This window comes from Bufo gargarizans, chromosome 5 (assembly GCF_014858855.1).
Source record: "Bufo gargarizans isolate SCDJY-AF-19 chromosome 5, ASM1485885v1, whole genome shotgun sequence".
NCBI lineage: Eukaryota > Metazoa > Chordata > Amphibia > Anura > Bufonidae > Bufo > Bufo gargarizans.
In genome coordinates this window covers 425,754,108-425,826,196 of record NC_058084.1, presented here as the reverse complement: position 1 = coordinate 425,826,196, position 72,089 = coordinate 425,754,108, and the positions used below count along the sequence as shown (strand labels likewise).

Genomic DNA, 72,089 nt, shown 5'->3' with positions numbered 1-72,089 from the left:
TTGCACCGTTTTAGTCATCCTCTCCACCACAGGAATGAGAGATGAGAAGTTCTCTTTGTAGCGGGGGTCGAGAAGGGTGAACACCCAGTAATCCGTGTTATCTAAAATGCATATAATGCGCGGGTCGCTGGAAAGGCAGCCTAACATGAAGTCAGCCATGTGTGCCAGAGTACCAACAGGCAAGACTCTCCATCTCCTCCTCTTCTACCCATCCACGCTGAACAAATGGAATTAATGTTTCATTGGTACTACGCTCTGTAGCAGAGGCAACTGTCTCCAGCTCCTCCTCTTCATGGTCCAATTCGCGCTGAGAAGACAAACTGAGGGTGGGCTGGCTATCACCCTGTGTAATGTCCTCCCCCATTTCCTCATCTGCCACATTCAGAGAATCATCCTTAATTGTGAGCAGCGATTGTTTGAGTAGACACAGCAGTGGGATAGTTACGCTGATAATAGCGTTATTGCCACTAACCATCTGTGTGGATTCATCAAAGTTTCTTAAAACCTCACATAGGTCTGACATCAATGCCCACTCCTCGCTTGTGAATAGTGGCAGTTGACTCGAAAGGTGACGATCATGTTGCAGCTGGTATTCCACAACTGCCCTCTGCTGCGAACAAAGCCTGGCCAACATATGGAATGTAGAGTTCCAGCGAGTGCTCGCGTCGCACAACAGTCGGTGATCTGGAAGCCGCAAGCGCTGCTGCAGCGTTGACAGACCGGTTGAAGCTGTGGACGATATGCGGAAATGGGCACACACGCGGACGCCTTCACTAGTAGCTCAGGCAAATTGGGGTATGTTTTGATAAACCACTGAACCACTAAGTTTAAGATGTTGCCTAGGCATGGGATGTGTCAGGTTGCCGAGCTCCAAAGCTGCCACGAAGTTACGGCCATTGTCAGACACAACCTGGTTGTAGGTTGGTCCTTTATACCCTGCCACAGCTCTGCGGCATTGTGCCGTTTGTCCCCTAAACAGGTCAACTTCAGCGCGGCCTGTTGACGCTTACCCACAGCAGTGCTACACTGCTTCCGGCTAGCGACTGAAGGCTAACTGCTGCTGGAGGTGGAAATGGAGGAGGATGTGGCGGAAGATGAGAAATGGGGGTTGGAGCCAGTAATATAGCTGCTGGCGGAGACTCTGATGGACTTAGGGCCCGCAATCCTGGGCGTGGGTAGCACCTGTGCCATCCCAGGGTATGACTCACACCCAGGCTTCACAACATTCACCCAGTGTGTGGTCAGGGAAATGTAGCGTCCCTGGCCACCAGCACTTGTCCATGTGTCCGTGGTTAGGTGGATCTTCCCAGTAACTGCGTTGGTCAGGGCACGGGTCATGTTCTGGGACACATGCTGGTGTAAGGCAGGCATGGCACACTGTGAAATATAGTGGCGGCTGGGGACTGCGTACCGAGGGACGGCCGCCGACATCAGGCTGCGGAAGGACTCAGTGTCCACAAGCCTAAATGGCAACATTTCAAAGGCCAGTAATTTTAAAAGTTGCGCATTTAGTGCTATGGCCTGTGGGTGGGTATTTGCGCTTGCGTTCAAATGGACACTGCGCTGGGACAGGGAAGTGGATGTTTTTGTTGATGGTTCATGCGAAGGTCCAGGTGCAGGGCGAGGGGCATCTGGGCCTGCGTCTTCGACAGGGGATTGGCCAGCAGTGCATAACACAGGGGAAGAGGAGGCAGTGGTGTGACCCACAGACACAGATTGTGGACCCAGGCATTCGGCCCACTTGTTAGGGTGCTTGGATGCCATGTGGCGGTTCATGCGGGTGGTGAGGTTGCTAGTGTTCACACCTTTGCTCATTTTGGTACGGCACAGGTTGCAAACTACCACTCTTTTGTCGCCTGCACTTTCCTCAAAAAAATCGTCATACTGCAGAACACCTACCCCATGGCAAGGTAGATTTACGCATGGGGGTGCTCGGTTTAACGGTTGCGGGCCTGTTTGGTGTGGGCCGACTTCTCCCTTTTGCAACCCACTGCCTCTTCCAGCCTGTTGCGGTGCTGCGGATCTCTCCCCCTCTGTACTGCTGTCCTAGCTCGGCTTTTCACCTTCACATGTTGGGTCAGTGACCTCATCGTCAACCACCAACTCTTCCACTTCCTCACTTTGCTAATTCTCCTGACTTAACCTAACCACAACCTCAGTGATTGGTAACTGTCTCGTCATCCACCTCATGAACGAATGATTGCCATTCACCACCATCATCTTGAGACTGTGAAGGCTCAAGAGGTTGGGAATCAGGGTACAATATCTCAGGTCCCTCTTCAAGCATGCTGGGCGTGAGGGCCAAATGTAATAGTGGCGCTGGAATATCCAAGTGGGGAATCAATCGTTTGGCAAGCCTCTCCATGATGGGAGGAAGGATGATCAGAGAGAGGATTCGGTTGACCAGACTCTTGGCTAGAGAGACTGGACTTGGTGGAAGAGAGGGTGGTACTTAACCGACTGGAAGCATTATCTTCAGCAATCCAACCGACCAACTGTTTGCATTGGTCCAACTTGGACAGTGTTCTCCTGCGCCGCCCAGCTAAGTTGGACATGAAGGTGGGTACAGTGGATAATTATTATTTTTTCTGGTTTCATTGCGCCCAGGGCCACTGCCTCTGCGTGCACCATCAGCATCACGCCCACTTACCCGTCCCTTAGTGCTTGCCTTCTTAATATTAATGGTTTTGTCACTAGATGTGGCGCAGATTTTTTTACAGTCCGCTAAAGACACAGTGTTCAGATGCAGGACAGTATATGTCACAGAAACACACAGAATATGGACACTAAATTAGGCACAGATTTTTGGAATTAGCCTTAAATAAACAGTTTTCGGACGGCGTACTGTATATATGTCACAGAACACCACAGAATGTGGCACTATTTTAGGCCCAGATTATTGGAATCTGCAGTACAGACACTGTTTTCAGATGTAGTTTATATTTATATTTTTCCCTATATCTAGGTCTGACAACCACACAATGTATTAAAGGGCAGATCACACAATTCACGGATTACACCGTTCACTGCAAAAATGTGGATGGATTATGGGAGAAAATGATGATTACACTTACCGGTAAATCTGATTTTCCAGACCCCATAACAGCACCACAGAGAGATGGCTCCGCCTCCCAGGACAGGAAACCTGCAGCATAAAAAAGGTGTAGCCACACTTCCACCTCAGTGAGTTTACAAAGCATGAGAGGTACTCCCACCTAATTTTAGTCTATAATCTTTTTTTTTTTTTTTTTTTCTTCTACTCCACTTGAAAACATACAACCCATCACCAAGGGAGGGAATTAGGAAGGGTGCTGTCATGGGGTCTGGAAAATCCGATTACTGGTAAGTGTAATCATTATTTTTCCCTTCCCCCACGACAGCACCAGAGAGAGCGATTACATAGAACACCTTCCTAAGGGTGGGTAACCACTTCCAACACCTTTTTCCCAAAAAGATCAGACACCGAATTAAGCTGTAATCTATAGTGACGGAAAAAAAGTAGAGGGAGAAGACCATGTAGCCGCTTTACAAATCTGCTCAATGGACACAATGGCCCTCTTCTCCCAAGAAGTAGAGACTGCCCGAGTGGAATGGGCTTTTAGAGATAGAGGAGTGCATCCCGAAAGAATATGCCAGAGAGATCACTGTCTTAATCCATCTTGCAATGGAGCTCTTAGACAGAGTCGTACCTTTATTGCCACCTGAGAAGAGGACAAATAAGGCTGAGGATTTCCTCCATTCTTTTGTTACCTTAAAATAACGAATTAGAATTCTCTTCACATCTAAGGAGTGAAAAGTTTTCTCTCTATCACTTCTGGGTTCATTAAAAAAGGATGGAAGGATAATTCCCTGAAGCCTATTGGACCCAGATGGAACCTTTGGTAAAAAAAAATAGGATCTGGGTTAATTATCACTCTATCCTCCAGGATCGTCATAAAGGGAGGGTTGATCAAGATAGCCTGCATTTCACCAACCCTCCTAGCCGATGTCAGAGCTACTAATAGGACTAGGTTTAATGCAAGCATCTTAATAGAACAAGACTGCACAGGCTCAAAGGGATCCCTAGTCAAAGCATTCAAAACCAGTTTCAGATCCCATGGGGGAAACTTTGGACCCCTAACCGGGACAACCGCCTTAAAAAAAAATCTTATAACCCAGGGATCGGCGGCTATATTTTTACCCCACAGGGCAGAAAGGGCTGACACCTGAACTTTGAGAGTGCTTTTAGCCAACCCCATCACTAATCTGAAGAAACTCTAAAACCTGAATAATAGAGAGTTTCCCTAATCCTGAACCTAACTTCATGCCAGTAAAGGAATTTTTGTTTCATATTCTAGCGTAAATCGAGTTTATTACCTTCTCCTGCTTTTAAGTAAAGTAGCTATTACATAGTCTGAGAACCCTTGACTAGCTAGAATCGACCTCTCAAGTTACAAGCCATGAGATGCAGAGAACCCAGCTCCGGATGACATATCTGGCCCTGCATCAGAAGGTCTGGAACTTCCGGGAAGGATCCAAGGATCAGACACTGACATGGCTCTCAGTAGAGAAAACCACGCTCGTTTTGGCCAAAACGGCGCAATCATGATCATCCTTACTACCGCCATTCAGACCTTCTTGAGAACCAGAGGAATTAATTGTAGAGGGGGAAAGGCATAAACCAGCTGGAAGTCCCAACATTGTAGAAATGCATCTGCCCCATCTGGGAACTCCCAGGGACTGAGCTAGTAAAATCTGTTTACTTTTCCGTTTTCTTTTGTCACAAACAAATCTTTTGAAGGACACCCCCAAAGACTCGCTATCTCTGCAAAAATCATCGGGTTCAGAGACTACTCGCTCTCTCTCAGACGGTGGCGACTCAAAAAATCTGACACGCTTCTGCAGAATGAAGGGAGATGCTGCCTTTAAGGCCAATCTTACTGCTAACAGTTCCTTCCTGTTCAAAGAGAAGGTCCTCTGTATGGGGAACTATTGGCCCTGAACTACCTGATCCAGGAAATGCACCCCCCAACCCCATGGGATGGTGGTCGTCGTGATCACTACCGGGTCTGGGAGACACCATAAAATTCCCCGATTCAGATTCGTATACACTTTCCACCAAGATAGGGATACTAGTGTTTTTTCTGAGACGATCATTTCTGAATCTAGAATTCCTCCATTTCTTCCCATATAATATAGAATCTCTCCCTGCAGTTGGAGAGTATGGAATTCAGCCCACTCCACCGCCGTTATGCATGACGTCAATGTCCTTAAGATGGACATTGTCTTCCGAACAGTCAATCTTGGGTTCATCTGAATCTATTCTATCTGTCCCTGCATATAAGTGATCTTCCCCTGGGTCAGCAGGGTTTTCTGAGCCACTGAATCCAGGAGCAAACCCAAAAACACCTGGTTTGTTCTTGGCACCATTCTGGATTTTTCTACATTTATTATCCAACCTAGATTCTCCAGGATACTCTTTACTCTGCATACTGATTTCACACAACTCTCTTGTGACTTGGCTATGATTAGAAAATCGTCTAGGTAAGGAAGGAACATGATGTTCCGTTTCCTGATAAATTACTCTACTTCTGACACCACTTTCTCGTGCCATAGAAAGACCGAATGGCAGAGCCTGAAATTGAAAGTGACATACTTCCCCTTTTAACATCACTGCCACTCTGAGGAATCGTTGATGATCTGGATACATCCGTATGTGAAGCTAGGAATCTTTCAAGTCTAAGACTGCCATAAAACATTCTGGAAACAAAAGATGAATCGCTGATCTTATAGTCTCCATCTTGAATTTACTGAAAAGTAGGAATCCGTTTAGATATTTTAGATTTATAATGGTACGGAACGATCTGTCCGTTTTTTTCACTAAAAATAGCGTCAAATAATATCCTTCTCTTTCTGATTCCGGAACCGGAATAAGTACCTCTTTCTTTAACAACTTTATTATCTCTGCCTCCATTTCTGGAGACCCTTTGGGTTCCCTGAAATTCTAACTTTAGACCCTCTTTTAATATCTTTTTCTACCCAAGAACCTGCCACCTCATCCCAAGCGGAAAGGAAAAATGTTAACCTTCCCCCCCACTGAGCTTCTGGCGTCATTGCTTGGACTGTTTTCCTGGTTGGGAGGAAGCACTCTGGAACATGAATCCCTTTCTCCCCTGTCCCCTTTGTTCCCCAACACCTGACCGCTTTCTATTGTGATATCTGGAGGAAGTCTGAAAGGAACATCTATAACTTTTAAAAGAGGTAAGGGTTGAGCCCGGAGGGAACCCCGGAAATCTTTTTTTCTACCTGCTGCCTTTTCCAACAGAGAGTCCAATTCTGGACCAAAAAGAAATTGACCCTGACAGGGGATACTACATAGTTTCTGTTTAGAGGCCAAGTCCCCCCTCTCTAATTCTTAAGCCATAAAGCGCGGCGGGCAGAATTAGAGAGGGAAGAAGCCCTAGCCGACAGCTTAACTGCATCCATCGATGCATCAGCAATTAAATCAACTGCTTTTTTGAAGGATGGGCAAAGATGCTAACAACTGTTCTCTCGGACAATTCTCTTTGATCTGACCCTCCAGTCTCTTAACCCAAAACCCTTGCTGTCACAGTGGCCGCAATATTAGGCCTGAATGTGGAAGCCGCTGCTTCCCAAATGCTTCTAAGACATGCATCAATTTTTTTTTTTATCTAAAAGGGTCACTCAAGAGGTAAGGCAGATCACTTAAAATTTTTGATATAGCCACATCAATTGTCGGTGCCTTATCCCATGAGGTAGAAGCTTCTTCAAAAGGGATATTTTCTCTTGAAATGTTTAGTAATGAAGGCCTTCTTGTCAGGTCTTTTCCATTCTCTATCAATAACCACAGCAATATTGCTATGTAACGGAAAACATCTGCGTCCTCTCTAAGTCCCTCAAAAACTGAATCAACAACAGATTTATTTTCTTTCATGTCCTCCAATTCTAAAGTGGACCTAATTGTTTTCAATAGCTTATCAGTGTCTTCCATCGGAAATAAGGGCCTTCCTTCCATTTCTTCCCCTGATGAAGAGGCGTCATCTAAGTCATCTTCTCTAAAGTACTCTTCACTATCAGAAGACTCTGAATCTAATTCCCAATCCTCTACCGATTTTTTTCAGTTTTTTTACAAGACCTTAGGGATTCCTTTACTTCTGATCTAATTAAAGATTTGATATCCTTCATGAAACTAGGAGTTTCTTCCGCAACTGTCTTTTCAATACATTGCTGGCATAGCTTTTTTGCATATGAAGATGACAATGGACATTTGCATAAAGCACATTCCTAATTCCTTCTTTTTGCCAAGGCTTTCTTGGGCACCATCTATAGAAGGAATACCACATATCCGTATAGTGTATACATAGAGCACTTACCACTTTAAAGCCTGTTTAGTACCGGCAGCTGATTCTCTCCTTCCGCCATATCTGTTCTCTTCTCTTCCACCATGTTATGAAGCCTAGAGAACATAAGGCGAAGCTGCACATTATCGCCCTAACAGGCAGAATTTAGAACTCCTCACTGGAGGGTTCTAATAATCGGAAGAAAATAGTGACTGCATTCCTATACATACTGCGCTTAGACCATGAAGGAGGGCACCTGATACACCAAAGAATCCGATCTGCATAGCCGATTCAATCTCCCGGCGTCGCTCTTTTATATAGCCGCACGCCTCCCTCATTTGGAACGCACTACCAGTCGCTCCCGGAAGCGCGTCACTGGAACACACCTTCGGCCGGAAGTGACGCTGATCTAGCGGTCTTTCCTCTGGTGGACCGCATGCTCCGGCACACCGGAAGCCCTGACCCCTGGACCCTTGCCGCATGCGGCGGAACACAACACCCACCTTTAGGCTGTTTCATTCCATTATCCTCTGCGCGGCCTCACTCCCATATGAGGAGTACACACGCTCCTGCGGTTAGAGCCGTCACACCAGGCATCCTCAAACTGCGGCCCTCCAGCTGTTGCAAAACTACAACTCCCAGCATGCCCGAACAGCCTACAGGTATCAGCCTACAGCAGAGCATTGTGGGATTTGTAGTTTTACAACAGCTGGAGGGCCGCAGTTTGAGGATGCCTGCCCTACACCATCTGTCCCTTCCTAAGCGCAGCTCTCCCTGACTCGCAATGAGCCAAACCCGCGTCATCAGGTGCTATATAGCACCAGATGACGTGTTGTTTCGGCAAGCCAATCACTGTAATGCCAGCAGTCAATATGGCTACTGGCATTACAGTGATGGCAGTACTTACCTGCACATTTATTGGCTGCTTAGCAGCCGCGAAATGTGCGGGGAGGAGACTTGAGCATGGCGCTCGAGCACATGTGGTACTCGGCCGAGTACCGCCATGTGCCGAGCATAGCGATGCTCTAGCCGAACAAGTATTTGGCCAAGCATGCTCGCTCATCACTACTTTTTACTACAAAATCACAGTGAGATAAAGTTGTCACCGTGATTTTGTATCAAAAAGGTCACAGAGAGGCACGGAGCTTTATCAATCATGTTAATGCTCCGTGTCTCTGCTGTCCGGAATGGGGCTTGGCTGTCTTTCACACAGCGGATTCCACGCACGGCATCCGCTTGTGTGAAAGAGCCCTAATAGTGACACTCCTTTGGGCACCTTACTGGCTCATTTGCATACCAAATAAATGGATTTTCAGAAGATAGAAAACATCTATTGCTGGAACAAAGGCACATCTAGAAATAAGGTACTAAGTGCTATTAGGCCATGGCTTTACTTCAATAGCGATTATCCTGGTGACAGATTTCCTTTAACCCCTTAAACGGGTTTTGTCACTTCAGCAAAAAGCATTTATTATGTAGAGAAGGTTAATACAAGGCACTTAATAATGTATTGTAATTGTCCATATTGCCTCCTTTGCTGGCTGAATACATTTTTCCATCACATTATACGCGGCTTGTTTCCACGGTTACAACCACCCTGCAATCCATCAGCAATGGCCGTGCTTGCATACTATAAAAAAAACAAAAAACAAAAAAAACACACAAGCCTATGTGAGCTCCCACGCTCCAGGCCACCAGAGGGGCCAACATTTTTTCCTATAGTGTGTATGCACGAGCACCACTGCTAGATTGCAGGGTGGTCGTAACCATGGAAACGAGCTGTGTATAATGGGATGGGAAAATGAATCCAGCAGCAAAGGAAGCAATATGCATAATAACAATACATTTGTAAGTGGCTTGCATTAACTTTCTCTACATAATACCGTATTTATCGCCCTATAAGAAAAAAATATTTTTCATTAGACCACAGGTCAGACCACCAATGTTAATCAGACCTCAGATGACAGCCCCAATCAGACCCCCAATGTTAATAAGACCACAATAAGACCTCAGATTAGACCGCCAATCAGACCCCAATGTGAATGATCCCCAATCAGACCTCAGTTAAGAGCCCCATGACTCTCTTGAGCCCCTATATGCCTCTCATCGGCCACCATTGCCATATTTCAGCCCCCATGGTTATATTTCAGACCCCATTGCCATATTTCAGCCACATAAGGCATAAAACAAAAAAAAAAAAAACACTTACCTCTCCTGCTCTCGACGCCACCACTCCTCCTCCTCTCCTCCTGCCGTCGGCTGTGCAGTGACCAGACACGCACAGCATGAGGTCACAAAGCGCCCTCTCGCTGTGCGTAGCCACTGCACAGCCAAGGACCAGGAAGCGGTGAGTACAGAGCCTTCATCGCCTCCTGGTCCTCCATAATGGAAGCCCTCATTAGTATTCGCCCCATAAGACGCACTTTTGGGGGGGGAGGGGGGGGGAAATGCATCTTATACGGCGAAAAATACGGTAAATGCTATTTGCTCAAGTAACAAAACCCCTTTCTTCCCCACATTTCAATAGCCATAACTTTTTCCATTTTCCATTTATAACGCCAAATGATGGCTTATTCTTTGCAGGATAAGTTGTATTTTTTAAAGGGAGTCTGTCAGCAGATTTACCCCTTTTTAACAGTTGCCATACCGCTGTAGCCGCAAAACAGATGATTAACACAGTACCTTTATATGCTTTGGTGGACTTTTAAATATGCCAAAAACCAACTTTGATGAGGGCTCGCAAGTGCCCAGGGCGGAGTCCACCGGGTTGGAGCCCAGGCAGCTCTGCCTCTTATCCCCGCCCAGCCTCCTCCTCTGCTCGCCTATCTGTTGTCTCTCCCCCTCAGCGAGATCCCGCGCCGACGCGATAACTTCCTTGGCCGGGGCATGCACACTGCCATGCCCATTGCTGACACGGCATCGCAGTAGCTTATGCGCATGCCCCGACTAAGGAAGTCATCGCGTCGGCGCGGGATCTCGCTGAGGGGGAGAGACAACAGATAGGCGAGCAGAGGAGGAGGCTGGGCGGGGATAAGAGCCGAAGAGGCAGAGCTGCCTGGGCTCCAACCCGGTGGACTCCGCCCTGGGCACTTGCGAGCCCTCATCAAAGTTCATTTTTGGCATATTTAAAAGTCCACCAAAGCATATAAAGGTACTGTGTTAATCATCTGTTTTGCGGCTACAGCGGTATGGCAACTGTTAAAAAGGGGTAAATCTGCTGACAGACTCCCTTTAAGGGCACCATTTAATTTACGATGTCTGTTATTGGAAAGAGGGAAAAAAAATAATATAATATTCCGCCAAGGTTTTTGACATCACGGTGTTCACAATGCACTAAAAATTAGATGACGTTCTTAGGCTACTTTCACACATGCGTTCGATCGGATCCGTTCTGAACGGATCCACTCATATTAATGCAGACGGTGGCTCCGTTCAGAACGGATCCGTCTGCATTAGAACTTAGAAAATTTTTCTACGTCTGAAAGTAGCCTGAGCGGATCCGTTCCGACTTTACATTGAAAGTCAATGGGGGACAGATCCGCTTGAAGATTGAGCCATATGGTGTCATCTTCAAGCGGATCCGTCCCCATTGACTTACATTGTAAGTCGGAACGGATCCGCTCGCCTCCGCACGGCCAGGCGGACACCCAAACGCTGCTTGCAGCGTTCAGGTGTCCGCTCACTGAGCGGAGTGGAGGCTGAGCGCTGGCAGACGGATGCATTCTCAGTGGATCTGCCTCCACTGAGAATGCATTAGGGCCAGACGGCTACGTTCAGGGCCGCTTGTGAGCCCCTTCAAACGGAGCTCACGAGCGGACACCTGAACGCAGTTGTGAAAGGAGCCTTATTCTGCAGCTCGATACGAAGGTGGCGACACCAAACGTGTATTTTTTTTTTACAACTACAAAAAAAAACTAAAAAACTTTGCATTGCCATATTCGGAGAGCCATAACTTTTTATATTTACATTCACAGAGTTGTATGAGGGCTTGTTTTTTGCAGGATGGGAAAGGTGACTAAATAGCAATTTGTGTGTTTATTTTTTTTTTTCCATTACGGCGTTCACCACACAGTAATTAAAAAATATATATTTTAATAGTTCAGACATTTTGGTATGCAGCGATACCTGTTTATTGTGTAAATATTTTTATATGTAAAATGGCAAAAGGGGGGCGATTTAAACTTTTAATATTGCCTTTTTTTTTTTAAACAAAATATTTTTTTTTTGCAGTGTGGACAGATCACGGACCTATTTAAGTTGAATAGGTCTGAATCCGTCGCGGCAGACGAACGGATGTTGCTCGTGCATTGGGGCCTTAGACCGTTTTCTGTGTCTAAACCAGGTGTAGAAAATGAGGAATGAGATGGGCCTGCCGACCCGTCCTCTTCTGCCACGCCCACTTTTTTAGACCTGACTAACCGTTGTGCCACAATCTGTGCATGAAATACAGCAGGTGTATTTCAGGATAATAAATTATCCCCTTAGGGTCTATTCACACGTCCGTAATGTGTTTTGCGAATCCACGGATCCGCAAAACACAGACACGGCAATGTGCGTTCCGCATTTTGTGGACCGCACATCGCCAGCACTAAAGGAATATGCCTATTCTTGTCCGCAATTGCGGACAAGAATAGGACATGTTCTATTTTTTGTCGGGAATGGAATTGCGGACCCTATCCCATCATTGTAATCATGCATGTGATGATAATGATATGACTGCTGAGAAGTGATCTGTACAGAACAGGAAGAGTTAGGTCTCCTGTACACGACCGTATGGCTTTTTCAGCATTTTGCGGTCTGCAAAAAAATACGGATGACGTCCGTGTGCATTACGTTTTTTGCGGAACCGAACAGCTGGCCCGATAGAACAGTACTATCCTTGTCCGTTATGCAGTCAATAATAGGACATGTTCTATATTTGAAATGCACGGAAAAACAGAAGGTAAACTGAGTACCTTTCTTTTTTGGGGGGGACCAGTGAAATGAATGGTTCTCTATACGGTCCGTATACGGAATGCAAAAAACGGAACGTAAACAGAAAAAAAAAACGTCCATGTGCAAGAGGCCTTAGACTAATGTGAGGCTCAGTGGCCACAACGAAAACTACAAGATTTCATTATTTATTTATAGCACCAAATTTGTAAAAAATGATGTTTAATCATTTTCTGATAATGCCCTACAGCCTCAGCTTCCTCATAGTTTTTATTTTATTGAACAGCACATCTGATTCAGGATAAGTGACAAAGGGAGTGATCATAATGTTTTGGCTACTGGCCTTTGCTCCTAGCCATAAGGACAAAAGGGGCGGTGTTGGAAATTCAAGTGACTGCTGTACTGTAAATCACATACAGCACAAAATCAGAAGCAATACTTTGTTTTTGGAAAAGTGCTCTTTACTGAGACCTGTGGCACCTTCACTCTAGTCCCGGCAGTTGGGTCTCACACCAACTACAGTAGGCATATCTAATATGCCTTACAATTCTGCATTGTGTTGTCCTCCAGACAATTTATAGAAAACCATCATTCTAATCAGCAGGATCAATCCTACCAGACAGTACGTCTGGTTTAATAGGCTTGATCCTGCTTACGTTTGTCTCTGGTTCTGGTATGTGTATCTTTCACGGCCACTTGATAAGGCAACACAGCATATATAAGGAATAATCATTTTAATAAACGGCCAACCCTTGAATACTCCCTGTTAGTTACATACTCCTCATACATTCTACAGTATCTTACACTTTTTACCAAGTTCATGGCAGGGCCAATGGTCTTCTATATCAGTGCTCTTGTATAAATCACCGTCCACGGGCTTCCCTGTATACACATAGCATATACTGGAGACGCCTGTATTTTACACCTCAGATTCACATAAAAAAAATTGATTTTAAATAACTAAAACAGTCAAAGAGCACTTAATGGCTATAAAATGGACATTACTCCAAGTGGTCATTCAGTGACCGGACCCTGCAGTCTGGTATAAGTTCTGGTCCAGAGCTTGGCATTCTCCAATGCACCCAAAAACCTCGGTCAATGCTCTGCTTCCGTTTTTCCTGTATTATCACTGTCCTTTAAAGAGTCCAAGAGACTACCAATCCTTTCACTGGCGGACACCTTCTTCTTCCTCTTAGTGGTGGCTCCTTTGTCAGCGCTTGTAGTTTGTAATATTGAAGCCAAGCCCCAGGGTTTTCCATTCTTTGAAGACCTACTTGCCTGGTCTTGTAAGATAAAGGCGCTCTCCTGAGCGAGGTTCACAAACTTTTGGAGCTGAGACTGGTTTACATTTTTACTTATGTTCAGAGTCTGTTCGAATGGATTCTGAATGTACAGAGCAGCGGCTTCTGGTTTGTTCTTTTCTATGCCCTATAAGAAGATCAATACATAAATTAATATAAAGATGCACTCTATAATAAATGGCCCAACCAACTTCACACTGTGGAATTGCAGAAACATTACTACAGCTCATGCCAAACCAAATTTCATTATAAGGCTTTGATTCCTTAAAGGGGTTGTCCGGGTTCAGAGCTGAACCCGGACATATCCTCTTCTTCACCCAGAAAGATCCGATGCTCTCCCTTGCCCTGAGCTGAATAGTGTAGTAAAGCAAGGGCTTTTTCTGCAGATCCGGTGATATACTGGGTCTCTGCTAGGCGTAGGCTTCCACCAAGCAGTGAGTCCGGTGAGGTCACCAACACTAATGGGTGGGCTTCAACGCCGCCCTAGATGGAAAACAAGCTAGGGCAGCGCTAAAGCCCGCCCATAAGTGCCGGTGACATCACCGACAACACCGCTAAGAGGAAGCTTCCGCCTAGTAGTGTAAAAATGCAAACAAAAAAAACCCTTGCCCTGCACGATACAGCGCAGGGCAAGGGACAGCATCAGAGCATGAAATGCTCCGATGCTTTGTGGTCAAATGTGACCATGGCATCTGGATGCCCTAAAAACCCAGAAATGCACTTCTAGGTGTGCTCTGGCTCCCCCTGGCGGGGATCGGGGGAGCCACAGCGTTTAATGCGGCAGCCCTGGTCCTGCTGTTTGACAGGAGGCTGCTGCATATTATGTTTCTATGGAGCCCCTGCCTTACAGTCTCCAATGCTAATGCACTGGAGTCTAGGAGAGAAGCAATCTAATGATTGCTTGTTATAGTTCTCTATGTGAACTATCAAAAAAAAAAAAAAAAAAAAAAAAGAAATTAAGTTTTTTTTAAATAAAAAATTGTTAAATATAAAAATTGAAATCACATCCTTTCCCCAAAATGTAAATCAAAATTTGCACACGATAAAAACATCATGGGCATCGCCACGTGCGAAAATGCCCATACTATAAAAATATATACCGTATTTTTCGCCCTATAAGACGCATCTGTCCATAAGACACACCTAGGTTTTTAAGGAAGAAAATATGAAAAAGCCGGAATTAGACTTACCGGTAATTCAATTTCCACGAGATCACCACGACGGCTACAAGGAGATTGACCCCTGACCTCTGTAGGGGCAGGAACAGAGAGAGGGTTTAAATCCCCCCCTCCCACCACCAACACCAGTGTGTCCAAAATTACAGAGACAGATAAAAAAAGTGGTGAGAACAAAACATACTAAACCGAGGGTATTACTTCATAACCTCCCAGGTAAGGCTTAAGGAAGGGTAGGGAATATATGTGCCGTCGTGGTGATCTCGTGGAAATTGAATTACCGGTAAGTCTAATTCCGGCTTTCCACTTCATCACCACGACGGCTACAAGGAGATATAAAAAATTATAGCTTAGGGGGGGACGACCGCCTGAAGGACTTTCCGTCCAAAAGACAAGTCTGAGCTGGATAGGTCTAACCTATAGTGTTTTGTAAAGGTGTGGATGTTAGACCACGTAGCGGCTTTACAAATGTCTTCAAGGGAAGCTCCGGCCCGTTCTGCCTGGGAGGAGGACATGGCCCGGGTAGAGTGAGCTCTCAAATTTGAGGGGCAAGACAGGTCTTGGGACCCGTAAGAAATGGAAATGGAGTCTTTTATCCACCGTGCTAGAGAGGATCTGGAGGCTTTCAGACCCTTATTCTTCCCCGAGAAGAGGACAAACAGGTTATTAGATCTACGGAAACCCTTTGACACTTCAAGATACCGTAAGACAGAGCGTCTTACGTCTAGAGAGTGGAAGTTCGATTCCCTATCGTTAGAGGGATTATTGCAAAAGGAGGGTAAGACTATCTCCTGGTTTCGGTGGAAATCCGATACAACTTTAGGCAGGAACCCCGGATCCAATTTAAGAATAATCCTATCATCGGTGATACGGAGATAGGGTTCCTGTATCGATAATGCTTGGATCTCGCCTATCCTTCTTGCGGACGTGATGGCCACCAAGAAAGCGGTTTTAAATGATAGATGTTTGATGGAACAATCAGATAGGGGTTCGAATGGAGCGAGAGTTAGGCCGGTGAGTACCACGTTAAGGTCCCAGTTGGGGATCCTAGATTTTAGAGAGGGATGTAGACGGGAGGCAGCTTTCATGAATCTCCTGATCCAGTGATGACTGGCTATATCGCGATCAAAGAAGCAGGCTAGTGCCGAGACCTGTACCTTTAGGGTAGAGGGTCTGAGACCTAGTTCAAGTCCCTGCTGGAGGAAGTCCAAGATCTTCAGGAAATTGGGCGGCTCTAAGTTTGGGGCTGGGTTCCCCATCCATGTACAGAATCTCTTCCAAATTTTTAGATAGATTGAGAAGGTAACCTTCTTCCTACTAGCTTTAAGGGTAGTTATCACTTGGTCCGAGAGCCCCTGTGACCTCAACTTCTGGACCTCAGGATCCAAGCTGACAATTTGAGGAAGCTTGGGTCTGGATGTAGTATTGGGCCTTGGTGAAGCAGGTCCCTCCTGGCAGGAAGAGGCCATGGGTCCTCTACTGACAGATTCCTTAGAGCAGGAAACCAGCTCCTCTTCGGCCAATAGGGAGCTATCAGGATTAGTGTCGTATCTTCTAGGTAGAGTTTCTGGATTACTCTGGGAAGTAGAGGCAATGGTGGGAACGCATAACTGAGATCCCAGTCCCAACGAATTGTGAGCGCATCCAACGCCCAGGGATTGTCCCGTGGGTTTAATGAACAGAACGTCGGTACCTTTGCGTTTCTTTTGGATGCGAATAGATCCACCTGTGGAGTGCCCCATCTTCCTGCCAGCAGCTGGAACACTTCTGGATTCAAGGACCACTCTGTCTGGTCTATCGACTGGCGACTGAGATAGTCCGCTTCTACGTTCAGTATCCCTTTTAAGTGGATTGCGGAGATGGAATTCACGTGGGATTCTGCCCAGTTGAAAATCTTCTTTGTAATAGACATCAGTTTCTCCGATCTCGTTCCTCCCTGGTGAGATAGGTACGCCACCGTCGTCGTGTTGTCTGAGAGAATCTTTACATGTTGACCCCTCAGAAGTATCTCTGCGGTTTTCAGAGCTTTCCAGACCGCTTCTAGTTCCCTGAAGTTGGAGGACTGAGAGCGGATAGTTGGGGTCCAGGAACCTTGAAACCAACGGTCTCCCACTGTCGCTCCCCATCCTTTCTCGCTTGCGTCTGTAAGCACCTGAATGTAGGGGATTTTCTCCCAAACGACCCCCAAGGACAGATTGCTTGTGTTCTTCCACCAATCTAGGGAGGTTTTTACTGCCGGAGGGATCATGACCTTCTGATCCAAGGAGGCCTGCTGTCTGTTCCAAGCTCTCAGGATCCACGACTGGAGGGATCTGAAGTGGGACTGGCTCCATGGGACGGACGTGATGCAGGACGAGAGGAGACCCAGGAGACTCATAGCTTCTCTTATAGGACAGGACCTCCTGTGCTGGAATCGTCGGACCTTTAATTGAAGGTTTCTGACCTTGTCTGGCGGAAGGAAGGTACGTTGTGTTTGAGAATCCAGGATAACACCCAGGAACTGGATAGTGCTGGAGGGCACCAGGTTTGATTTCTTCAAGTTCACCAACCAACCCAGATCCTGGACAAGGGACAGAAAGGACTGCAGGTCTGTTCTGAGTTCTTCCTCTGAGTTGCCGACTAGGAGGAAATCGTCCAGGTACGGTATGATCACCAGTCCCTTGTGTCTCAAGAAGGCCATCATCTCCACTACCAGCTTTGTAAACACTCTGGGTGCAGATGATATCCCAAAGGGAAGGGCCGTAAACTGGTAGTGACGGATTACCCTCTTGTGGTCCTGGATGGCGAACCTCAAGAACCTTTGTGACTCTGGATGAATTGGGACGTGATAGTATGCGTCCTGGAGGTCTACTGAGCACATCAGGGCATTCCTTTTTATCAATGGAATCAGGGATTTCAGGGATTCCATCCTGAACTTCCGATAGATGACAAATTTGTTCAGGGCTTTCAGATTTATAATCGTACGGAACGAGCCTTCTTTTTTCTCTACCAAAAACAGGTTTGAGTAGAAACCTTGTTTTTGCTGTGTTGGCGGGACCTGTATTATTACGTCCGTTGCCAGAAGGCTTTGGATTCCTTCCAATATCTTTCCGCGTACTTTGGGGGAATGTAGGTTGGTAACAATGAAGCGGTTTGGGGGAGATGAAGAGAGTTCGATCCGGTACCCGGATCTTATGATGTCCCGGACCCAAGGGTTCGGAGTAATGAACTCCCAAGGAGTCAGGAAGTTCTTCAATCTCCCCCCCACTCTGACGTCATTGTTTATCCGAGGGTTTACTCTGGGAGGAGGAGGGGGTATTCCTACCCCTGCCCCCTTTAGGGTAACTCCAGCGTCCTGACTTCCCTTTACCCTTAAAGGGATTGTTCTGGCTAGTGGGGGCCCGAAAGGGATATTTCCTTTTGTAGGGTCTCTCTTCTGGGAATCCCTTTTTCTTGTCCGCTGCTTTCTCCAGGATACGGTCTAGGACGGGCCCAAAGACGTATTCCCCTGAGAACGGGATGGAGCAAAGCTTCATCTTTGATGTGTTGTCGCCCGACCAGCTTTTCATCCATAGGGCGCGACGGGCCGCATTGGAGAGTCCCGCGTCCTTTGCGGCGAATCTGACCGATTCCGCTGAGGCGTCAGCCATAAATGCTGTGGCGGATTTTAACAGGGGGAGGGATCTCAAGATCTCATCCCTAGGAGTATTATCTGTGATACGAGATTCCAGTTCCTCTAGCCACAGTTTCATGGATCTTGCCACTGAGGTAGCAGCGATGTTTGTTTTTAAGACAAGCATCGCTGCTTCCCATGATTTTTTTAAGAGGCTATCTGCTTTCCTGTCCATGGGATCACGCAGTTGAGAGGTGTCTTCAAAGGGCAAGGCAGTCTTTTTATTGACCTTTGCGACCTGAATATCAATTTTTGGTGTTTCGCTGAAGATTTTAACTTCGTCCGTGTCGAACAACAGCCGGTTTCTAAAGGACCTGGATACCCCCAACCTTTTTTCTGGGTTGGACCACTCGTCCAGCACCATATCCCGTATGTTCTCATTGATTGGGAACACCCGGGTTTTTTTAACCCTGAGCCTCCCAAACATCTCATCCTGGACTGAGTGTGCTTTAGGGGTTTCTTCGACCCCCATAGTGGCCCGGACTGCCCTTAATAGGTCAGGCATCTCGTCCAAGGAGAAGCAGAATCTTTGTTCTGATTCTGGAGTCTCAAGATCAGAGAAGACCACCTCGTCCTCCCGTGTTCTGGAGGACGAGGCCTCCTCCTCTAGAATCTCTGGATCAGATAGAGAAGGGGATGGGCCCCTATGTCTTTTTGAAGGGGGTTCATCCCTGGGTAAAGGTATCTGAGATAAGGAGGTTTTGACTTCCTCATGGATCATGGACCTTAGATCTTTAAGGAAAGAAGGCTGTTCCTCGGCAATCACATTAGATATGCAGTCCTTACAGAGTTTTTTACGATAGTCGTCCGGTAGCCGTTTGAGGCAGGACACACATTTGGACTGTTTTTTGATCTTTCTCTGAGCCTCCTTAGTGACCTGGGGAGAACAACCCTAATTAGCTATGGTAAGTACACATGCTAACAGCAGGATATAGCCCCAAGCCAGAGATGTGGAGGAGGAGGAACAAGTAACCTGGTACAGTGTATAGACAAGTACAGGGTAAGAAAAAAAAGCGCTTCCCCACAGGGGACTTACTACAGGCGGCACAGAAGGGTCTCCAGGGGAGCGGGGTTCAGCCGACATGACTGCACACTGGCTCCGGTACACTGACAATCGGCGCTGCTGCGCGCGAAAATTTGAACTCGGAGACGCCTCTGAATGTCGTCACTTCCTTTCGGCACCCGGAAGTGACGACGGCCGTTATCCTGAAGCGCTTAGGCGCGCACCCGGCGATAGCCAAACAGGCCCGGCGGGAGATCGCGACCGGGAGCAGGCTCACATATAATAATGGAGCGAGGCCTCCCTCCTTCGCCCCTGCCCAGCGTTAGTACGGAGACCGCAGGAGGGCAGGGGGAACACCCGGTAGGTGTCAGGAAGTTCTGCTTACATCTTCATCTCCCCGCAGGGAGACTCTCTCTGCCCCTGTCCTCTGTAGGGACAGGAAACACTGGTGTTGGTGGTGGGAGGGGGGGATTTAAACCCTCTCTCTGTTCCTGCCCCTACAGAGGTCAGGGGTCAATCTCCTTGTAGCCGTTGTGGTGATGAAGTGGAAAATATATTTTGAACCAAAAGGTGCGCTCACAGCAGTATTCATATGTAAAGTGTAGGCATGGGAGCTTTGTTTAAGTATTGCAATCCTCTGCAGCAGTATCGCAATCCACTGTAGTACTTACTATGAATCTATCGTAGCAGGCAGGTCGGCCGGCAGCGTAATGTCACTCACTTCATCAATAAAGTGGGAGGGGCATGTGCGGGACGAAGTGAGTGACTGGCCAGCCTCCCTGCTACGGTAGTTTCATAGTGAGTACTACAGTGGATTGCGATACTGCTGCAGAGGATTGCAATACTTAAACAAAGCTCCGATGCCTACAATAAAATAAGAAAATGTCCTGGTCATTAAGGGGTTAATGACCATTACAGCGATACCATTCAAATCAATGGGATGCCTTTATAATGCAGGAGAGGACGGGTCCTCCAGAGCGAGAGATGCTCTTTGTAACTGCCCTCCAGTCCAGACCAAGTTTGTGCTTTGCAAAGAATATACAAACCTTGCGAATATCTACGCAGTTGGTTCTGAAGTCAAACTTTCCATAAAATTCCAAGAATTCAACAAGAAGTGTATCTACAAAAACATAGAAATACAAGTTTATCATTAAGACATGGTTTACATAGTTTAATAAAACTGGGAATGTTCACATATTTTCTAAGAATCATCTTTCCAACATACATGAATCACCTTCAGCACCTACTGTAGATAGCAGCTGGTTCTGAAGGTAGGTGACACAAATAGGAGAGGGGGAGGAGAAGTGCTCATTCCCCTCATACCAGTGCTGACTGCATCTAGGTGGAAGTAAAGCAGGTTTTCCGGTGGCCATAATGGAGCGGTATTCTAGCCACAATACCTGGACCTCTTGCTGTTCTATGAACCAAACACTGATGAGTCGATGACCATCTTATGGTGATCTAAGTTAACCCCTGATCCCCCCATATAGACTCCCTGATCACCCCCCTGTCATTGATCACCTCCCTGTAAGGCTCCATTCAGACGACCGTATGTGTTTTGCGGATCCGCAAAACACGGACACCGGCAATGTGCGTTCCGCATTTTGCAGATCCGCACATTGCCAGAACTATATAGAAAATGCCTTTTCTTGTCCGCAATTGCGGAAAAGAATAGGACATGTTCTATAGGCTCTACAAAAAACGCAGTGTTCGCCCGATCAGGCCTGATCTTGTGCGCACACTTGCGTTCAGTCCGCCCCACTGCAGTGACAGAATTATTTTTTCTGATCACTGCAAAAACACCGTAAAATCGCTGCGGCGCTATAAAGATCACTTTTGAGGGGCATGGCGAGTTCATAGAAGATTTTTTTTTGTTGGCACAAGTTAGGCTACTTTCACACTAGCGTTCGGGTGTCCGCTTGTGAGCGGAGGCAAGCGGATGTGTCCAGACTTACAATGTAAGTCAATGGGGACGGATCCGTTTGAAGATGACACACTATGGCTCAATCTTCAAACAGATCCGTCCCCCATTGACTTTCAATGTAAAGTCTGGAGGGATCCGTCTGAGGCTACTTTCACACTTAGAATTTTTTTTAACAATATAATGCAGACGGATCCGTTCTGAACGGAGCCACCGTCTGCATTATATGAGCGGCTCCGTCTCAGACGGATCTGCTCTGAACGCAAGTGTGAAAGTAGCCTTAGCGGAAATTCTTTTTTTTTTTTTTTGTTGTTTTTTCTTACAAAGTCTCATATTCCACTAACGTGACAAAAAATAAAATCTTACATGAACTCACCATACTCTTCACGGAATCCAAATGTGTAAAAATGCCCTGTGAAATCCTAAAGGTACTCATTGGAATTTGGGCCCCTTTGCGCATCTTGGCTGCAAAAAAGTGTCACACATGTGGTATCGCCGTACTCCGGAGAAGTAGGGCATTGTGGTTTGGGGTGTAGTTTTACATATACCCATGCTGGGTAAGATAAATATCTCAGTAAATTGACAACTTTGTATAAATTTACAGAGATATTTCTCACACACAGTATGGGTATATGTAAAAATACACCCCAAAACACATTCCCGAACTTCTCCCGAGTACGGCGATACCACATGTGTGACACTTTTTTTGCAGCCTAGGTACGCAAAGGGGCCCAAATTCCAATGAGTACCTTTTAGGAGGGCATTTTTAGACATTTGGATTCCAGACTTCTCACGCATTAGGGCCCCTAAAATGCCAGGGCAGTATAAATACCCCACAAGTGACCCCATTTTGGAAAGAAGACACCCCAAGGTATTCTGTGAGGGGCATGGCGAGTTCATGTAAAATTTTATTTTTTGTTTAAGTTAGTGGAATATGAGACTTTGTAAGAAAAAAAAGAAAAAAACAAAACAAAAACATTTTCCGCTAACTTGTGCCCAAAAAAAAAAAAACTTCTATGAACTCGCCATGCCCCTCACAGAATACCTCGGGGTGTCTTCTTTCCAAAATGGGGTCACTTGTGGGGTATTTATACTGCCCTGGCATTTTAGGGGCCCTAAAGCGCGAGAAGTAGTTTGGAATCCAAATGCCTAGAAATGCCCTCCTAAAAAGGTACTCATTGGAATTTGGGCCCTTTTGCGCACCTAGGCTGCAAAATAGTGTCACACATGTGGTATCGCCGTACTCAGGAGAAGTAGGGCAATGTGGTTTGGGGTGTATTTTTACATATACCCATGCTGGGTGAGAAATATCTCTGTAAAATGCCAACTTTGTATATAAAAAAAAAAAAAAAAAAAAAAAAAAAGGGAAAAGTTGTCTTTTACATGGATATTTATCTCACCCAGCATGGGTATATGTAAAAATACACCCCAAAACACTGTAATGCCGTAGCCATGTTGGTTACTGGCATTACAGTGACACATGGTTAGTCTTAGTCAGGGCGAGCTGCAGCAGAAGGAACAGATAGTGTAGGGACACAAATTATTATTATTATTTTTTTTTTAGGCAGGGTTTAGTGTTGAAAGGTGTTAGAGAGAGAGACCCAAAAGTCCTTTTAAGGACTAGTGTTTTAGCTGTCTGCAATATATATTATTAGCGCAACCTGCGCTAAATTGCGTGCAATTGCTTGGCCGCTGCTGACAGCGACATTACCTGCGCTACTTCTCCTGTATAACGTTTGCGCATCATAAATATCTGACATTCAGTCTAATTTATTCGCGCATAGACTTACAAAATCTGCGCTTCTGTATGTGTGACATACTTGCAAGCATATCTACTATTTTATATGCTCAAGACTTGCAAGCATATCTACTATTTTATATGCTCAAGGCGAGTAGTAAGGGACGGGGAAGTGGCCATTCTGCTGATGTGCACGCAGAGGCCGTGGCTCTGGGCGCGATGAAACTGTTCCTGCTGCCAGAGCACAAGAAACACACTCATCCACGACACCTAGCTTCATGTCCCAGTTTGCAGGGCAGCGCAGGACACCACTCTCGAAGTCACACAAGTGCGACCAGGTGGTGGGTTGGATTGCAGCAGATAATGCTTCCAGTCGGTTAAGCACCACCCTGTCTTCCACAAAGTCCAGTCTCAGTAGCCAAGAGTCTTGTCAATAGAATCCTCACCCTGATCCTTCTTCCTCTCACCATGGAGAGTCTTGGCAAACAAGTGATCCCACACTCGGATATTCAGAGTAGCTCTTTTCATTGCCATTCCTTGATTTGGTCTTCTCACCAAGCCCGCTTGAAGAGGGACATGAGGAGATTCCCAAACTCTTGAGCATCCACAGTCAGAAGATGACGGTGGGGAACGGCAATTAGTGTCTCAAGAGGTTGATGATGATGATGATGATGATGAGACACAGTTGTCAATAAGTGAGGTTCTTGTTAGGTCAACAAGTCAGGAGGATGACCAGAGTGAGAAAGTGGAAGAGAAGGTGGTGGACAATGAAATCACTGATCCAACCTGGGAAGGTGGCAAGCTGAGTGAGGACAGCAGTACAGAGGGGGAGGGATCCGCAGCACCACAACAGGCTGGAAAAGGCAGTGGGGTGGCAAAAGGGAGAAGGCAAGCCACACCAAACAGGCCCGCAACTGTTCCCCAGAGCACCCCCTTGCCAAACTGTTGTAATTCCTACACCGTTCACCTGATTTGGATGTAAATACCCTCAAATTAAAGCTGACAGTCTGCAGTTAAAAGCACATCTTGTTCGTTTCATTTGAAATCCATTGTGGTGGTGTATCGAGCCAAAAATGTTGGAATTGTGTCGATGTCCCAATATTTATGGACCTGACTGTAGGTGGGCCGAACGCCTGGGTCCACAATCAGTGTCTGCAGGTCATACCACTGCCTCCTCTTCCCCTGTGTTACATGCTGGCCAATCCCCTATCCAAGATGCAGGCCCGGATGCCTCCTGCCCTGCAACTGGACCTTCACAAGCACCATCAGCTAGCACATCCACTTCTGTGTCCCAGCGCAGCGTACAGATGTCCATACCCCAGGCCTTTGAACGAAAGCGCAAATACCCAGCCACCCACCCACAAAGCGCACCTTTCCAAATTGCTGGCCCTGGAAATATTGCCATTTAGGCTTGTGGACACTGAGGCTTTCCGCAGCCTGATGGCGGCTGCCATACCTCGTTACTCAGTCCCCAGCCGCCACTATTTTTCCCGGTGTGCCGTCCCACCTTATACCAGCATGTGTCCTAACATCACCCGTGCCCTGACCAATGCAATTATTGGGAAGGTCCACTTAACGACTGACACATGGACAAGTGCTTTTGGCCAGGGACGTTACATTTCCCTGACGGCACACTGGGTGAACGTTGCGGAGGTCGGGAGCGAGTCGTACCCTGGGATGGCACAGGTGCTACCGACAAGGATTGCGGGCCCTACTTCCATCAGGATTTCCGTCATCACCTACATTAGAGGCTGCAACCCCCCCTTCTCCTCTGAATTATAATTTTGCAGCACCAGTCAGACATCAGTCAGTAGCTGGAAGCACTGTAGCACAGCAGTGAGGAAGCGGCAACAGGCTGTGCTGAAACTAATTTGCTTAAGTGACAAACAGCACACCACCGCAGAGCTGTGGCAGGGTATAAGGAACCAGACTGAGCTGTGGCTCCTGCCACTCACCCTTCAACCAGGCATGGTTGTGTCTGATAATGGCCGTAACTTGGTGGTGGCTTTGGAGCCCGGCAAGCTCACACACATACCGTGCCTAGCCCACGTGTTCAGCAGTTTCTCAAAACCTACCCCATTTTTCCTGAGCTACTAGCGAAGGTGGGCAGCGTGTGTGCCCATTTCTGCAAGACATCGACAGCTTCCGGCGGTCTGGCAACGCTGCAGCAGCGCTTGCAATTGCCAGCTCACTGACTGTTGTGTGACGTGAGCATGTGCTGGAACTCCACGTTCCACATGTTGGCCAGGCTTTGTGAGCAGCAGAAGGCAGTAGTGGAATACCAGCTGCAACATGGTCGTCGCCTTTCCAGTCAGCTTCCGCTCTTCACAAGCGACGAGTGGGCATGGATGTCTGACCTCTGAGGTTTTACGCAACTTTGAGGAATCAACACAGATGGTGAGCGGCAATGCTACTATTATCAGCGTAACCATCACACTTCTGTGTCTACTGAAAGCTCGTTGCTCACAATGAAGGCGGACGCTTTGCATGTGGAAGAGGTGGAAATGGCCAGACCACCCTCAGTTCGTCTTCTCAGTGCGAATTGGATGATGAGGAGGAGGAGGAGGAGGAGCAGGAGACTGTTGCCTCCTCTACAGAGGGTAGTACCCATAGCAGGTTTATTCCATCTGTTCAGTGTGGATGGGCCTAAGAGCAGGAAGAGGATGAGGAGATTGAGAGTCATCCTCCTGATGAGGACAGCAAAGTCTTGTCTGTTGGGACTCTAGCACACATGGCTGACTTTATGTTATGCTGCCTTTCCCATGACCCTCGTGTTATACGCATTTTGGCCAACACCGATTACTGGTTGTTCACCCTTCTCGACCCCCGCTACAAAGAGAACTTCTCATGTCCCATTCCTGTGGTGGAGAGGACTAGCAAAATGGTGCAATACCAGAAGGTCCTTGTGGAAAAATTGCTCCAAAAATTTCCAGCTGACAACGCTGGCGGCAGAATACATAGTTTCTTGGGAAACCGAGGAGGGGAACACACAGCAGTTCCAACAGAGGCAGGGCAACACTCTCCAAGGCCTGGGACAGTTTCATGACACCCCGCCAGCACCCTCACCCTGATGTGACACTAGGCCGCGCAAGGAGGGAAAAGTTTTGGAAGATGGTGAAGGAGTACATAGCAGACCGTCCTTAGTGATCCCTCTGTGCCTTACAACTATTGGGTGTCCGAGCAGGACACGTGGCACGAACTGGCTCTCTACACCTTGGACATGCTGGCCTGCCCAACCACCAGCATTTTGTCAGAGCGGGTATTTAGCGCTGCTGGGGGCATACAAACTGATAAGCGCATCCACCTGTCAACTGAAAATGCTGACCGGTTGACTCTTATGAAAATGAACAAGGCCTGGATTGCCCCTGACTTCTCTACTCCACCAAAGGAAAGCAGCTGAACATAAAGGCACTTTCAATGTGGCTTTTATGGTGTATACACCGTATTCCCATGCACCCATTCCATCACAAAAAAGGGTATATGGTTCAATCTTCCTTTTTTCGTCCTCCTCCTCCTCCATCATATCAACATGCTTGATGGGCTGCCCTCACCCCTAATGTTTTAGATCAGGCATCCTCAAACTGCGGCCCTCCAGCTGTTTTAAAACTACAACTCCCACAATGCCCTGCTGTAGGCTGATACCTAAAGGGTGTTCAGGCATGCTGGGAGTTATAGTTTAGCAACAGCTGGAGGGCCGCAGTTTGAGGATGCCTGTTTTAGATGGTCAGCTCAGCAGCAGACCCTCTCCCCTAATGTTTTAGAGGGTCACCAGCAGTTCCTTGCTCCTAATGTTTATGAGGGTCACCAGCAGGCCATCAATTATAATTTTTCAAGGGTATGTATGATGCTCTCCTTTATGTGTAATAAAGGGTGTATTGGAGTGCCGGTTTCTTGTAATTTTTTGGCAGCCCTTTCCCTTAGTGCATAGGCTTTATGAGTGTAGGAGTCCCACTACCTGAACAATTGTACCACAATGTGAATGAGGCCCTCCTCTATGTGATATACAGGTTGTATCGGAGTGCCTCTTCCTTGTAATTTTTGGCAGCACTTGCACTTTATATACAAAAAAAATATACAGGAAAGAATGTTTCCTAACAATTTTTCCTCTAAAATAGATTTTATCCTCAGTTTTGTGCGTATTGTCAGTCTGTAAAAGTGGCGTACTACTCGGACAACATCGTTCCCAGCAGCGACCTGTGAGTCCAAGATGCATCCAGACATCCTCCCCATGCTGTTCCAGAACCATTTCAGTGATGTTTCCATCAATTTCTGACCTTTTCCTATGAAGGATGGGAACTTAAGTCCAATAAATTAGAAGGAAAGGTCTTCTCTTCTTCGTGTCTAGTATTGGAGCTCAGCTCTATTCAAGAAAACGAGGCTGAGGAGTCATACCTAACACAACCTACAGACAAGGTGCTGTTTTTTGAATACATAAGAGATTTCTTTTTTTACCCCCTTTGGTTATACAGAACTGTATTAAAGTTAGTATCACTAGTTTGCACTGTAACTATCATCAAGGTGGTAATTATAAATGTAAGGGTCATACACCCTCATCTGCTTATACATCCGACTTACCAAGTGAGTCTGTGCTTGCAGATTGTTTAATTTTGTTAATATCTCCCACAAATGTGCAGTCGTTGCCATCAATGATAATTTTTTCTTTTTTACCTGAAAATAAAATTGCAGGAGTTCAGTATTGCTTTAAATAGCCCTAAAGAAGGGGTAAGAGGGGACGCCATGCGCAGACCGAAAAAAAAAAGTGGAAAAAATAAATAAAATGAAGGATCCGTCCGGATCCGTTTTGCCGGATGGCACCGGAAAGACGGATCCGGCATTTCAATGCATTTTTTTGGCAGATCAGGCATTTTTAAGACTGATTAGGATCCTGATCAGTCTTACTAATGCCATCGGTTGGCATATGTTTTGCCGGATCATGCTTGCCGGATCATTCTGCCGCAAGTGTGAAAGTAGCCTTATTTTAGCAATAGTAGGGGGGTTGGTCATATCCAGTCAACCAAATATTGTGGTATATCCTACTGTTTCCAGAACCAATCATTTTCAGAGAGGCCAACCAACAATCTAATAATATATGTGGGAAGCTCCTGATCAGATGCTTGAATCTCCATTTGTTACCCCAGAAGAGAAGTCTCCACCTTTCTCCTCTTCTCTACTGAAAACACATACACGCTCAGCCGGCCCGAGCAGGTATGTGTATGGGGGTGCTGGAAGAGACAGCCATCAGCCAAAGGGAGCATGTCTGGTCTATACACACTCCTTTTTTTAATTATACTGGGGCAGCGTATATCTGTTGGAATTGTTGAACAGTATTTAGGTCAGAAAAACCTGGGTGATCTGTCCTTTACTTACCTACCCACATTTCTGGGAAGCACCAGAGACACTTACATATATGTGTGTACATACTAAGCAGCTATTTTTTTTATGATTTACACTTTGTTTACTGCTCCTTTTTGCGTAGTTTAGAGGACAAGGATCAGGCGCCCCCCGTGGCTCTTGTCCATTTGAACTGTTGTATAATTGAATCCTATCTCTGGGCTGTTCCACAAGAATGGACTTTGCAGACGGGGCCTGGAAAGCTGTCACTTTCTTTTAAAATATAGGCTGACATGTGACGCACTGAATTCACAGTGTGCAATACCCAGCGTCCAGATACTGGAGAAATGTAACAACTACTTCTGACATCTACACAATATATACAGCTGCATAATACATATAAAACATAATATAAAGCGTTGCTTTCACAGAAAGAAAGCTGCACACACTGAGCTACTATAACCTTTCACAAGGCTCCCCAACACATCTGTTACAGGGGCGCAGTAATACTAATGTAATAAAGGAGGACCCTAAATCAGAAGCACATAGCTTCCCAATACATCCATCCTTTTCAACCAATTTCATTTTGCTTGAATGCATCTAAAAATGAAGAAACTACATCTTGCTTATAAACCAAACAGGCGCTTCCACTAATTCAGTAAATCCATAATATTATAAGAGTAAATAATTTAATAATTAAAGGTTATGTACACCTTTGGGGACAATTTTTATTTATTTTTTATGATTGAATTTTACTCATTTGGGGATAAAAATCATTTTTTTCAATTCGTCTTTATTAAAAATATTGAGCCGTTCTGTCACAAAGGGTTAACTGTTTTTCTAGCTGTGTGCATCGTACTTACTTTGTGCCGGTCATCTAATAACACTTATCTCTAAATTAAAAGGATGTATTAGACACCCCAATGCCGCAGACGATTGTCGGGAGGGAAGTGTTCCCTGTTGGCAATCCCCAGATGGCTAGCGCAGGAAACCCCTGCTATTACATGCAGTAATGTCCTCCGTGGCATGGGGAGGAGCGATCACTATGCCATCGCTTGTCCCCATGCAGGGCAGTGGTGTGCCGGCGGCTGATCGCTATTACACAGCACGATCTGCCGCCGAAACCATTGTGATTTTTAAGCATGCTGGAGGCAGTATTAAACTGTCAGAGGATAGCTAATGAGCGTTCAAAGAAACGTTTGTTAGTGATCATCTGCCAGAAAATCTGCCAGTCTAATAAATCCTTAAGATGTCAAACACTTATTTAAGCCATCTTATTTCAGTAAAATAAAGATTGAGCTTTGATGAGTGTTTATAATGTCAGAAAGCAGAGATAAGGAGCCTGTCAGCTCCCTGTCTGATGGAGCAGACAGAAAATACAGATCCTGCTAGTAGATCATCTCAGCCCTGTACACAGAAAAGGACTCCATATTTTTAATAAAGACCAATTGAAAAAAATGATTTTTAGCTCATAATGAGTACAATTGACTAACAAAATTGCCCCCAAAAGGTGTATATAGCTTTTAAAACGCACTACGCATTTTGGAGGTCAATACTCAGATACAACCTGTACCTGAAGAAAAGGTCAGATCAACACTGAAACACACAGTGGGGGGCATTTATCCAAACTGGTGCTAAGGAACACTGGCTTAATTATCAGATTCCACCTTTCATTTTTCTCCTTTGGAGAATGAAAGGATCAATCTGATTGGTTGCTTTGGGCACCTAAGTCAGTGTTCTTTAGCCCAAGTTCTGATAAGTGTCCCCACTGAATTTTACATAAATTACTATAATTTTCTTAGGGTCGTGGACTTAATGGCTCCATGGCAGCGCCTGTTGGACCCTGCTTTTTGCACCTTTGTGGATACGTAAAACAAAAGGACATTTACCATGGACGCATTATCTTTTGGAAAAAAAGGCATAAAAAAAAAAAAAAATCTATAAAATAAATGCATTTTTTTTTTTACCTGCAAGACTTTTCAGGTGATCAAGTGTTGGAATAACAGGAGGGTTTCTCTTCTGTAAGAAGAATAAGACCATCATGGTGAGGGAGAAATTTGTGATCCACTGTCCAGGAATGCAGCTAGTGATCCCCTGGACACGAGCCCAGCATCTCAACGCAAACACCAGAGCTCGCACTCTGTGGTCCAGGTTACCGTATATGTACAAAAGCTCAGAGCTCCTGAGTGCAATTCTAGAACGCAAAGAAAGGATTAGGTTAAAGCAAAATGCATGCCCTTTGAAAAAAAAATATATATTATGTTCCGTGTCACGTGTTTTACTCACATAATCAGCAATGATAACAAAGAAAGGAAATTCTAATTGTATCTTAATAATGAAGTTCTCCAAAATATCCAGCAGAGGGACCCACCTGCTTAGAAATGATTTCTCCTTCACTACAAGGTAATATCTGAATTATGTGAAGGCAAAAATACAAACAAAACTGCACATGTGAACACACCCTAGGGTCCACGTGCTGTTCCACTTCTGCACTTAAATTTAACTCTAGATCAAGCCCATTTTTTCGTTTTTGCATTTTTACAAGATCCATAACTTTTTTTTAATTTTTACTTCACATAGCCACATGAGGGCTAATTTTTTTTTTTGCAGTAGTATACTTTAATGGCACCACTTAATTTATCATGTCTTGTATTTGAAAATGAGAAAAATAAAATAAAATAATTCTGGGTTTAGACATTTTGGCGTTCCTTGTGTGCTAAAAATGACAACACCCTTATTCTCTGGGTCAATAAGATTACGACGATACCATATTTGTATAGGTCTTGTTTTGCTACTTTAAAAAAAAATAAAAAAATTTTTAATTATTTTCTGATAAAAGCCATAACTTTTTAAAATGTCCACCCATGGAGCTGTATTAGGGCTTGTTTTTTGGGCGGCTAGAACTTGGGTACTTTTGATCCCTTGTCCCATTCATCGTAATAGAGATCTATTAGGGTGAATGGGATTTTGACAAGCTCCCTGCTGAGCTGTGCCTTGTGCACGGTAACTGCCTGGAGACCCGCAATTTCACTGTGGGAGCTCCGATCGGAAGGCAGAGGGAGCCGCATCCCCCTGCCTTACCTCACAGATGCCACGATCGCTTCTAAACACAGCATCTGAGGGGTTAAACTAGAGGGTTCGGCATGATCGTCGTTCCCCGTCATTGCAGCAGGCCTCTTTCACATGAATGATACGGATTGTGAGAGGATCTGTTCAGGTAAAAACTGATGGTTTTGCAGACAAGTTCGATCCGTTTTTCTGCAATTGCGTTCAGTCTGGATTGCATGCGTTTTTTTACAGCAGGTGAAAAACTGAAGAATACCACTCTACATCTCCTAGCGACTATCAGTGAAAAGCTGATTGCATCTGGATGCAATCCGTTTTTCACACAAGCCTAATTCACTTCCTATGGAACCAGAGCTGCATGAAAAATGCACAATACAGAACATGCTGCGAATTGTCCTGAATGCAGAAATGAAGCAGGAAAAACAATGCTCATTTACACAGAAGAGGCCTTACACAGCCGGCACCCCCCACATACAGTATGGAGGGGACTCCCCACAGCAGTCCGCCCTATACAAGCCCTCACACATTATCACATACATATAAGCGGTTAAAGGAGTCACTCAGCCAACTTGGCGCTTGCACAATTGATCTGATGAGCTCGGGAAGCTGCATCAGATCCAGTGCTCAACCGCCCAGTCACTGAGCTGACTCGCACATGCACGAGAATACAGGGCTGAACGAGATGTCTATTACAAGGCAGGGGAGAGTGCACAGAGGACATGGGTGTTAGGATAGCGGTGCTCTAAGCCTTCTGGCCCACCCCTTGGCACTCTAAAAATCTAATTAGTATTTTTTTAAATGCCAATTTCTTGAGAACACTGCTACTTAGAAGCATAGGTAAGTTATCATTTTAATCAGCATGCTCAACCCTACCAGGCGGTATGTCTGGTTTATTAAGGTTAATCATGTTGATGCTTTTTAAGGAGAATCTGTCATTGAGGCACAGAAATGAGCAGTTTTTTGTAGCAGCAGCATCATAAAGGGTCTTTTGCTTCTTTTGACCTTTGCACTGCAAAGGCTGAAAGTTGTGGGTAAAACCAGCAGCATAAATTAATATGCTGACAATTAAAAACCTGCAGTTTACATGGCGGATTTCTAAAATCTCATCCATTTTGCAGGTATTGTAACCGAGGTGGATTTTCTGCACAAAATAATAGATAGAAGTATCAGCTCAGAATGCATCAGTTTGGCTCCGTTCCACCTCAATTCCGCTTTGGAGGCTTGCAGCGTTTTGGTGTACCATCTGACAATGCGGAGCCAAACGGATCCGTCCTGACACACAATGCAAGTCAATAGGGGACAGGACCCGTTTTCACTGACAATAGAAAACGGATCCGTCCCCCATTGGACTTTCAATGGTGTTCAAGACGAATCAGTCTTGGCTATGTTAAAGATATACAAACTTATCCGTTCTGAACGGATGCATGCGGTTGTATTATCTGAACGGATGTGTTAGTGCAGATCTATGATGGATCCGCACCAAACGCGAGTGTGAAAGTACTAAATACAGTGGTATTTCTCTGTCAGAAATTAGGCATTTATGCTGTAAAGCCACCGGATCCCATTATAGAGAATGAAAGTCCGACTATGCCCGAAATATGTACTCTGCCGGAGCAGACTACTTAAGACTATTTAAAAAATGTAGCTGTGAACCCAAGCTTTCTCATTATATCTAAACAATGGTCTCTAAAAGGGTTTATTCAGGATTAGAAGCGCATGGTTATTCAGCGACACGCCTGTGCGTGTGTTGTGTCCAGTACTGCAGCTCCACTGAAGTGAGCTGCATTACCACACACAACCTGTGTATAGGTGTGGTGCTGTTTTTAGAAGAAAGCAGCCATGTTTTTTGATTTTGTGACAGGGGCACAATTTTGTTTATAGAGATTATTCGCCCAGCTGTTCAAACACTGAGGATCCAGGCCCTGCTATACATGAAGGTCATGTGCCCACCGTCCTCCATCACCACTGAGGCAAGTGATTGGGAGCTAAAATCTTTTTATTTTTTTTACCCAAAAATTGCATGTCTCAATTTTTTGTCTTTTCAGGTTCTCATCACAGACGATAGGGACATATCGCTAGGGACCCGCACCTATATCGAGAACAGGGCCCCGAAAGTGGTGGAGAGCACACTGTGCATGCGCAGCAGCCCTCCATTCATTTTTTATGGGGCCGCCCAAAGTAGCCGAGCACTGGCTTGGCTATTTGTCGAGCCCATAGAAGTGAATAGGAGCGGTGGCCGGTCATGCGCAGTGCGCTCCTATTCACTTCTACAGGGAGAGCACTTGGTAATGGCTGGACTGGAGTCCTCCAGCACCACCATGCAGGGCTCTGTTCCCGATATAGGTGCAGGTCCCAGCAGTGGGAACCGCACCTATAAGACAATAGGGGCATAGCCTAGCGATATGCTCCCATTGTCTGAGATGAGACAACCTCTTTAAGTTAGTATTCTCTACCCCAAATAAATATGCAACGTCAGGTAAAAATGTTTTTCAGGACATAAATACTGATGTCAAATTGGCAGGGGTCAGACTCCTGGAACCCCTGCTGATCAGCTGTTTTTACTAGCTGCAATACTGGAACTACACAACTGTATACACCATTACTGTAGATCTGCTCCCATGTTAGAAACAGCAAATCAGTGGGGTGCCGAGTAGGAACACCCACCTATTCTATAGTGATGCCCTGTCCTTCAGATAGGTCATCAATGTATATGAAATGTACTTACTTATTGTCAGCCGTAAGGTCACACTGGAGGCCTGAGGACTGGTGGCTAAACCGTACTAGAGGACAGCGTGCGTTTAGAATTTTTTGTACTTCATTACATCCAGGACCAAAACTGTCTATACATTCACCGATGACAGACAGGATCTTCTGTTGTGCCGTTCTCCCCGAGGAAACCCGCCTCATCCAAAACTCTGCAGAGTAAGAGCTCGGAGTCTGTGGACGCATAACAATGGCGGAAAAACATCATCATTATATGTCTGTGTACCTTCAGTTCTGTTAAAGGAGTTGACAAACGTGGGGCTGTTTCTGGGAAAAGCAGTTATTGTAAATCTGGACAACCCACTTAAAGGGAACCTGTCACCTCCTAAAAACATCCCAAGCCAGCAGCAGTACCTGAGAGTAGCCAGCACCATGTTTGTAACGATCATTTTCTTCCTGCAGGCAGATGAAGCAAAAGCTGTAAAACGTTCCTTGATCCCCTGCCCGGCGCGCTTCTCTAGTCAGGCTTGAAGCCAAGGGGGCAGCGGCCTCCTTGCGTCAAGTCACAGTAACCACGCCCCCTTCCCTGCCCCTTCGCTGTGACCGACAGCGCTTATGCAGAGAGTTCAGCTGGCTTTGCCGAACAGCCGGCTGTCAGTCACAGCGAAGGGGCAGGGAAGGGGGCGCGGTTACTGCATCTTGAAGCAAGGAGGCCGCTGCCCCCGTGACTTCAAGCCTGACTAGAGAAGCGCGCCGGGCAGGGGATTAACGAACGTTTTTACAGCTTTTGCTTCATCTGCCTGCAGGAAGAGAATGATTGTTACAAACACGCTGCTGGCTACTCTCAGGTACTGCTGCCGGCTTGGGATGTTTGTTGGAGTGACAGGTTCCCTTTAAAAGGGTTATCCCATGACTGATGTAAAAAAATCAGACATCATAAAGTACATGACAACCTCTTTCTAAAGCCTCATTCACACGTCAGTGTTCCAAAACTCAGCATGTGTGTCAACCTCAGTGATGTGGACAGAGAAATCAGAAGAAGTAAACCGCAGGTGGCATTATACAGATAGATTACGTGTAATAGCTCAGTAGCTATACTAAATATTTAATTACATCCAATTACAAAAATATTCACATCCGGGTGCTGGCTTGAAAACTATAAAATATTTTTCATGGGACATCCTCTTTAATTTACTAACGTCACTGAAGCTGAGATCTGCTACAAAAGTGATACCACATGTAGACTCATCTTCACGATATGAATGGAGATCAAAACATTTATTCACAGTCGGGTTTTGCACATATAAAGCTTTAACAGAAATCTGCTCAAACTGTGATAACACGTTACGACAAACGGTTGGTGGAGCCATGGAGGTCTCCTGACTGTACCCCAAAGTCAGATAGTGGGAGAAGTAAGGATTGGGCAGCTGGATTTCAAGTGCCCGATCCTTTCTAAGGAAGAAGGCACTGATGGAGGTGTCTGGCAGCAGCTTTCTCCCTCCCCATTCAGAATACATACATCCACTGCCAAGCTGAGCATGCATGTGTATGGGGGAGGGAGGTCAAGAGACACAACTGTCTGCCAGCGTTTATCTGATGTGTATGACTGGCCACAGCAATGTAAATAACAGATGCAAGGCTAGGCTTAAGGTGGACTTACAAGTGCTAAGGAGCAGCCGATTATTGGGAAGGAAGCGCTTCTTAGGCCTCTTTCACACTTGCGTTGTCCGGATCCGGCGTGTACTCCACTTGCCGGAATTACACGCCGGATCCGGAAAAACGCAAGTGTACTGAAAGCATTTGAAGACGGATCTGTCTTCAAAATGCTTTCAGTGTTACTATGGCAGCCAGGACGCTATTAAAGTCCTGGTTGCCATAGTAGGAGCGGGGAGCGGGGGAGCGGTATACTTACAGTCCGCGCGGCTCCCGGGGCGCTCCAGAATGACGTCAGAGCGCCCCATGCGCATGGATGACGTGCCATGCGATCACGTCATCCACTCTGGAGCGCCCCGGGAGCCGCACGGACGGTAAGTATGCTGCTCCCCCGCTCCCCGCTACACTTTACCATGGCTGCCAGGACTTTAGCGTCTTGGCAGCCATGGTAACCATTCAGAAAAAGCTAAACGTCGGATCCGGCAATGCGCCGAAACGATGTTTAGCTTAAGGCCGGACCCGGATCAATGCCTTTCAATGGGCATTAATTCCGGATCCGGCCTTGCGGCAAGTCTTCAGGATTTTTGGCCGGTATTTTCTCCGGCCAAAAAAACGTTCCGTCCTGGAACTGAAGACATCCTGATGCATCCTGAACGGATTTCACTCCATTCAGAATGCATTAGGATAAAACTGATCAGGATTCCTCCGGCATAGAGCCCCGACGACGGAACTCTATGCCGGAAGAAAAGAACGCAAGTGTGAAAGAGCCCTTACCGCCGATGAACGTGCATTTCGCTCATTCATTGGGTGATCAGCTGCACCTTTAGACGGGCAGAAGTCAGTAACGTCGCGTTTGCAGGAATGTTCAGTGGGATAGTCTCCAGATTATTGGCATGTGTAAATTCACCATTATACTACATTAAGGCATTAAGTAAAATAGAATCATTTCAATCTTTCCAACCAAAGTACGCCTATGTGCACACACAGGTCTGACATTAAGAAACACTGTATACATACATTTTTTGATTTTTGCATTTGCTTCTATGGGCAAAGACTCTTCACATCTTCACGTTCTCATACCCAGACCTCAGAGAATAATTAAAGGGGTTTTGTGGCAAGTTTTCAACTCATTCCCTATTCACAGTCCACCGTCTTACCTTTCCAGTTTTATATCCTTTTATATCCTCCAGATTTAAGAACAAGTCCAAATCACAGCCCATTTTGCCAAAAGAATTGACACTGGACCCGTAGAGATGTACAGTCGCTTCTGGGAAGTAGGCGGTGGCAATGTCACTTATCAAAGAGCTGACCAAGTAGCGGAGCCTGATGCTTTCCTCTGTTAGCTGGAGCTCATCTAGGAGCATCTGTGCCTGGTCTTCTATCTGATTGATGGGACAATATTAAGGAAAGTTAGCGGAATGAAACAAACAGTTCTCCAAGTGCAGGGGGCAGCAGGGCCGTCTACAGATGTAGATACTGCATCTCAGCTCTACGTTTGGTGTATACAGAGAAAAGCTCCCGGCATACACATCAAAAGTACCTATATGTTCACTCAGTGGAGGCCACATGACTGGCCTTTTTGCCTGCATTAGTGTGTTAAATGTCTGCTAACCTTTTTTCTGTTTAGTCTGTACTGTTCTATACCGTGGGCCACTGCAAAAAGTATGAAGTATTATACACTGAAGTCAACGGCAACGTATGCCTACGCAGCGTCATACATTGGTGCCTTCCATCAGGAAATGTCTTATTAATGCTTCCGCTGAAAGGCTTGAACGCAGTCTGCACAGAGCCCAAGATTGTTGGTGGAAGAAAAAAAAAATCTCTGGATTTGCAAAAAAGGTCTACAGCCAGCTTTAGAGATTGTGTACTGGCATCTCCTCACATGTCTGTGTATTCCCATAAAATAACACTGACCGGGTGCTCGCCGTCTGTTCATGCACTCGTTTTTTGCGATGTGGAGGCACGGACAGAAAACCCACAGAAGCACAGCACAGAAATGTTTTTTCCCAATAATCTGCCCGACAATCGGACCATATAAATCCACCATTATCCTGTCTGTACTGATATCACCTCTGTGTACAGATCAGCAGGTAACTGCCGAAAAGTGATCTGTATAGGCCAAGAAGTGGCGCCTATTATTCTTCTTAGCAACCAGCGTGAAAGCGGCAGGAATTTATGTTTTGTTTTTTTTAATATAGACAGACATGGAAAATTTTAAAAAAACATTTTTTTTTAAATATGTTAAACATAAAAACAAGATTTAAACAATAGGTAATTTCCCTTGACACATTCCTTTTATTAAAAAGGTAAGGAAATAAAACACCTAAGAACTTTGCTTAAAGGGCATCTGTCAGCAGATTTGTCCCTATGACACTGTCTGACCTGTTACATGTGCACTTGGCAGCTGAAGGCATCTGTGTTGGTCCCATGTTCATATGTGCCCACATTGCTGAGAAAAATGAAGTTTTATTATAAGCAAATGAGCTTCTAGGAGCAACGGGGGCGTTGTCGTTACACCTAGAGGCTTTGCTTTGTCTGCAACTCCCGTGCCCTCTGCACTTTGACAGGACCAGGCAGTTCAAACGTCTTCACGCCTGCCTGGCCCTGTCAATCAAGGTGCAGAGGGCATGAAGTTGCAGAGAGAGCAGAGCCTGTAGGTGTAACAGCAACACCCTCATTGCTTCTAGAGGCTCATTTGCATATATGAAAAAATTGGATTTTTGTACTCACCGTAAAATCCCTTTCTTGTTCTATGCATTGGGGGACAGAGCACCATGGGTATATGACACTAGAAAAAGAAAAGTGTTGGCTCCGCTCAGGTGGGTTATACCCTTTCCACAGCCACTAGGCTAATAGCAGTAGGAGAGAGTAACAAAAGCAGGAACCAAGATGTCCTGGCCCGGGAAAGGAAACGAGAGCAGCAGCCAGGTGACAGAAAGAAAAATGAAAACAGAGGGTGGGATCTGTGTCCCTCAATGCATCGAACGAGAAAGGGATTTTATGGTGAGGAGTACAAAAATCCAAATTTTCTCATTAATTGCATTGGGGGACACAGCACTGTGGGACGTCCCAAGCAGTCCCCGAGGGTGGGAAGAGAACAGTCATGCTAACGGTTGGGTGCACAGGTGCAGAAGAACCAGGTGACAACAGGCCCTGTAGAACCCTAGCATGGAATGGTAGGTAGGAGAACCAAAGAAATGGACCAAGAGGCTCCAGGACCATAAGGAGTCCAAAGACAAAAAAACTTTAAGACTGCCAGGATCCCAAAGACAAGTGCTTGGGGAAAAATATTCCAAATGCAAGAAAGGAGCCAAGGAAAACACCCTGCTCCACCCAAGGCTGGAAAAAAAAAATCCAGGAGAAGGGGAGCAGGGCAAGAAGTCCTGCGCAAGAACAGAGAGTTGAACAAGTACACCCTGGAAAACCAGGGGAAGGAACTGGAAGAATCCCTGCTCCACACTGATAAAACAGGAGCGCAGCACAACCGGAAGGTGTCTGTTGGCAGTGACCTAGCCAAACTGTATACTGAAGAATGCCCTATAAGAGGACAGATCCAACAAGAAAAATAGGATGGTCCCAGAAGGCCAGCAAGAGAACCTGTCAGCGGAGAAAATGTCTGGGAAAAGGGGAAAAATCCTGACCCAAGGAGGGAACCACCTGGCTAAAAGAAGGCCCTGAGGAACACCCAGTTGGCAAAAGGAAGGCAAGTCTGTAAAGCCTAACAGCAAAAGAACCCAACCAGAAAGAGACCTGGCAAGGAAAAACATTCTGATGGTCTCGGACCAAGACACGCCTTGACGTGGCAAACACGCTGTTAAGGCCCAGGAACAGATGCCGGGGTAGAGAGGAAACGGAGGAAGCACTGATCACTGAAGATACTGAGAGAAGGACTAGCAACAGTCACCATGGGAAGAGGGCAAGTCCCCTTCCACTGCAAGCCGGGTGAGAAAAGAGACCCACCCCATGAGAAGGTGAAAACTCTATCCTGCCCAGGAATGCAGCCATCCCCTGTGGAAAAGGGAGTCCCTGGGAATGGCTAGGACAAGGGCACGAAAAGGCATGCTTCCCAGAAAAAGGAGACTAATCAAGCCCCAGAAAAACTGGAATAAAATATTAATGAGTGAAATGAGGGGGCACATTATTCCAAAACTGGAATAAAATATTGCTGCCAAATGTAAGGCCTGAGAGTGCCCAGACCAGAAGAAGGCTCAGGAAAAACGCAGCCAGTAGCAGACCTTGGTAGTACAAGCGAAGACATACCAGAGTAGAGAAGAGAGGACTCTAAACATCATAAGGAGGAGGAGTTACCAAAAAGAGAGATGGCATCGTCTCTCTAATGGCTAAAGTAAAGCAAATTGATAACTGGAGCAACACGCTCCCAGGAACTGGGACCTGAATCTGAGGGGACAGGAAGAGAGGTGAGAATCCCAAGAGGGAAACAAGCTTATAGGAACCCGGGAAACAAATTAACCAAACAGCGCCCAAAAAAGCAACTCTCATACCCAGCACGTGTTCAGAGAGCCATGGGTAACTGCCCCAGAGGAAACTAGGCAGCTAGGTGGACTAAGGATCAGCAGAGTAGGGACCCCAAGCAAGATAATCCAGTCAGAGGCCCAAGTGGGACCCACAGGACTGGGCCACATCAGGAGAAAAATAGCTAGATATCAAGTAAAATGGAATATAGAAACTATAAGGGAAAACTGAGGGACCATGTCCGATACAGGAACCTGTAGAGGAAAAGACACCCCACCTAAGCAGGTGCTCACCAGTCCTGCCACAGCCGAGTTAGAGGGGACGTCCAGAGATGATCCAAAAACTGCCGTAGTGGCTGGTGCTCCCAATGCTGTGTATCCTTGCTGGATAGAGCATCCAGTGGTGATCCAGATACTCTGCCAGGACTGGAGTGTGCAACACTGTGAAAACAAAGCAGAGAGACAGTAACATCCAGGGAATGGGGTAACGCAACTGTTCGGAATACAGCAGTACTTTGTAGGGTTGTCAAATAACACCCATAGGATAATAGCCGACAACCTGCCCAAGGTGGCAGGGGTATGGTTGCCTGGAGAATAGTAGGGCCAAGGGGTCTTGTTAGATAATGCATCAGGCAACATGTAAAAATCATGCCCAGTACAGGGGCAATGAGAGAACTTGGTGCACTCAAATAGGAGCGACAGAGACAGTGCCTAACCTATTCCTGAAAACACCACTAAATGAGGGGCTAATGAGAGGGCCTGGTGCAGGAAGTACTGCACAGGCTGTCAGACATTGCAGCCAGTACTACCATAGAGAATACTCATAACGAGAAGGAATAGGCCTAACAGCTACAGAACCCCGCAATGGTTTAAATACAATGCAGAGAAGCTTGTGGTCTAGTAGGGCTGGAACTGAACAGGCCGGCCTTATACCGGAACTAACAGAGGCACAATTACTCCGCACAAAGAAAGCGGACGAAAAGGTACCAGGTTCACCTTCTGACCGGGATGGTTTGTCAGAAACCGCACCCCGAGATGCTACAAGTACTCCACGAAGGAGGACTGTAATGGAGTGCCAGATGCATACTAGAACCAGAAGGGAGTGATTAATAAAGCGCCTGGGGATGGTACAGTCACCCCGCAAGAAGAGGGAGCAACATGATGAGCGCTCAGCACCCATTGAAACTAGGAAAGGGCCTTGCAGGAGCTGTATAGTCCACAGATTGCACAAACAGGGCACAGCGCTTGGAGACAGAACGAATACACTACCTGATGCGGGAGTAATCCGGCTGCGTGGCGCACATTAGGACCAGGATGGTGTCTTGGCAGTAACTGGAGATGGTACTGGTACCGCCCGATAAGGGAGTAACAGGGTTGCCTGAAACACTGAAGGACCAGGAAGGTGTGTGCAAAATAGCCCCTGTTGATAGCGCAATTACTCTGCCTGAGAATGGGTACCTAGCAACCATGACGGTCTGCCTGATGCAGCATATGGTGGTCATGGAAAACCCCCTGAGAAGGTGAAGGCGTACGTACCTGGGGAACAAACTAGGAGTGCCGGTGTGCTAAATACAGCGGGGGGAAAAAAGCAGGTGCTAGAACCTGCCATGGCGACTGCATCACCACACAATGGAGAGTCGGCAAACTGGCTTACCTTTATGGCTGGAAATTACCTTTACGACCAGAGGAGTCCCATTTGAGAATCCATGAAAAGGGGATACCAACCCTGGAGAAGAGAGGTCCCTCAGTGGACATTCATCTTTGACCACCTAGAGAGCTTCTGTATGGTGGAAGACAGCTTGGTGCTCTGCTCTGAGTCAGGATCGGTGCAGAGGAGTCCCCCGATTAGGAGAAAGAACAGGAGGAGATTCCCTCAGTGCCAGTCCTGGTCTGGGAGGAAACCGGAGGACAAGTGGGCCCCATAAGCTGTGTCCAGATAAGGTCCTGCATGGCTGAAGTGACTTACAGGACCTGGAAACGTAAGCGGGGGGGGGGGGGGGGGGGAGTCCCTGGAAGGGCAGAGGCGGCTGCAATTTGGGCAAGCAGGGAAGCAAGCGGTCCAAAGACACCATCATAGAGTGGGACAGTCGGGCAAGGTTCCCTATGTTAAACCCTTATAGCCCCTCTGAGGATACGAACCCGGGACCTCTACACGCAAGGCAGATGACTGACCAGTCAGCTACACAGTGGAGCCAGTGGAACCGACACAGGAAGAAGCAGGGCTACCTGAGGGGGCCTGGGTGCAAGGCACTGATTGCAGGGCAACTTTTCATCGCAGTAGGCGCACGCAAGTACGTGGCGATCCTGAGTGATGGGGCTTTTCTTGGAGTAGGGCATGAAGGCTAAGGGGGGGCCTGAAAGGAAAAAAAAACAAGCCAACCAGAGGCTGAGCTACCGAACCCCCGTTGCTGTGTTCCCAAGAGGTGCTGCAGCAGCCACATGAGGAGCAAGAAACTTATGGGAGAGATGCCTACACGTTCAGAGGTGCAGGCAAGATGGAGGCCTCAGAAGCTGAAAAGAAGCCCAACTCCGCCTACCGAGCAGAGTCTGGACTAAAAGGACACGGGGGACAGGAGACCTCTACCAAGAGCCGAGAGAAGTGGGCAGAGTTGAGGAAAAAAAGCAAGGGAAGCGGGGGTGGGGGAGTGGTTAGAGAAGAAGGGGAAAAAGCTGGGGCCTCGATTCTAGCGGTGGCCGGAAAAGATGCACTGTCGGAGGGTAAGGGCCACGGGAAAAGGGAGAGAAAAACTAGGTGGGTAGCAACTCATGGGGGGGGGGGGGGGGGGGGGAGATTGGGTGAGAAACAGGGCAAAGGGAGGACCAGGGGCCCAGGGACCACAAGCTAGGGAAAATTGCGGCCTAGTCCCAGCAAAGAGCGGGGACTAAATTAGAAGGGGAGGCCAGGAAGGTTTTGTGACCAGGCAAGGGATGGGGAGCCCAGAAGGGAGAAGGAAACAACCCCCCACCGAGATGGATGGGGTGGGGGAGGTACAAGGGGACATAGAAGTACAAAAAAAAACAGGAAAGATAGGAAATAGAGGGGGGGGGGCGGCGCGGCGCGGCGGCGTAACTCAGGGGACCCCTATGGAGAAGGGCTGGGACGGGGGGGGTGGGGGGAATACTCACCGTCCAACATCTTTGGGCGCCGCAGGGTCACCCCTTCGGCAAACTCGCACTTAAGTGGGATTTCCGGCATGCCACTGCGGATGCAGTAATGGGGGACTGGGTGACCGGCGAGGTACCGGAGTACGCGCCCACAGGGGGTGCTACTAAAGTGGATATCCACGATGAAGACCCTCCTGCAGCAGGGATAGGCCTGCAGAAAAAAAGAATAAAATAAAAAACAGAAATAAAGACAAAAAAGCAGCAAGACCTCCAAAATATCAGAGCAGGTCATGTCTGCCTCCTACGGACACTAGACTAAAACTGATTAGTCTAGTGGCTGTGGAGAGGGTCTAGACCACCTGGGCAAAGCCAACACTTCTTTTTCTTGTGTCAGCCTCCCAGTGACAGCTGGGCATATACCCATGGTGCTGTGTCCCCCAATGCCATTAACGAGAAACATCATTTTTCTCACCAATGTGGGCACATATGAACATGGGACTAACACAGATGCCTTCAGCTGCCAAGTGCACAAGTAACAGGTCACCCAGTGTCATAGGGACAAATCTGCTGACAGATTCCCTTTAAAGGGGTATTCCGGTTACTATAATTATAACTTATGTTTTAGACTAATTCATCATCAATAATTACCTAATATAATGTAAATTTTACTGTTCAGTAGTTATAAAAGTAGTTTTCTTCCCCTAGTACCCGCTGTGTTTCCTCATAAATTACCATGGCATCAACCTGTAGTTCTGAGCCTTTATAAGGTCGAGCATGCTCAGTGTGTTACTATCAGTTCTCTAGCTAAATGTCTTGTGAAACAAAGGGCGTGTCAGTGCGCTGGTGATCACTGAATAGTGGGGGCGTGACCGGACTGTATATCAGGCAGCCAATCAGTAAACACCAACACGCACAGCAGGAAAGCTAGGGATTGTAGTCTTTGCAGTTTTGGGAGGGAAGATCAGGAGCCATGATTCTCTGTGTGTTGCAGGCTCACACAGGAGCCAGACAAATGGATTGCAAGGCAAGTCGAAACTCTGGCTATAGGTATAGGTTCTGGTTGGTTCACAGCTTGCAGCCTTAATGAAGTTTTTAAAAAATTAAGTTACTTTACCGGAATACCCCTTTAACTTTAAGTTATAGAAACATCTGCAGGTTGTGCCCCCAAACCCCCCTCTTCCATGGACCGCGTGCTCTAATGAACACAGAATGAGGTCAGAATTTTTAACTTACGTTCTCGGCGGCACATAATTTCTGTAATAAATTGTTCACGGGGATAGAGGACTGTGGCCAGCATTTGGGGAATTGCTGCCCCACTTCTGTAGTCTTGACTCGGATATATCTCGATTTATATGGTACTACAAATAAATCATCATCGTTTGGTATTTTCGTTCCAGACAGGAGCGATTCTACGCTCTGTAGGTCCACAAACTCCACAACGGCGTGAGTGCCCTAGAAGAAAGCACAAAATAAAAAGACGGCGCTATGAGAATAGTATCAAGAATCTGTACAATCCATGGCACGTAAAGCGAGGTCACGTCTGAAACCATAAAACAGAATATAAAGACGTTAAAGGGTTTCTCCAGTCTTATGTAAATAACGCTTAATGGGAACCCGTCCGAATCTTTATGCTGTCCGCACTGGGGATATCCTGCAGCGGTGACGGATACTCTGATATCAGCGTTCTGTTACTCATGAGCTAATATATTAAAGGGGATTTCCGGGAACTCAATATTAAGGACCTTTAATCAGGATAGTTCACTAACATCAGTTAACCTGACTCCCGACACCCCCATCCATCAGCTGTTGGAAAAGACTGCAGCACTTGGGTGGGTGCTGCGGCCTTATCATTGTATATCAAGAACAGCGCCATACATTGTATAGTGGCTATGCTTGGTATCGCAGTATTGTATCCCATTCATCTGAAAGGGACTGAGCCCACACAAGGGCCATGTGATTGATGGACTGAGGAAGAATCTGCTGAGTGCTGCAGCCCCTTCAAAAAGCGGACCAGCAAGTCAGACCCACGTTCAAGATGGGTCATCCATATCTAAATCCCTGAAAGTCTTTGTAAACGGCTCCTGAGAACTTGCTGAATAATCATCGTAGCTTGTGCCGGAGAAGAGTCCTGGTCATTCCTGAGCTCCTGCTCTGCCCACTACCTGCTGACGACTGGCCGCCATGTCCCTGTGGGGGAGCAGAGATCATGAATAAGGGCTCATGCAAGTGACTGCATCCATTTTGCGGTCCGCAAAAACACAGATCCTGGCAGTGTGCATTCTGCCATTTTCTAAATATATATATATATTTTTTAAGCAAACTCCTCTAGAAATGTTCTATTCTTGTCCACAAAACGACAAGATTAGGACATGTTCTATCTTTTTTGTGGGGCCGCAGAATGGATGTGGAAAGCACACAGTGTGCTGTCCGCATCTTAAAGACACTGAAATGAATGCGGATCTAATGCCGACCAGACATACGGCCGTGTGCATAAGCCCTACCCCTGATCACTTCTAATACATCAATGGGCCTGGGTGCCTTTCTTGAAAGTGATAATAGAATAGACAAGCTCTGACAGTCACCAACTGTGAATGGAGGATCCTGTCTTATCTAGAGGTGATATCATTACAGGCAGGATTAGAATGACAGATAAGCAGATAACTGCAGTAAAGGGATCTGTACAGACCAAAAAGTGCCACCTATTATTATTAGACTTAGTGGCCAGTGTGAAAACCGCAGGATTTTTGGCTTTAGTTAAAATATAAAAAGTGACATATGTCTGAAGGTTCTCATTTATCCAGGTCATGGTATATCTGTAAAGAATAAATCAAGGCAACTGGACGTACTGTAGATTTGTTGAAAACGTTTCACTCGTTCTTCCACCGAGCTTTCTCGATTCTGAGCGATTGTACAAGAATTCTCTGGGAATAAATATGTAACTGAATCAACATCTGGTAATTATACCCAGCATGGGGTCATGCTGGGTATAATGACCTCTGACCCCATGCTGGGTATAATGACCTCTGACCCCATGCTGGGTATAATGACCTCTGACCCCATGCTGGGTATAATTACCAGATGTTGATTCCGTTACATATTTATTCCCAGAGAATTCTTGTACAATCGCTCAGAATCGAGAAAGCTCGGTGGAAGAACGAGTGAAACGTTTTCAAGAAATCTACAGTTGCCTTGATTTATTCTTTACAGATATAAAAAGTGACATAGAAAATTAAAAATAATATCAGCAGCAATGATTTAAAAATATGTTAAACATAAACTGATTAAAACAGCAGGTCATTTCCTGATGACACATTCCCTTTAACACTGCAATACTGTTAGTTTAAACTGGGGAAGCCAAAGACCTTCCACACGCACAGAAAATCTGCGCAGGACTTACAAAATGAGGCAACCCAAAAAATAAAAAGGTGGCGGCTTTTAATGGGTTAAACTGGATGAGCTTAAAGCGGTTTGTGCAACCAGTACAAACTGATGACCTATCCTCAGGATATGGCATCAATATCTGATCGGTCCGACTCCCCGCACCCCTGCCGATCAGCTGTTTGAAGAGAAGGTGGGGCTCCTCACTGCTTCTCCTTCAAGACTACACTGCACATTGTCTCGTCTGCAGCGGCGGTGCGGTCAGTCAAGTGACTGGAACAAGCACTTAGAATTACACTGCGCCGCCGAGACTTCGCACAGTGTAATCTTGAAGTAGCAGCAGCATTGGGGCTTCAAAGAGCAAATAGATGATCAGCGGATGTGTTGGGAGTCGGACCCTCACCGATCAGATACACTGGCTGCACAGCACAACCCCTTTAAACTCTCATGATTGAGCCCGTCTGGGACACCTCCCTCCTGTACCCATCACAGGAGGTGGAAAAAGCAAAGATATAAATTACAAGTTTTACTGAATCATTTCCCGCAAGACCATTTATCCATCTGCTCCGCTCCTCCTGCTCTATAACGGGCGGCCTGCAGATTGCTCCGCCTTTTGTGGTGATGCGTTCCCTTTAAAGTAATAAGGTTATTACAGTTCTATGAATACCTTATAAGTAAATTTTTTAAAATGTATTCACTGTAGGTGCAAAAAAAGTACTTCAGTCTAAACTCATATCTTGCGGACATTATTTTAGCCCAGTGGACCTGTCAGCAGGGACAACCCTATTAAACCAGGTATGCTGGCTGGTAGGGTTGATTCTGATTAAAAAGATACATTAATTGCCCAAATCAGTTGCACTGTTCCAGAGCCATCTTAAAGGGATTCTGTCACCAAGTTTTGGGCTATAGAGCTGCGGACATGCACGGCTAGATCGCCGCTAGCACGTCCGCAATATAGGGCTGTGTGGTTTTAATTTCTTATTAAAAAAACGCCTGTGAAGGAGCCCAGCACCGCCTATGTCCTCCGAATCTCCTCCTTTCATCAACTATAGATTGCCGAGCTCGCGCATGCGCAGTGCCGGTATAGTCTTCCTTCCCTGTGCTGGCATCAGCCTCAGCGAAAGAACTGCGCATCGCAAGATTGCGGCAATCTATAGTTGATGAAAGGAGGAGATTCGGAGGACATAGGCAGTGCTGGGCCCCTTCACAGGCAGGCGTGGCTGGGATCCAGGAAGGTTAGTACAGCCCCTTGAACACATACAAGACTCATTTACACATCTATAAAATGCTTTTTTAAAGAAATTAAAAGCATACAGCCCTATAGGACAGATATATTGCGGACATGCTAGCGGCGATCTAGCCGTGCATGTCCGCAGCTGTATAGCCCAAAACTTGGTGACAGAATCCCTTTAATTTAAATCAATATGCTAATGATGGGCTTCAGTGCACTATTGGTGGGCCCTAGCCCCCTCCCCTTTCCCATCTTAGCCGTGCCCCCCCTTCCCTTGATGGACAGGCATCATTACTGTGCTCTTGCCTGGCCCGGTCATCCTGCGTGCACCGCTGATACTAAAACTAGCGTGCACCGCTGATTAGAGAATCAATGGTGCATGAGCAGGATAGCAGGGCAGACATGAGCACAATGATCAGGCCTGGCCTTGTCAGTCAGTGCTTAGTTGGGAAAGCTAAGAAGCTGCAGTGCACCGAGGGGGCTAGGGGCCACCCTTCAGTGCACTGAAGCACCAATTAGCATATTGATTAAAGCGGATTTCTCTTAAGCGGTACAGTGGATTTAGAGGACTACAGTATGGTTTTAATCAGCATGATAAACCATACCAGGTAGTATGCCTGGTTTAATAGGGTTGATCCTGCTGACAGGTCCTCTTTATGGGATTAGCATTTAACATGTTTCTTTAATCGAATAACGTATCTTTGAGAGAGTTCCTCTGCATAAGCGCTGAACGCCAAGCTCAAATGCAACGTGAACAGGAAGTACTCGGGCCCGATCCAGCGTCCCACAATAACTGCCAATAGAAATGATTAGCTGTATCGGCAGCGGTCAGCTGATCAGTATATAAAGGGCTTGTCTTTGTGATTCCATATACCCTTTTATGGGTCCTTACTATGAGGCTACAGTACAGGAACGCTGAGCCAATACTTACATTACTGTCAAAGAAGAAGTGACTGGCCACCTCTCCGTACTGGGACAGATACTTCAGAAACTTGCTCTCGTTGATTCTGGCCGGGCAGCCGATCAGCAGCGAATGCCTGGCCTGTTCGTGCCGCACGCTCTGCACATCCGAGAAGTTTCTCGTGACATGATGCTGATCTGTGAAGTATAGAAAAGGACGGTCAGACATGGAAGCCGAGCTCTTCTGTATACGGGAGTAAGGCCTCATGCCGTGGCTCGCCAGTTCCGTGCATTGGGGAACGCAGTTTGTGGTCCCCAAAGCACGGGCAACATCCGTGCTGCTGCCACAACAGATCCAGACCCGTTCAACTTGAACGGGTCCGTGACCCGTCCGCCCCGCAAAAAAATAGAACATGTGCTATTTTTTTGCGGTGCGGAGGCAGGGAGAGAAACCCCACGGAAGCAAGTGAATGGGTCTGCATCCGTGATGCGGTGTGCACACGGCGGCCGCCCGTATATCGCGGAGCCGCTGTTTGCGGGCCACATTACGGACACAAAAGTATATAGGAAAGTTCAGAAGGCTCACTACTTGTAATCAGGGTCAGGTGCTCTGGTCTGATTTGAATCACCCTATTCAAAAACAGATAAGTAGAAAGAAAAAACGACCGGCACTCTTACAATGGGAGTAATGTGAGGGGACTAAAATAAGGTTAACACTATTTAATAACATTTATATCATACGATTCAATAAATTGAAATACACAGATACATAAAATACATAAAAAAATAAAATAAAGATATACTGGATGGGATTATAAGTCCAAGTATTAACTATTAATGCTCAGGAGGACATACCGGATACCCACTGATTTTAATGAGATCCGTCAGCTTTCCGACATAAATGCCGACTTTTGCCCAAATATCACTATTTGTCTGGCTGAAAGCCCCCATTTATGCCGGAAAGCCACCAGATCCCATTATAGCGAAGAGAGATCTGGTGCTGCCCGGTGTTATGCGGCTGCACTGGATACGGTAAATCAGGTCGTCTGCCTGAACAAATTATCCCCTTTGGCGCAGATATGAACGTAACCTTAGCTGTGCAGTCCAGATGCCAGAGCTGCCCCAGAACAGCTGGTCCGCAGGGGTGCAGGTTCCGGACCCCCACTGATGAGTACAGAAGCGAGCTGTACTTACCTAGTGGATAAAGCGCCACCGCTCCTCCCGGCCGGGCTCCGTTCACCTGTTCGCAGTGGTTATGTCACACAGACAGTGCGTGACTGCTGCAGCCAATCACTGGTTTCAGCGATCATGTGCTGTATACCACCGAGTCCAGTGACTGGCTGCAGCGGTGTCTGGAGAATGTGGCGACGTCACTGCTGTAGCCAATAAGATGACGCTGAAGAGCGGGGGATGGCATAGTATATGGCACGTATAGATATAGCCATGGCCTTCAGGTGTACAGAGATCTGCATTGCAAACCTACGGCAGTCCACGGTGCAGCCATGGCGGGCGTCACTGCACAGTCCTCTGCTGCACGGCCATGGCATTTATGGGCACCTCACTGAACATGGCCGCTGAGATGGCACAGTCTCTTGATGCAGCACATGCAGAACACTGCACCGCTCCTCCATTATTCCTCCTGGAAATGTATTACATTATATTGGCAAGTGTCACCATTCCCTTTCTCAATGGGTCATGCCCCTACACAATCAGTGCTGACAGGGACAGAGTATCAATTGGTTACTCCTTTTCCAGGAGGAATAACAGAGGAATACTAGAACTAGAGCTGTAAGAAAAGATGTTTCAGGACAGATTCAGGATCCTGGGAAAGCTGGGTGAAGACTACAGAGGGGCAAATAACGCACAATACAGCCAGGTGGTGGTGCTATGGAGCTACACACCACGTGGGGGGGACTACAAGTCCCAGCAGTCTCCCTCCACTATAGGTACGGACATTGAAGCTTTGACCCCACGTCTCCACCACCATGGCGACCACACGTGGGTCACCGCAGCAGTGACCTCCACACTGTGACACCCCGGCGGGAGGACCGATAGCACCCCACATCGTGACGGGGGCCTCACCTGCAGTCTCCGCCGCCAGAGGCCGCTGCTTCTTCCCCGCCGAGGTGCTCAGGGCCCGGCAGGTAGCCCTAAGCACAGAATTCAACCTGATGCAGTTCACCATGACACTTGCCGGGCACTGACTTCCGCGCATGCGTGACACTCACCTACGGCTCGCCAAAGGGTTCAAAACACTTCGGAAATGTTCGATGCGCGTTGGATAAAGCGAAAGTGAGAGATTTTAGTACTTTACAGCTGATAGAGGAATAGAAACAGCGGACAGGAGCCCATGTCTAGTTATGAGGGGTTTGTGTGTTTTAATAATTAATAAACAGTATAGGAGACGGTCTTTTATGTGTGGCAGGTTTACTACGTTTAGAAACCTTCAAGAGGGAACAGCAGGGAGTGTCTTAAAGGGCATGTTCACCTAAGGGCTTGTTCACACGAAGGTAAGGGCTCTGTGCTCGTGCTGCGGGCCGCATACGGCGGTTCCGCAATACACGGATCACCAGCCGTTTGCATTCCGCATCATGGGTGCCGACTCAATTCACTTGAATGGGTCCGCAAATCCAGAGATACGGTGCGAAAGGGAACGGAACCCCATGGAAGCACTATGGAGTACTTCTGTGGTGTTCCGTTCCGCAAAAAGATAGAACTTGTTCAATCTTTTTGCGGAACGGACAGATTGCGGACCCCATTCAAGTGAATGGGTCTGCGATCTGTATGCGGCTGCCCCACGGTGGGTGTCCGTGCATTGCGGATCGCAATTTGCGGCCCACAGAACGGAGCCCTTACGTTTGTGTGAACAAGCCCTAAAGGAATTTTTGTGTCTGAAAACACCACCATGGGATCTATTCCAGAAATTACAGGCTGACCCTAAGGCCTATTGCACACGACCATTTGGCTTTTTCAGTGTTTTGCGGTCCGTTTTTCACGGATCCGTTGTTCCGTTTTTTGTTTCCGTTGTGTTTCAGTTTCTGTCCTGTTTTTCCGTTCCGTTTTTCCGTATGGCGTATACAGTAATTACATAGAAAAAATTGGGCTGGGCATAACATTTTCAGTAGATGGTTCCGCAAGAACGGATACGGAAGACATACGGATGCATTTCCGTATGTGTTCCGTTTTTTTTGCTGACCCATTGACTTGAATAGAGCCACGGAACGTGATTTGCGGGCAATAATAGGACATGTTCTTTCAACGGAACGAAAATACGGAATGCATACGTAGTACATTCCGTTTTCTTTGAGGACCCATTGAAATGAATGGTTCCATATACGGACCGTATACGAAACGCAAAAAACGGCCCATAAACGGAAAAAAAAAAACGGTTGTGTGCATGAGGCCTTAGGCCTCTTGCACATGACCATATGGCTTTTCAGATCCGCAAAAAATACATATGACATCCGTGTGCATTCCGTTTTTTGCGGAACGGAACTGCTGGCCCCTGATGGACAAGGATAGCATTGTTCTGTTATGCGGACAATAATATGAAATGTTCTGTCTTTGAACGAAAACAGAAGGCATACGGAGTACCTTCCGTTTTTTTGCAGATCCATTGAAATGAATGGTTCCGTATACGGTCTGTATATGGAACGCAAAAAAACGGAACGTAAAGGGGAAAAAAAATGTTCGTGTGCAAGAGGCCTAAGGCCCCTTGCAGACGAGCGAGTATTCCGTGCGGGTGCAATGTGTGAGGCCTCCTGCACACAAACGTGTGTGCCCCGTGGCCGTGCTGTGGCCCACAAATTGCGGGCTGCAATGCACGAACACCGACCGTGGGGCAGCAGCAGAGGATCGCGGACCAATTCACTTTAATGGGTCCGCGATCTGCCCGTTCCGCAAAATGATAGGACATATTCTATCTTTTTGCGGAACGGAAGTATGGGACGAAACCCCACGGAAACACTCCATAGTGTTTCATTTCCGCACCATTCCGCATCTCTGGATTTGCGGACTCATTCAAGTAAATGAGTCCGCATCCGTGATGCGGAATGCCCACGGAATGGCGCCCGTGTATTACGGATCCGCAATGCGGTCCGCAATACGGCAATGGGCAGCACATGTTCGTGTGCAGGAGGCCTGATGAAAACGCATTGCGCCCACACGGAATCCGGACCCATTTATTTCAATGGGGCTGTGTACTTTGTTTCAGTTGTTTCTGTGATGTAGTGAAATATAATTACACCACTTCATACGTTTCAAAGGCTTTTATCGACAATTACATGACATTTATGCAGAGTCAGTATTTGCAGTGTTGGCCCTTCTTTTTCAGGACCTCTGCAATTCGACTGGGCATGCTCTCAATCAACGTCTGGGCCAATTCCTGACTGATAGCAACCCATTCTTTCATAATCACTTCTTGGAGTTTGTCAGAATTAGTGGGTTTTTGTTTGTCCACCCGCCTCTTGAGGATTGACCACAAGTTCTCAATGGGATTAAGATCTGGGAAGTTTCCAGGCCATGAACCCAAAATGTCAACGTTTTGGTCCCCGAGCCACTTAGTTATCACTTTTGCCTTATGGCACGGTGCTCCATCGTGCTGGAAAATGCATTGTTCTTCACCAAACTGTTGTTGGATTGTTGGAAGAAGTTGCTGTTGGAGGGTGTTTTGGTACCATTCTTTATTCATGGCTGTGTTTTTGGGCAAAATTGTGAGTGAGCCCACTCCCTTGGATGAGAAGCAACCCCACACATGAATGGTCTCAGGATGCTTTACTGTTGGCATGACACAGGACTGATGGTAGCGCTCACCTTTTCTTCTCCGGACAAGCCTTTTTCCTGATGCCCCAAACAATCGGAAAGAGGCTTCATCGGAGAATATGACTTTGCCCCAGTCCTCAGCAGTCCATTCACCATATTTTCTGCAGAAGATCAGAAGTGGCTTCTTTGCTGCCCTTCTTGACACCAGGCCATCTTCCAAAAGTCTTCGCCTCACTGTGCGTGCAGATGCGCTCACACCTGCCTGCTGCCATTCCTGAGCAAGCTCTGCACTGGTGGCACTCCGATCCCGCAGCTGAATCCTCTTTAGGAGACAATCCTGGCGCTTGCTGTACTTTCTTGGACGCCCTGAGGCCTTCTTAGCAAGAATTGAACCTCTTTCCTTGAAGTTCTTGATGATCCTATAAATTGTTGATTGAGGTGCAATCTTAGTAGCCACAATATCCTTGCCTGTGAAGCCATTTTTATGCAACGCAATGATGGCTGCACGCGTTTCTTTGCAGGTCACCATGGTTAACAATGGAAGAACAATGATTTCAAGCATCACCCTCCTTTTAACAGGTCAAGTCTGCCATTTTAACCCAATCAGCCTGACATAATGATCTCCAGCCTTGTGCTCGTCAACATTCTCACCGGAGTTAACAAGACGATTACTGAAATGATCTCAGCAGGTCCTTTAATGACAGCAATGAAATGCAGTGGAAAGTTTTTTTGGGGATTAAGTTAATTTTCATGGCAAAGAAGGACTATGCAATTCATCTGATCTCTGTCACCACCAGACATCTGAGAAGCTCTGACAGATGCCTTTCAGAACCTCCTCCTTGAGCTTCCTTTGTTTTGCTTTCAGTTCCTCATCTCGTTAGCCTCTCTCAGCTGTCATGTAGTTGTACTGATTGCATCCCTTTAAATTCCTCCCCATAGTGCATCAGTGCGCGGTTTATATTACTTCCTGGAGTGTGTGTGCATGCTGATCCTACTTCCCAGTCTTCTACAAGATAAGTGTTGTGCATTTATTTGTGTTTTTCTGTTTGCTGGATCCCAGGTGACCCTGACTCCCTCCGTATCTAGTGTAGGGAGCCGGTGGTCGTGTCCCCTCACTATTATAGGGTGTTCAGGTGTTATACAGTCGAGGTACGAGGATATGCGATCATCTACCATTGGGATTTTCGCATAGGCTGAGCAGTCAGGGAGAGTGCCAGGTCTAATGCAGGGGTCTCCCTTTTTGTTCCTTAGTTTTGGATCCAGTGAGTCGTATATTCATTTTGTGTTGTCTTGTTTCCTGTACACCTTCCGTGACAATCTCTCTTCATAACATTCTGGAGTATATGCAAATTGCTATTATAAAAACTTAAGCAGCAACTTTTCCAATTTCCAATATTTATGTAATTCTCAAAACTTTTGGCCACGACTGTACATGTGCGTTGGTTTTCACGCATCACTTGTGCGTTACGTGAAAATCGCAGCATGTTCTATATTCTGCGAGTTTCACGCAACGCTGGCCCCATAGAAGTGAATGGAGCTGCATGAAAAATGCATCCACAAGCAAGTGCGGATGCAATGCGTTTTTCACGCATGATTGGTAAGAGATGTTTGTATACATACAGTTTTGTATCACGCACGTGCAAAACACATCTCCACCCTACGTCTCCACCACCATTGCGACCGCACGTGGGTCACCGCAGCAGTGACCTCCACACTGTGACACCCCCGGCAGGAGGACTGATAGCACCCCACATCGTGACGGGGGCCTCACCTGCAGTCTCCGCCGCCAGATCCCGGTGACAGGTTCCCTTTAACACCGGGTATTTGACACCAATGGTTTGATGATATTTTGAGTTTTGCGACTTTGTTTATAAATAAAAGTAATTTTTTCCTGTCATTTTCAAAAATAAAATGCGGCCAAAAATAATACAGATTGTTGTCTGTTATGGTCCCCTTGTGGGACTATTAAGACTATTAAGTGGTAAAAAAAAAAAGTAAAAACAAACAAACATTTATTAAATAATATAATCCCTTTTTCAATGAAAAAAACTGCAAGATAAAATCCCTCCCATATGTTTGGTATCGCTGCGTCCATAACGACCCACACTACATAAATATGATGTAAATGATCCCCTACGGTGAATGCCGTAAAAAAATAAAAATAAATGACAGAATTGCTAATTGCTCATTTATACTTAGTTGCCACTGAAAAAACTTAATAACAAACGATCAAAAGCGTAAGTTACTCCAAAATGGTACCAATGAAAACTATAAGTCGTCCCGCAAAGATCAAGCAATCACACAACTCCATAGAAAGAAAAACAGTACAATTGAATGGAGGCTCTAGGACCCTGTTGGGCCGCCTCTAGCCTGGATACAAGATAAGATACGGTTGGCCATGGAGGTATAAAGGTTCCATGAGGTATCCTGTGGCAGATTTGCCCACAGATGTTACAGCTGGTCCTGTAGATCCTGCGCACTCGTAGAATGCCGAAGCTGACGTCCCATAAATGCTCCATTGGCGATAAGTCTGGAGATCAGGCAGCAGAAGGAAGTGTTTTCATCTGGAGGAGACATTCCTGGGAAACCCTTGCTCTTTGTGGATGAGCTTTAGGGTTCATGCTCACGAACGTATTTTCTTTCCATGTCCGTTCTGTTTTTTGCGGACAGTATGCTCGCAAATGAGTCCGCAAAAAATAAAAATAGAAGTTACTTGTAGGATAACAGGCCGAACTGGATGGACAAATGTCTTTTTTCAGCCTTATGTACTATGTTACTATGTTACTCCGTGTGCATTCCGTATGTCCGTATTTCTGTTCCGCCATGAGAGGCAACACGTGTGGTCTCAGAATATCCTGCACATATATAAGATTGCGCTGTTACTGTCCCTCATATCACTACTAGGGGTGACCGACTGTCCTAAGCGATGTCCCTCTAGATCATCACACCAGCAGTTGGGGCAGTGTGTCCACAGTAAAGGCAGGATTGAAGCGCCCACCACGAGGCCTCCATACTCGAACCTGAACGTTGTGGGATCTTAAACAGAACCTGGAATGATTGCTAAAGACGATATGGTTCTGGTCCACAGCAGACCAGTTCTCATTCATAACACTTCTGCAAATGATGGTGGCAGCAGCTGTCTGTCATTGGCAGGTTACCATGGGCACTAGTGTTGAGCGAATTGAAATTGACATTGGAAAAATTTAATTCGTTGTGAAGCTGAATTTCCTCGCGCTTCGTGATAAATCAGATTTTTTTCTAAAACGGCTGCTGCACATATGAAAGTAAGAAGCCCCGGGAACGAGGGATCACCCATAATGCTGTGTAGCCAGCCAATCAGCAGGTAGCCATCCCCTGTGATGTCTCAGCCATTTTCCAGTGAACTTAGTGCAGGGAGAGACGTTACAGGCACTAGGGACAGTGGTCAGGAAACAATTTATTTACAAAAAATTACTTTTGAGCAGTTCAGGGAAAGATTATTCATAGTGTAGGAAAAGGATAGGGAGGCATTATCCACACTGTAGGGAGAGAGCAGGGACCGATATGGGAGTGTACAGCCCGGGTAATAGGAGCGATTACTATTACACCTTGCTGCACTAGTTGGGGTTACAAAGCATTCTAAGGCTACTTTCACACTAGCGTTCGGGTTTCCGTTCGTGAGCTCCGTTTGAAGGGGCTCACGAGCGGACCCGAACGCAGCCGTCCAGCCCTGATGCAGTCTGAATGGAGGCGGATCCGCTCAGACTGCATCAGTCTGGCGGCGTTCAGCCTCCGCTCCGCTCGCCTCCGCACGGACAGGCGGACAGCTGAACGCTGCTTGCAGCGTTCGGGTGCCCGCCTGGCCGTTCGGAGGCGTGCGGATCCGTGCGGATCCGTCCAGACTTTCAATGTAAGTCAATGGGGACGGATCCGTTTGAAGATGCCACAATGTGGCTCAATCTTCAAGCGGATCCGTCCCCCATTGACTTTACATTGAAAGTCTGGACGGATCCGTCCCAGGCTATTTTCACACTTAGCTTTTTTTTGCTAATATAATGCAGACGGATCCGTTCTGAACGGAGCCTCCGTCTGCATTATTATGAGCGGATCCGTTCAGAACGGATCCGCCCGAACGCTAGTGTGAAAGTAGCCTTATACTACAGATTTTAGGTTGTTTACATTCTTTTATACATAAGTAATTCCATTAATCCTTCATTCTGTTATTGGGGTGAAATTGCTGCCCGTTACTACAGATTTTGGAGGTTCACATTCTTTTATACATAAGTAAATTCGTTAATCCTTAATTGTGTAATTGGGGTGAAATTGCGGCCTAATACTACTAGGGTGCTCATGTTCTCATATATAAGTACATCTATTCATCCTTGTTTCGGGGGGGGGGGGCCCTGACACCACTGCTAACAGACAGGTGACAGGCCCTTCTAAGGGAACGAGCAGTGGCAGAAATGTTTCTGGAACTGGCAGAAGTAGCAGCAGAAGAAAGGGGGGTGGCAGCAGTCATAGCGACAGGCCAGAGCTTCCTCTGTCATCCAGCGGTCGTGTTTTGACCAGCAACCCAGCTGTCCTTGAATGATTGTCTCGGTCTTCTACCTCATCTTAACTGACATCAGACACCCCCAGGCAGAAGTCGGTGGGTTTCTCTAACACCACGCTAGTTGGCATGGCCCAGGAACAAGCTATGTGCCCCCACCTGTCCTGAACCTGCCTATTTATTTTTTTGCTCCTTTTGCTTGGGAAGTATTGTATGCCTTCGGCTCTGCTCCACTTTTCAGCGAGGACAAACTTATTGAGGACAGTCAGCAGCTACTGCCCAGCCGAGATCTGGAGGAGAGATCTGCTGCTTTCTCTGGTAGGTGGGCAAGTAGTGACAATGAGAGTTGCGTGGGAGCTAGTGTTGTGAGTGGTCAGGCACGCGGCCCTGAGACGGCCCTGAGGGTGACATCAGTGACGTCCAGACAGTAGTGGATGATGTAGCCGATCGCACATGGGAGCCGGGTGTAGAGGGGGCTTCATCATCAGGGGATGAGGGTGGCAGCTTGTGCGTGCGACAGCAGTGTGAGATCTGGAGCCAAATGTGCCTGGGGTAGACCGTCTGCCACTCAGGAGCCTACATGTCTGGAAACAACTAGCGGTGTGCACAGGCTCATAGAGGCAGTATACAGTTAGCACGTAGTGGTGGGAAGAAAATGCCATACTCGGCAGGGTGGGAATTTTTCATCAAGTAGCCGGAGGATGTCGCCGTGTGTAGAATCTGTAGGCAGAAGGTGAAGAGTGCCCAGGGTGCCAATGTTGACACCGCGGCCCTGCGTCAACACATGCAGCGACACCATAAAGTGGCCTGGGAAAACCGTGGTGCTAATTTTGTACAGCCTGATGGAGCAACTGCTGCATCACCCAGTGGCCCGCACCCCTTCTCCAGCAGTCAAGGCTCCACCACCTTAGCAGAAGGGAGCTGTGTTTCCTTCCCATCATCTACTGGTCCTGATGCTCCTCCTACTCCTCGTCACTCATTTCCCTAGCAATCGATCACTGAGGCAATTTCAAAAAGGCAACAGTATGAGTGCACTCATCCAATGGCGAGAAGCTGAACCTGCTCCTGGCCAAGTTGCTGGTGCTACAGTCCCTCCCTTTCCATGTGGTTGACTCTGCACCTTTCAGAGAACTGATGGCTTGTGCCGAGCCAAGGTGGAGAGTCCCAAGCCGTCATTGCTTTTCCAAAAAGGCTATACCAGCCCTATACACGTATGTTGAACAGAAGGTGGGCCAGTCCTTGAGCCCTTTTAAAAGGGTTTTCCGAGATTGAAATACTGATGACCTATCCTTTGGTATCCGATTGATGGGGGTCTGGCACCTCCGCCGATCAGCTGTTTGAGAAGGCACTGGCGTGCCTGCAAGTGCCGCGGCCTTCTCCGTGCTCACCAAGCACAGTGCCGTACGTTTAATAGTGGCTGTGCTTGGTATCGCAGCTCGTCCACATTCACTTCTATAGGGCTAAGCTGTGCCTAGGCCACGTGACCGATGAAAGTAACGTCACAATCCCTAGGGAAAGCAGAGAGAAGGCCGATGTGCTACTGCGAGCTCCACTGCCTTCTTAAACAGCTGATTGAAGGGGGTCTCAGGTGTTGGATCCCAACCGATCAGATACTAATGACCTATACAGAGGATAGATCATCAGTATTTAAGTTTCAGAAAATCTCTTTATTGTCTGTAATGAGAAAATTGCCATAATGTAGATGAGTTTGATTCTGCCTCTTCTTCTAAACAGAAAATCTCCATCTAGATTGAAAGGAAGATCTTACATTTGTGAGAAGCTATCATTCCTCTGGAACTGTGCTTTTGGGAAACTTGCTGCCCTTAAAATGTATACATTTTTCACCCTGTGAGACAGAAGTCATTGCCAAGAAAGGCAAAGCAAAGCATCTGTTCCTTGCTTCTGGCCTTGCGGTTGTGATAGAGGTCTACAGATCATGCTGCTTGCATATTGCTTATTTCCTGCTGTTACTTTTTTTATCTCTCTTTCTACATATAGCCCTGGAGTGTTGGCTTTTACGCTTGATCCTCAGGCATGGGAATATTTTGGGACTTGATACCTAAGGCAGGTATAATAAGGATATAAAAGGGGACAAACAATTCAAATCCACAATAAAATTGTGACTACACATTTATTAACTGCTAACCCTGCACTAAATACAAATGCTCTGATTGCTAAATACGCTTCTACTATTAGTACTGCTGCCTTTGTGAAGAGTAGCAAAATAATAAAGTAGTGCAGCATCAGAAAAATCCATGCAGTTGCTTTTGCTGTTTTTCCCCTGGCATACATTCTGTGGCGGTATTATGGCTGAAGGGAATTGTTCAAAGACATTTTATTTTAATTTTTTTTAATGGACAGCTGGGAAGAAGTACGAATATCCTACAGCAGAGTTCAATTTTGTTTAAGACGTGGAAATGCTTCACTTTTCTATAATGACAGCAGTTTTTGTGGATACCTGGGAAAAGTATGGCTGATGGCTTAGGGTGGTTTCACACTAGCGTTATAGCATTCCACTACGGTTATAGGTTCAGTATATAACGGAATGCCCAGACAGAATGCAAAACGGAAGCATTCCTTCTGGGCCTTCCGTTATAAGCGAAACCTATAACGGAATGCCATAACGCTAGTGCGAACCCACCCTTAGATAAGAATTTTGCTGATGAGACACTGCACAGTTTCTTGACACAATACAATGCCTTAACTAAAACCGGTATGTTAATGCAGTTATGGCAGTACACTATGTTCAATAAAACTGTATGCTATCTTGACACAATACAGTACATTAACTAAACTAGTATATTTATGCAGTTACTGCAATACAATGCGTTTACTAAAACTGCATTGTATCATGCAAGTGTTTGCAACAGAATGTGTGCTGGAGGTGTTGGCAATAAGCCTATAAAACACTTATAAACTGTATAAACTTGAGGTGTTTAAGGCTAGTTTCACACTAGCATTCGGCTGTCCGCTCGTGAGCTCCGTTTGAAGGGGCTCACGAGCGGACCCGAACGCTTCCGTCCAGCCCTGATGCAGTCTGAATGGATGCGGATCCGCTCAGACTGCATCAGTCTGGCGGCGTTCAGCCTCCGCTCAGCAGGCGGACACCTGAACGCTGCTTGCAGCGTTCGGGTGTCCGCCTGGCCGTGCGGAGGCGTGCGGATCCGTCCAGACTTACAATGTAAGTCAATGGGGACGGATCCGTTTGAAGATGCCACAATATGGCCCAATCTTCAAGCGGATCCGTCCCCCATTGACTTTCAATGTAAAAGTCTGGACGGATCCGCTCAGGCTACTTTCACACTTAGCTTTTTTTTGCAAATATAATGCAGACGGATCCGTTCTGAACGGAGCCTCCGTCTGCATTATTATGATCGGATCCGTTCAGAACGGATCCGATCGAACGCTAGTGTGAAAGTAGCCTAAAAAAAAAATGGCTGGCAGTTTGGTTACAGAAAAAATGAGGTTGTTGCAGGATTATGTTGATTATAGAAACTTTTTACTTTCCAGCTGCTGTATGAAAACAGTATGAAAGACAGAACTCTGAGGGATCAGTTGTTTCCTGTCTATGGTTTCCTTGAAGAAACCTGGGCTTTTCTACCTATTGATTAAATCTACCTAGTAAAATATGTCCCTATACTCTCCTTACCACACCTAGATTACTGGCTTGTGTACGATTGCTTTTTTGGCAGACAGGGCCAAGACAAATTGCAGTAAGCCGGATTGGGACTAATGCACACTGGCGCAATAATAAGCGCTGACTGGGTCAGGAGTAGGTATAGTTAATCGTTTTTGTTCGTGATGCCAATTGCAGGGTGCGCAGGCTATAGTCTCAGGGCCCTTTACGGTGTTGCAACTCACGTACCAGGTGAGGAATGCCAGATGGGGATAATGCCTCTGTATTGTAGTAGGTATAGTGTCAACGGTGTCTCCTACCTGGGTACGGCTGGACTCCTGGATCCTGGCTCACTTGCAATAAATGAGTGTTGCTAGTAGGGAGTAATTGACGAACTTGGTAGTAATGAATGAGATCCAGACTTGAAATATAATTCAACTTGTCTTTACTGGTGTCATGCCCCACTGCCAGGATAGCAGCACGAGTTTAGTGTTTGTTTTGGAGCCGTGCTGGATCCGCCTCTCATCAGGTGCACTGGGTGGGGTCATTAGTTTAAATAGCACACCAGTCCAGTGCTCTGAGCGGATTATAGGAATCATTGTGGTTTTGGAAGCTAGAAAGGAAAGTTGTCTGTTCCAGCTCAGAAAGATAAGTGTGATTTCAAGTTTGGTTGTTTTGTGTCATCTCTCCCATCCAGGTTCTGTGCGAGCAGGCTGCTCCTATTTCCCCTCTTCACAATCTCAGGGAATTTAGGTTTTTTTCAGCCCAGGCACGGGGACACATCATACCTACCTTTAATGTCTGCATGTGGGCTGAGCAGTGCAGGGAAAGAGGTCAGGGATTAGCTAGGAGGTGATCCTTCCCCTGTCTCTCGCCCAGAGCCTGGTTGGTGGGTTATCTGTGAGTCTGAGTGCACGCCCGCCGTGACAACTGGATGCAGCATAAATCCATATGAGATACAGCAATAGTCTCTTAGGTCCCAGCAGGTATTGACAATATGTGGCAGGGATCAATATCTCTTCTGCTTCATATCATATGCCTGGATAATATGGCATGTATCTATCTTCTGTTCTGTCTATCTTCTGCTTGGTATGGGCCTGACGAGCTGAGGAGGAATTTGGCTTCTCCTGGTCTCTGGATAAGTACTCACAGCTATGCTCACAGGGAATACTCTTCCTGGAGGACTGGAGGTGCTGCTTGCTTGTCAACCTGCTGAGGCTGATGGCTCAGGCTGGGAATGTTCTTTGGTCTCAACTGAGACTAGGTCCTGACTTGGAAACTGGGAGCTCCAACTAACCCAACCTTCCCCTAGCTGGGGGGGCTGGTACACTAACTAGAACTTCCTCTCCTCCCCAAGAGACAGGACATGGGACCGGCCCACTTCTGCTCACAGAGGGGGGAGCTAAACTGGAATGTACTATTCCAGTTTAGAAACACTAAACTGACACTAGGTTCCTGGTCACACATTGCTGCCACCTGCTGGTGTACATGGAAAACTACAACAAATATATAAAACAGGCCTAGAAAATGCATATAATTAAGGATGCAATGTTAGACTACACAGGATGACAATATGCATACACTTAACAAGTGGTAGCGGGGAAAAAGAGTTTGGTAACATAACTCCGGGATGTTATAAAATAATCTCAGATCGCATGCTCAGAATTGTGGCTCTTCAGCCCAGGGATTGAAGGACCTGCCAAAATCATGCCCCTGATTGGCTGATCAGGCTGTCTGAGACCTTCTGATCCAATGAGGGTAAGCTCTCTCCCCCTCCCAAGGTCATATGATCCTCCATCATCATCCTCCCTTGTGTTTTCTCTGACAATTTTCGCTGTAAAATACTGCAGGTGCCGTTTTACATGATTCATCCAAAGCAAATTACTAAAACTTTAGATACATTTGGTAGCAGAATGTTTGTGAAATTCGTTATGTATCCAATTAGTTCACAATCAATTCACTCATCTCTATTTGGAGATACAGTAATTCAAGACCTTTTAACCCTTTAGATGCCACTATTGACTGTAATCTAAGGGGTTTGGCAGGACAACAGACAAGTCAATTTTCCCTCCCACAACACGTTGCTGGTGGTTGCTGTGGCTGTGGAGGGGCTAACAATGGCCACTCTATGGCTACCATCTTAGTATTCCTATTAAGTCCTGTCAAAGGCAGGGCCTTAGAAGATTCCTGTCTGTGTTTATGAACAGGCATAGTACATTGCAGTACAACTACATATATATTACAGTTTATTATACAAGTGGAATATAAGGTGATCAAAAAGTCATATAGAGTACACCTAAAAATTGTACCAATAAAAACGACAGCTTGTCCCACAAAAAACAAGCCCTCACGGAGCTCTACTGAGTTACGGCTCTCACGATATGGTAATACAAAAACATAATTTTTTTGCAAAATGTTTTTATATTGTACAAAAGAAAAAAAAAATGATAAATTGGGTATTATAATAATTTTACTCACCTGCAAACTAATAAAAACTAAGTAATATACTATTTATGCTATACAGGTTATGGTGCAAAGTTTAACCCCTTCGCTACCAGCACCATACATATACGGCGCTGGAGCAATGGGCAAACATGGCGGCTAATGACTGCGACCGACAATAATGCCAATCGCGGTCATTAAAACCTTTAGATGCCGTGACCAGGTGAGATCTCGACATCTAAAGGGTGAAATATCCTCTGCGGCCAATAAGGATGCTGGTAATTGATTTAAATGCGTTGGGTCTCGCTGAAGAGACCCAGGGTATTAAAGCTGCAATTCTTATTTTGGCCAGCAGGCGACAGGACAACATAAAACAATCAATTCTGAACAATTAATACGAGCTTCAAAATAATAAAGAAGGTAAAAAAATACTTAAAAAATATATAAAAAGTTTAAATTACCCCCCTTTCCGTAGAATAAAAAATATAAATACATAAATAACAAACAATATAAACATCATGGATATCATCACGACCAAAAATGCCCGTACTATTAGAATATTTTTTAAAAATTCCAATACGACGAATGGTGTAATGGAAAAAAAGGGTCAAAATGCCCAATTTGACATTTTTCATCGCTTCTCTTACCCCAAAAAATTTAATAAGATGTGATCACTCCAAAATGGTATCAATAAAAACTACAGATTGTCCCGCAAAAAATGAGCCCCCACACACCTCAGTAGATATATCTATAAAAAATTTACAAGGGTCAGAATATGCTGATCTAAAAAGAAAAAATTTTCTTCAAAGTTTACATTTATTTTTATACTATTTAGACATAAAAAAAAACTATACAGATTGTGACGGCTGAGGATGGGGAAAACCCTCAGCCGTGCGATGCCACGTGATGTTAGTCGCTGCTTGGCCAGGACAATAGAATAAGGGAGCAGGTCACCTCCTAACGCATCCCTAATCCGACCCTAACTCCTAGCTGCATGAGCCGACCTTGAAGGTAGGAGGGCCCATGCTCAGGAACCTCGGATCCCTACTCACCCTCCGCCGATCCCTGAACTAGGAGCTGGGTAGACCACCTGTTCCTCCTGGATGCGGAGAAACAGGAGTCTAAAACTGGCCGAGCTGCAATGGGATGTAACCATAAACAGACTATGGATATGGCAGGAGAGTGAAAGACTTCCACCTCTACCTGCCACAGACACACTGACTGGATCCCTAGACACAAGTGCTGGCTGTCCACACACAGACATAAAAGGACACAGCACACATAAACCCACAGGGACCCAGAACCATAGCTGCAAAAACAACAGACACCACATAGACATAGACTTAACATAACATAACAACATTTTGTATCACAATTTATGACCACAAGGGTGGCCCTCACTGGCAGATGGTATATGGGACCAGGAGAGTGCCTCCAGCTTACTACAAGGCTGGAGTACCCCTCAGAACTCAGGTCTCAACTGAGGTTAAATAGCCCATGTAGCCACACCCACGCAGACACACCCAGTGCTCACAGACTAGGAAGGAAGTTTAACCCTTCCAACAGCAGGGAAGGGAAGACATCAACTTAAAGGGGAAGTGCACACAACTCAAACCCTGTGCACACCCAACACATAAAAGGCACACCTAACAAAGACAGGTTGCCAGGTGCAACAGCATACCTATTGCAGCAAGCTGCCTAGCACCGCTCAGGCTGCTCTGCTGCCACATAAACAATGTTGCCAGCGGCAACCACAGGTGAGGCAACATACTTTAGCCCTCACCTGTGATTGACAACATAACCAAGACCGCAGGCAACTGCATGCGGTTACAGGAGTCACGACCATGACCATGGTCGTGACACAGATGTGGTAATGTTGTAATCGTACTGACACGGAGAATGAAGGGCACAGGTCAGTTCTGCTGCAAATGGAACGCCGTTGGAACAAGACCCGTAAAAAAGGTGGAGGAATTGCGATTTTTTCCAATTCCACCCCATTTGGAATTTTTTGCCCGCTTCCCACTACATTCTATGTCATACAGTATTAAATGGTGGCATTAGAAAGTCCAACTTGTTCCGCAAAAAAATTAGCCTTCACACAGCTATGTGAATGGAAAAATAAAAAAAGTTATGTCTCAAGGAAGATAGAGAAGAAAAATGAAATCGCAAAAATGAAAAAAAAATAAAAACTCAGGTATCCTAAGGGTTTAAAATCAAGAAATCAATGTCAGAATTGCTATTTTTTCCTTTCTCAGAAAGAGTTAATTAATTAATTTATTATACACACTTATATAGCGCTACTAATTCTGCAGCGCTTTACAGACATTATCATCCAACTGCCCCCAATGGGGCTCACAATCTAAGGTCCCTAACAGTATGTCTTTGGAGTGTGGGAGAAAACCGGAGAACCCGGAGGAAACCCACGCAAACACAGGGAGAACATACAAACTATTTAATAAAATGTAAATCAATAATCTGTATGTACCTCACACTGGGGCCACTGAAAAACACAACTTAGGCTTCATGCACACGACCATAGTTATGGTCCGTATCCGAGCCGCAGTTTTTGCAGCTCGGATGCGGACCCATTCACTTCAATGGGGCCGTAAAAAGATGTGTACAGCACTGCGTGTGCTGTCCGCATCCGTTGCTCCGTTTTGTAGCCCCGCAAAAAAAATATAACATGTCCTATTCTTGTCCGTTTTGCGGCCAAGAATAGGCATTTCTACAATGGCCCGCCCATTCCGCAAATTGCGGCAGGCACACAGGCGGCTTCCATTTTTTGTGGATCCGCGGTTTGCTGACCGCAAAATACGGAACGGTCGTGTGCATGAGGCCTTATCCTACAAAAAGCAAGCCCTCATGCAGTTCACTTCAGATACATTTTTTTATGTGTAGGAGAAGTGATTACTACTATTTTGATAATGTACTTTATAACGTGATTTTGCTCACTTTTTTTTTAAATACCAGGCTCAGAGGTCCACCCTTAGCAATACTCTAAATGAGCGCTGCTAAGAAAAACGCATCTTCAGTGTTAAACATACTGTACACTGAGGCTCGCTGTTAGATGCTCTACTTTACTTACTGTAAGCATCCATAAAATGTTCCCTATATGTACTACTTCTCCCTGTCTAATAATATAAATAATACTGCATATAGGTGCTGGTCACTGACAGAGCATCTTTCCTCAAATCAGTTGCCAGACACATGGAGGAGACCAGACAGTCAGTGTAAGGCTACATGCACACGACCGTATTTTGTTTCAGTGTCCGATCCGTTTTTTTTGCAGATAGGATGCGGACATACTGATGCTGTCCGCATCAGTATGTCCGTTCCGTTGCTCCGCAAAAAAAATAGTGCATGTCCTATTTTTTTTCTAGTTTGCGGACAAGGATAGGCATTATTACAATGGATCCGCAAAAAAAAACGGATCCGCAAAAAAAACGGATGCCATACGTAACATCATCCGGTTTTTTTGCGGATCCGCAATTTGCGGACCGCAAAACACATACGCTCGTGTGCATGTAGCCTAAGGCCTCTAGCACACGATGTATGTCTTTTTCAGTATTTTGCGGTCCATTCAGAGATTCTAGCTGCACGCTTATCGTGCAGCTGCCGAGTGGGTTGCCCACTGTCAGTGACAGCAGGGCAACCCAGAGAGAAGGCAGGGACAGTTCCCAGGTGTCCCAGCCTTCTAGATCGCTGTGTATACAGAGCAGGAAGCACTATGCGCTTCCTGTTCTGGCCCAGTGGTCATGTGACTGCCGGAGTCGGGTGAGTGCAGGAGCTGTCGGGTCTTTCACAGACCTCGATCAGCCCTGCACTGAGGCTGTACAGCGCTGTATTATGCTGTACAGCCTCTCTGGGGGGTGTATTTCCCCTGTGACTGGGGCTACTATGTCAGCCCCAGTTACAGGAGAAATCAATAGTGGGGGAAAAAAAAAAAAAGTGAAGTTAAATGTCCCCCAGAGGTCTTGTATGACCTTATGGGGGACATAAAGTGTAGAAAAAAAAAAAAAAAAAAAGTGTTAAAATAAACATAATTTTTTTTGTTTCAAAAATGCTATTATTGTGTAAAACTTAAATAAATAAGAAAAAGTATACATATTAGGTATCGCCACGTCCATAATGATCTGCTCTATAAAAATGTCACATGACCGGGTCAGGTAAACTCTAGTGCTAATAAAACAGCCAATTTTTTGGTCACCTTGCCCCATAAAGTGTTATAATGAATGATCAAAAAATCATATGTACCCAAAAATAGTACCAAAAAAACTGGCACCTTATCCCCTAGTTTCCAAAAATGAGGTCACTTTTTGAGATTTTCTACTGTAAGGGTGCATCAGGGGGGCTTCAAATGGGACATGGCATCTAAAAAAACAGTTCAGCAAAATCTGCCTTTAAAAAACCATGCGGCGTTCCTTTTCTTCTGCGCCCTGCCGTGCGCCCTTACATCAGTTTACGACCACATGTGGTGTGTTTCTGTAAACCGCAGAATCAGGGTAATAAATATTGAGTTTTGTTTGGCTGTTAACCCAGTTAAAGAAAAAAAAATGGATTAAAATGGAAAATCTACTCAAAAAGTGAAATAATTTTTTTTAATCTCCATTTTCCTTTAATTCTTGTGAAACACCTAAAGGGTTAACAAAGTTTGTAAAATCAGTTTTAAGTAACTTGAGGGGTGTAGTTTCTACAATGGGGTCATTTATGGGGGTATCCTCTATGTAAGCCCCACAAAGTGACTTCAGCCCAGAACTGGTCCTTAAAAGGTGGGTTTTGGCAATTTTCTTAACAATTTTAAGAATTGCTTCTAAAATTCTAAGCCTTCTAACGTCCTAAATTTTTTTTATGACATTTACAAAATGATGCCAACATAAAGTAGACATACGGGGAATGTTAAGTAATAAATATTTTATGAGGTATCACTTTCTGTTTTAAAAGCAGAGAAATATAAATTTTATAAATTGCAAATTTTTGGGGTAAATTTGGGATTTTTTCATAAATAAAGGTGAAATATATTGACTAAAATGTATGACTATCATGAAGTACAATGTGTCACGAGAAAACAATCTCTGAATGGCTTGGATAAGTAAAAGCGTTCCAAAGCTATTAGGCCTGGTCAGGAAGGGGATGTGAAGTGGTTAAGAACATCGCCATTAATAAATAATAAAAGGCATCAAGTATCCTCGAAGAACAACTTTTTCCAATGATCCAGGAGGAGCAATTCGGTGACGGACAATGCTTTTTCTAACATGATTGAGTACCATATCACCAGGCAAAAGTGATAACTAAGTGGCTTGATGAACAAAAAAAACATTGACATTTTTTATGCTTGGCCAGCAAACTCAATCTCCATTAAGAACCTGTAGTCCAGGGATCAGCAAGGGATCAGCAACACTCCAGCTGTTGTTAAACTACAACTCCCAGCATGCTCTTTCCACTTGTGTGGGAGTTTAGAGAGCAGCCAAGCAAGTGTGCATGATGGGAGATGTAGTTTTACAACACCTGGAGTGCCGGAGGTTGCTGACCCCTGCTGTAGTCAATCCTCAAAAAGCAGATGGACAAAAAAAGAGACAGAAACTGTGATAAACTCCAGGCACTGATTAGGCAAGAATGGGTTGTCATCAGCCAGGATTTGGCCCAGAAGCTGATGTGAAGCATGCCAGGGTGAATTACAGATCAATAAAAGCTACAAAAAAATAATTGTACTTCAGTATACCATAGAAACATCTGCTAAAAACACTGAAACAGCAAACTTTATGAAAACCAAAATGTGTGCTAGTCTGAAAAGTTTTGGCCACCTCTGTACAACCCTTCCACATTGTCCTGATTATATAGCGACAAAGGAATCTGAAAAGGTGTGGTATTAACTTCTAACACTAGGGGGCAGCAAAATACTGTCAGAGAAATGAGCTCTACAGTGAAATGGATGTTGCTAATAAGGATTGAGAAAATGCAATTAGTGAAATAGTGAAATCTTTGCAGGTTATCAGACTCGTTCTCCTTGTAATAGATAATAATGCAGTTTAGAACTTTGCTTGCTGTTATGGATCATGAAAGAACAAGCAATTTCTATATTAAACTAATCATTGATACTGCTTGCATGTCACAGCTTCCTTTTTTTCGATGTCACCTATTCTTGCAATTGATATCTTTTAATACATTCTCCCTCTACATCTGTCATTAATCGCTTATTTCATCTTTCAGTCACTTTCCAAGCAACCAATTTTCTCTTAACATGATATTAGCTGATTATAATGACTCATGCAATGAGATATATTAATTTACATTTTCTTCCCTGTCTAAAGGAGTTAATGTATATACGCGCTATTATTTATGAGGTTCGCTCTTTTGTATAATTTGAAAGAGTGAAATTGAATAATTAGACAGTATGGGTAATTGCCATTCAAGTGGTTGCCCCAAAGTAGACTTTCATGACATGTCAGGATGTCAGACTCGAAAGACTGTCATGCTATCCATTGCAGCCCAAAAATCTATTGCCCTACAGTTTTTTTGCAGTGCTTGTGCCCCACGCCATGGTCGGTTCGGTTGTTTAATGGGTGTAGTATTAAGCCGGGTTTCAGCGTCAGAGCTATGGGATGGTAGTGTGTTTACAGTGAACTGCCATGCTTTCTCGGCAAGTATAGGTGGAGCACATGAAAACCATAGACGCAGCAAGGAAATCCAGCCTTCTAGTATCCTATTATGGCATGTCCACACGTGGTGTAAAAGATTAGCGTTACAAAACTCATCCGCGTGCTGTGAACATTTTCCGCAAGAAAATCCGCACATACTTTGACAAGAAGCGCAGATTTTAGATATGCAGCATGTCATCCTTTTGCAATCCGCAGCATAACTAAAGCATTTTGGGGAGGGTTTCTGCAACAAAATCTGCATCATTTAGTAGATTGTCTGCCACGTGTGGCCATACCCTTAAAGGGGTATCCACAGGATAGGGAATAATAACTATTGGATCATAGAAGGTCCACCCACTGCGAGGCCCACCAATCACAAGAATTTGGACACTACAGTGATACCTCGGTTCACGAACGCTTCTGTTCACGAACAACTCGGTTCACGAACAGAAAAGTTCATAAAAATATGCTCCGGTTCACGAACTCCGCCTCGGTTCGCGAACAGGAGCCGCGGCCATTTTAATGCTATTTCCAGGCTGTCACATGGTCGTGACTTCCTGTAGGAAGACCGTGGAGAGAAGAAGAGACACAGAAAGAAGTACTGTGAGTACTCTGCAAATATTTTAAGTGATTTTTTGATTTTTGGTGTGCTTTTTAGCACATACAGTACTTTACTGTACTACAGTACTGTACTTACTGTATTGTACAGTTCACTGGACACCCAATATGGCTCCCAAGAAGCATAGTGGAAAGAAGAAAGTGCGGAGCAGCAATGAAGGTGACAAGAACAGCAATGCAGGTGACAATGTGCAAAGTGGAAATGCAAGTGACAATGTGCAATGTGGAAATGCAAGTGACAATGTGCAATGTGGAAATGCAAGTGACAATGTGCAAAGTGGAAATGCAAGTGACAATGTGTATTGTAATTTGTTTCATATTTTTGTGCTTCAAAAACCCCCAAAAAAAGGTCAGCACGGATTAACCGGATTTACATTGAACCCTATGGGAAAATGTGCCTCGGTTCGCGACCAATTCGGTTCGCGACCAGAGTCAGTTCACGAATTAAGTTCGTGAACCGAGGTATCACTGTATACTCCTCAGAACAACCCAAAAGTAAAAGGAGTGGCAGGTTGGTCACTCCAGATAGACGTGGAGACAACTCAGTTATTTTCAGAACTCATTTACAGATGAATGTACAGTAGCGCT

The 72,089-nt window shown here is 45.9% G+C and overlaps 1 protein-coding gene across 1 annotated transcript; it reads right to left on the bottom strand.

Annotated features, from left to right (window-relative positions):
* Positions 1-12,513: 12,513 nt before the first annotated feature.
* Positions 12,514-51,116, bottom strand: LOC122939162 (mitochondrial poly(A) polymerase). Its single transcript, XM_044295164.1, has 9 exons — positions 50,984-51,116; positions 48,933-49,099; positions 44,626-44,844; positions 36,973-37,197; positions 34,185-34,396; positions 30,361-30,587; positions 27,638-27,730; positions 20,450-20,523; positions 12,514-13,700 (listed from the first exon to the last, which is right to left on the bottom strand). Exons 1-9 carry the CDS (start codon positions 51,114-51,116, stop codon positions 13,368-13,370), a joined length of 1,683 nt encoding a protein of 560 aa, XP_044151099.1. The 3' UTR covers positions 12,514-13,367.
* Between the last annotated feature and the right edge of the window lie 20,973 nt (positions 51,117-72,089).

Excerpts from the sequence above, each read along its gene's own strand:
- LOC122939162 (XM_044295164.1), bottom strand. The coding sequence starts at position 51,116 with ATGCGCGGAAGTCAGTGCCCGGCAAGTGTCATGGTGAACTGCATCAGG. Across the intron at positions 49,100-50,983 it reads TCTGGCGGCGGAGACTGCAG|ATCAGCATCATGTCACGAGA; the intron begins GTGAGGCCCCCG and ends TATACTTCACAG. Across the intron at positions 44,845-48,932 it reads ACTTCTTCTTTGACAGTAAT|GGCACTCACGCCGTTGTGGA; the intron begins GTAAGTATTGGC and ends GCTTTCTTCTAG.